At 52.2% G+C, this 60,340-nt stretch overlaps 5 protein-coding genes across 7 annotated transcripts in view; 1 reads left to right on the top strand and 4 right to left on the bottom strand.

Moving 5' to 3' along the window:
* Positions 1–852: 852 nt before the first annotated feature.
* Positions 853–22,890, bottom strand: Als2cl (ALS2 C-terminal like). 2 transcript variants are annotated; one of them, XM_050139438.1, is made up of 26 exons: positions 22,763–22,890; positions 19,217–19,342; positions 18,382–18,580; positions 18,021–18,086; positions 17,543–17,708; positions 17,004–17,135; positions 15,575–15,694; positions 14,337–14,395; positions 14,125–14,191; positions 13,605–13,801; positions 13,169–13,252; positions 12,726–12,824; positions 12,467–12,628; positions 12,090–12,201; positions 11,169–11,246; positions 10,442–10,572; positions 9,031–9,204; positions 8,824–8,920; positions 8,512–8,669; positions 7,937–8,002; positions 7,394–7,567; positions 6,752–6,794; positions 5,974–6,035; positions 5,694–5,843; positions 5,414–5,510; positions 853–5,086 (listed from the first exon to the last, which is right to left on the bottom strand). In XM_050139438.1, the coding sequence occupies exons 2-26, from the start codon at positions 19,317–19,319 to the stop codon at positions 5,006–5,008; spliced, it is 2,877 nt and encodes a 958-aa protein (XP_049995395.1). In that variant the 5' UTR covers positions 19,320–19,342; positions 22,763–22,890; the 3' UTR covers positions 853–5,005. The 2 variants fall into 2 exon arrangements, with proteins under 2 accessions (XP_049995395.1, XP_049995394.1); XM_050139437.1 differs by lacking the exon at positions 22,763–22,890 and having other exon boundaries at positions 13,169–13,234.
* Positions 22,891–32,317: 9,427 nt separating this feature from the next.
* On the top strand, positions 32,318–37,897 carry Tmie (transmembrane inner ear). Of its 2 annotated transcripts, XM_050139515.1 has the most exons (3): positions 32,318–32,573; positions 35,765–35,914; positions 36,587–37,897. In XM_050139515.1, the coding sequence occupies exons 1-3, from the start codon at positions 32,522–32,524 to the stop codon at positions 36,685–36,687; spliced, it is 303 nt and encodes a 100-aa protein (XP_049995472.1). In that variant the 5' UTR covers positions 32,318–32,521; the 3' UTR covers positions 36,688–37,897. The 2 variants fall into 2 exon arrangements, with proteins under 2 accessions (XP_049995472.1, XP_049995471.1); XM_050139514.1 differs by lacking the exon at positions 32,318–32,573 and having other exon boundaries at positions 35,540–35,914.
* A 1,196-nt stretch (positions 37,898–39,093) lies between these two features.
* Positions 39,094–44,943, bottom strand: LOC126499780 (probable threonine protease PRSS50). The gene is made up of 6 exons (XM_050139121.1): positions 44,799–44,943; positions 44,516–44,718; positions 41,895–42,103; positions 40,734–41,017; positions 39,708–39,874; positions 39,094–39,327 (listed from the first exon to the last, which is right to left on the bottom strand). The coding sequence occupies exons 1-6, from the start codon at positions 44,941–44,943 to the stop codon at positions 39,094–39,096; spliced, it is 1,242 nt and encodes a 413-aa protein (XP_049995078.1).
* A 977-nt stretch (positions 44,944–45,920) lies between these two features.
* Positions 45,921–56,474, bottom strand: LOC126499775 (serine protease 46). Its single transcript, XM_050139113.1, has 5 exons — positions 56,390–56,474; positions 53,454–53,631; positions 53,045–53,304; positions 51,780–51,943; positions 45,921–46,175 (listed from the first exon to the last, which is right to left on the bottom strand). The coding sequence occupies exons 1-5, from the start codon at positions 56,472–56,474 to the stop codon at positions 45,921–45,923; spliced, it is 942 nt and encodes a 313-aa protein (XP_049995070.1).
* A 3,580-nt stretch (positions 56,475–60,054) lies between these two features.
* Positions 60,055–60,340, bottom strand: part of LOC126499985 (transmembrane protease serine 9-like) — an 18,177-nt gene continuing 17,891 nt past the window's right edge. The window contains exon 14 of the mRNA XM_050139552.1: positions 60,055–60,340. This exon is cut by the window's right edge and continues 456 nt beyond it. The gene's annotated coding sequence lies outside the window, so the exon portion shown is untranslated.

Genomic DNA, 60,340 nt, shown 5'->3' with positions numbered 1-60,340 from the left:
ATATATACCATTACCACCACCATCACCCCAACCACCACCATCATCTCCACCATCACCACAACCACCACCATGGCCACAGTTACCACCACCACCCCATAATCTATAACCATTATTATCATCATCACCATTCCCATCACAATCACCACCGTCAGGTTTTGCTACAGGCTTCAATTGCCTGGCTATAATCTGGAAGTAGCCCTATAGTGGTTAGATAGCCCACTGCCTGTGCTATGGCCGTGGTTGCTCAATTTGTGTCACACAGTGGGACCGGGGCCTTGGGAGCTGACATTGTGCTTGCCACACTTCTGCTATCCTTGTGAAAGACAAACTGAACCCATGTGGGTCTTGTGTCTCTTTGCTGGCAGGGTTCACGGAGGTGTGCCAAGTCCCCCAGAAGCTCCAGCAGTGTTAGCCACCAGCCTGCCACTCAGGCACTGTCTTAGTCAATGTCTCCTTGCTGCGGAAAGACACCGTGACCCTGACAACTCTTATAAAGAAAAGCATTTCAGCGGGCTGGCTTACAGTTTCAGAGGGTTAGTTCATTCGCAGCATGGCGGTAGGCAGACATGGTGCTGGAGAAGCTGAGAGTTCTATACTGGGATCTCAGGTGGTAGGGAGAGACACTGGGCCTGGCTTGGGCTTTTGAAAACCTCAAAGCCACTTCCAATGACACACTTCTTCCAACAAGGTTATCCCTACTAATCTTTTCAAATAATGTCACACTCCCTAGTGAGCAAGCATTCAGCTCTGTGAGCCTACAGGGACCACCATATGCACCACACTTGACACACAATGACACTGGTGAAATTACGCCTGTTGGAGAAAAGACACAAGATGTACTTCCTGCCTGGCTACTGGCCAATCAGCATTTTATTAAAATGCAATTGATGGGGGTACCGACGATTGTCCCACAGTAAGAAGAGGTCACAGCATCAGCAGAGTTGACAGCCAGGAGAGGAGGGAAGCAGGGCTCTCCCCAATCCCACCTACAGAGGAGTGTTTACAGGCTCCCCCCAGAGCCTAACTGGAACTGGTCCCTCGAGCGCTGCCCCTTCCGAGAGTCAGGGCATCCCTGAGATCATCCCTAAAAGCTGCCCAGGCTCAGCAGCCAGAGGGAGCATCCATGGCTGGAGGAAACAGTCACTCTTGCTGTACAGACCTGTACAGAGTGGCACTCTGATTAGTATGGTTCCAAGCAGCGGCCAGCTCTTCACTATAGGGAGTGCTCCCAGTGGGGAGCACCATCACATGGTGAGAGGCTATGACTATGAGACCAGCTGGTGACTGGGAGGGCACCGTGCTCCCTCGGCCCAGCCACATGATAGCAGGGATCACCTGTTGGTCTTCATAGACCATCTCTTTCCTCACTGCAGGGGAACTGTGTACAGTACAAGGTGGGATTAGGAGTCACTCCACCTAAAGGGCTGGTAGGGGCAGACATGCTGAAGGAAAATGGCCAAGAAGCTGCAGACAGCACTCTCTCTCAGGCCTCAGTGTCTTCTGGAGCCTTCAGAATCACGAGGGTCCATGATAATTCTGCGATCCCATGCAGGCAGCTGGCAGCACTCAGCAAAGGTGCTCCCTTGTGTTTGGAGTGCGACAACTGACTGACCCATCCTGTTCAGTATCCTTAACTTGGGCACCTGACACAGGAGGACACTGAGAGATCGGTCTTTCGAATATTGTTACCCTCAGCATCCCTGATCAGAGGTGAGTCTGCAGGGGGAATCCCAATAAGGTGGGCTGTGCCAGACAAAAATCTGTCTTCAAATGAAAAGGCCACACACACACACACACACACACACACACACACACACTCCTACCTTCCACATACAGTCATTCCACAGTAGGTCTGTACAGCACCTTAGGCTCTCTGCAAACCCCAAGGTCCCCGAGAAAGCCTGGGCCTGACATAAATGAGCTTAATTAAAAGGCCTACCAGGACTTTAGTTACAAACCAAAACTATAACAAGAAGAACTACCTTATGAGTATAGGTCCGTTCGGCAATGTTTGCCCTGGAAAGGATCCTCCAAGAAAACACGCCATGTTCATTTTCACCAAGGGACAGCCAATAGCCAGTGGGCTACCCAGTGTCAGCTGGTACCTGTCAGTGGAAGCCAGATGATGCAGGCCCAAACCATGCAAAGACAGACATTATGGCCCTGGCTAGCACAGGCCTACTCTCTGTTCATGCCTCACATGGAGACTATGGAGAAGGAGCCCCTGGCAATGAGTATCAGTGGAAGCATCAAGATACCTGATTAGCTGGGCAGTGGTGGTGCACGCCTTTAATCCCAACACTTGGAGGCAGAGACAAGCGAATCTCTGCAAGTTCGAGGCCAGCCTGGTCTACAAAGTGAGTTCCAGGACAGCCAAAGATACACAGAGAAACCTTGTCTCGAAAAACAAATAAACAAGATGCCTGATTATGTAAGCCCAGGCAAGGACCACAGCCACCCAAACACAATGTCACGCAGGCATGGCAATATTTTGGTGTTCAAGACTGGACCAAAACCCAACACATAAAGTCCAGGGAACCTGACAAATGTGCCCACACACCAGATTCACAGCCGATTGATAAAGGAACACTAGATGCATAGTTCAACTCTACCAAGCTCTGGCAAGCACTCTGTGGACCCTCTGACCTCCCGGAAGTACCCCTGAACGAAGCACACAATACATACCCTTTGTGGGAAGGACACAATCCCCACTTACAGAGCGAAAGCAAACTCTCTATTCCCAACATTACTGCTTCCGAACATGACCCGTGCCTCTCTTATATGTCTAAAACTTCCACCAGGGGACAGCTATTTGAACACTTGTGAGCACTACATGCTCCCTGTCCCCCACAGGCAGGAGGGTGCCATGAAGGTGGAGTGTGGGAAACCCAAGGTGGCTCAGTCAGTAACGCACTTGTGCAAGCATGGTGACCTGACTTCTGTTCCCAGCACCCAGTGGGCACAGAGGTGTGCACCTGCAGCCGCAGACCTGCGGTGGGTGGCAAAGAAAGGAGAACCTTTTTGGCTCGCTGGTGAGCCAGTCTAGGTGAATCAGTGAGCCCCAGGCTCAAGGTGAGACCCTACCCCCAAAATAAGGTAGAAAATGGTCAAGGAAGATGCCTTATATTAGCTTTTGCTTTTATACATGCACACGCATGTGCACACATGCATACATACACACACACACAAAGATGAAATGGATTTATTAAAATCCAGAATAAGTAGACTGTAACTGTGACCATCCCCCAGAGGGGCAGCTAGCAAAATATCAAACCAATATGAGGCAGGAGGGGAAATGAAGAAGGCCGGCATAGATGTAAGAGACGCCAACCACCCCATGTCCCATCTTTCAGTCTTCCCTCCGGACTCCAGGTCTACTTTCTAGGAAGCCACAAAGTGAAGTGGAGTGACATCTGGTCTGCAGATTGGATTCTCTTATGGCAGTAAAGGTACTGATGACAGCAAGCAACCGTGACCTCCCAAGACTGCCCTCTTGCATGGCTCACATGTCAAAAGCCAGGAGGTGTTCTAGGCTGGACACTTAAAGGCTATAAAAGAGTCCATCACCGAGATGGCCCCGCCAGCCTCCGGATGCACCAGATGTGGGTGACTGGTACCAACTTGCACTGTCGGTCACTTTTCCTCCTGCATCCTCCTCCATGTTGATTTTGTCCTAAGGGTGTGCTACAGCCCTGGCTGCTCCTGGAACCTCCCAGGACACTGTGGAAACCCTGCGGACCCACAAGAACCAGAGGCCCAAGTTCAGTTAGTGTTGGAAGCAGAAGAGTGGGTGGCAGGGTGTTGTCAACAGCTGGACCGAGTCACAGGCACTCAGGGCTGCCTTTGAGAGAAGGGCCTCCATCAATGTGACCTTTCCAAGGACCTTCCTGGGGACACAAGTTCCTGGTAGAACTCAAGCCCAGGCCCTATGTTCACGCTGGAACATTTGGTGGATCCAGCCAGAGATGACAGCAAAGGAGAAAAACAGCCTCTCTTCACACAGCGCTTACATTTTCTGAGCGGCTCTGAAGGTGATCCTCCCTGAGTAGTGCTCACACGGGCCTCAGCCCTGGCCTTGGGTGTGTACCTTCCTTTCTCAATGTCTCCCTTGCCTCTTCCCACACAGGCTGAATTCCCGGAGCTAGACACAATGACCCAGAGCCCAGCACTGTGCCCAGCCTCACCTATGGTCCTGAGCCAGAGATGTTCATGTCAGGGCACTAGCAAGTCTCTAACATCCCTGCTGTCCCTCCCACAGAGAGGCCACAGTGTCTCGAGTATGTCATTTATGGGTCACCTGCAGTCTGCTGGCAAGCGAGGCCAGGTGAGTGACTGCTGTTGTCTACGTCCCATGCCTTTGCCAAGAGCAGGGCCTGCCAGAGGCAACCAGGCAGCTTGGCACAGAGCTGAGGTGTTCCTGCCACAGGGTCCTCCTGCGAGGCCAGCTGAAGTCTGAAGCCCAGCTGAGGAGGAGGCAGGTCCCCAGGCCCTGGTGGGGACTCATGGGAAAAGGAACGAACAGACAGTCTTCTGCTGCTTGGGACCTTCTAGCCAGGAGCAGAGAAACAGAAATGAGATGAACAGTAACGTGAGAATTTCCATTTCAGTCCAAACAACGGGATGAAGCCAGACCTTGGGGAACGGCTGCTGCGCTCAGTGAACTGGCCTGGCAGAATGCTGGAATCATCTCCACCATCACAGGCACGCAGTCCGGAGACTGACAGCTACTGAGCAAGGGCGGAGGCAGGGTGAAGCTGGGGCTCTCACCCAAGATGGTGCTACATCCGGGGACAAGATGATCAAAGCCCAGACCAGAGGCCAACAGAGAGCTATCCGCTATGGGGTCATACTGCAGCAGCTGAGTGTGTCCCTGTAGGAAGCAAAACACCATCTCTACAGCCTGCCCCAACCCAGGCAATGGGGGGCAGGTGGGTAGTGCTTGCTCCACCAAAGTCCATGGCAACCATGCGGCCCCTAGCTTTGCACTTGGCCCAGAGTGGCCATGTCACCAGAGTTCCCTAGAGTTCCAGTGGCCAGGCAGGCGGTGCAGCCGCACGTCTTCCTTCCGGATGTGCTCGTAACAGGACTGGGGGGAGAGATGAGCGAGGTTGGAACTTGCTGGCAGACCTGCTCCCCACTATAGGCATGGCCTTAGGCCCCGAGAGCCATCGCCCCCAGCTCCCTGTGCGCATACTGCTCCAGTTAGGCCCAGCTGTCAGCCGGATTCTGCAGAGGCTTTTCCTCTGCACGCTGCTCGGAGCTGCAGCCTGAAGGGCTGTGCGGCCCATCTGCCCTGTGAACAGCACCAGAGACCCCTCCCATGGAGACACATACAGTGGAGCTTTGAACCCTTTCTACCATGGTGTTGGGGGCAGGGAGACATTTCCTTGGGCTCCCAGCCCTGGTCCCTCACCTCCAAGGCTGTGAGCAGGAAGTCATGGAGGCCCCCTGTGTGGATGGGGTTCATCATGTCACGGATCAGGTGGATCTCAGCTCCCAGATGCTGAATTCTAGAGAAAGTACCATGACAACGAAGGAGAGGAGAAGAGGGGTGTTACAGATACCCGACAGCTGGGGGAGCAGCCCTGGCCTAGAGGGCTAGACACCTCTGGAATGGCCCCAGCTCTGTCCTGTGTTTGGTGTAGACAGGGTGGGAACGAGTCTCACTTCCACCCACCCCGCTTCCCACTCACCGAGCTCGCGACACCACATAGATGAGCAGAGGCAGGAGGTCATCCATGGGGAGTTTGTATTCCCGGCCCAGCACCCGCGACACCGTGGTCTCGATTTCCCCATAGGTCTTCTCCAGCACCTCCAGCTTCTCGCGAGGGTCCACTGTGGTGCTGTAAAGAGGGTGTAGCTCCTGGTCAGGGAAGAGAAGGGACGGCACTCCCGTGCCCTTACATACCTCCACTGCCACCACCACCACCATACACACATACCCCACACCCCCAAACCCGGGCAGACACTCACATGATCTTCTGCAGACACTCCGTGGCTGACAGGAAACACTTGTCCCGGACAAGGGAATATCTCTGTAAAGGTGAACAGGAGGGTAAAACAGGGATCCAGCGTGGCATGCTCATCCCCAGCGTCCCTTGCCACCCACACCTGCCCCACTGCTGACGTAAGTACGGCCCTGCACTATGGCTAAGTGGTCCAGGGCAGGCCCACGGCTCCACTGTGAGCTTCACTTTACGCAGCTATAAAACGGGGGGATGAGGCTCCAAGAGGTTGAAAGGACCAAGATGGACAGAAAAAAACAATCATTTGAACAGCCAAGGTCACTTGGTGACACACAGTTCCAAAGCTGATGTCAATGGTCCCCAGACCCAAGGACTTGCTGAAACTCAGGTTTCTGAGTTGACCCCTGTTCTTTGCTTCTATGGACATAAGGTAAGACCGTGAATATGAGTAGTTGGTAGATTTTGCCTAGCATTGCAAAAACTGTGGAGTGGAGCCCAAGAATCTGCTTCCCTAGGAGGCTCCAGAGAGTCCTGAGACAGCCAGGGGCCTCATATGCCCTTGACTTGTCTTATGAAGTGGGTCTGGTGGAACTCTATTTACACAGGAAAAAACTGGCACTCAGAGCTCAGGTAAGCTACCCACAGTCCCAGCCAAAAGGAAGAGCCTGCTGTATGGGACAGGAAGGAAGCCTAGGGTCTCCTCCCTCACCTGCCTCTCCCCAGGCAATCCTGACTCAGAAGCTCCAGGCTCCTCCTCCCAGGCAAGCAAAGCCCTGCCCTCTCACCTGATTGCTCGTCAGCCAGAGGTCCTTGAGGGGCCACAGGTGCCTGAAAAAGGGAGACAGATGGGAGGCTTTGCAAGTCTGAGCTCAGAGGACGCGCCCTATTTCTGTATACTATGGCTAAACAGACAATAGGAAGGAACCTCAGGTAAATACACACAGCCTGAGGCCAGGGGAAGCCATATGGTCCTGAAGGAAGTGATCTTCCACTGCTGTGTGACAAAGGGGCCCTGGGCTTTGGAGGAGAGTGGGAGATCCCAGCAGGGCCAACCAAGCACCTGGGACATGCACGTGTCAGGGGGCACTGAGGAAGAAGGATGTGTTAGAGGCAGTAGGGGTGGGGGAGAGCAAGAAAGGCACCATACTCTAGCGACTGAAAGCATTGGAAGTAAGATATTCAAAAGGAAAGAAAGGTAAAAAGGCCACAAGGCAAAATGTAGATGAACAGAAAAAGATTAAGTTATAAGAGCTAGCAAGAAACAAGTCCAAGCTAAGGCCGAGTGTTTATAACTAACAATAAGTCTCCGTGTCATGAGTTGGGAGCTGGTTGGTGGCCCTGGTCCACCTCACAGTTGAGGCTGGGTAGAACTGCCTGCTCCCCTAGATCTCTGGCTAAGCGAGTGAGCGAGCGAGCGAGAAGCTTACTTCTGCACATCCAGGAACTCCAGCAGCTTTGTGTCGGGAAACAGGCTGAGGTTGGTGATACCCTGGCTGTACAAGCTGTCCTCTCTCTCATGAAGAAGCAGGTAGAGTGTGAAGAGTTCTGAGTAGAAGCTGGGCAAGATGAGGGGCAGCAACAGCCCATGCACCTGCAAGTCCCTGAGGGGCCAGAATGGGTGGGAGACACTGCTGCCAGGGCCACCTCTGCATCTGCAGAACCAGCCGGGGTCTGTCCCGGGGACAGCTAACTCCTGCTCTATGTGGCTTTAGGTTCATCTCCTCCACACCTCAGCCTTGCAGTGCACAGGAAGGAGGAAGCCACTGGCAACTGTTTCCCCCTCTGCCCAACTCAAAGATGAGGCTGGAAGGGCACACTTAAGACAAAGATCCCAGGACCAAGGTCATGGGTCCCTGTGATGTATAGCAGACAATGCACCATGCCTGGTGAATAGCATACACGCCCAGTGCTTTCCAAAGAAGCATCGTCATCCAGACGGAGGCCCCAGATGCAAAGGCCTGGCCAGGTACCTTGTCTCCACGTCCTCCTCCTGCAGGGTCTGGCCCTGGCGCTGTAAGGCAACCGTCAGCAGACCTCTGCAAGCCAATTAGGAGAGCGTAATGTGCTGATGCTCACAGAAACAGAATTCCACCCTCCCAGTCATCAAAACGGAGAGCAGAGTTCTCCCAGAACTGGCCGCCTCGATCTGGATGGGATGCCTTCCGAGTCTAGCCTTTCCTGCCACTGGAAGTCCAAGGCTGGAGCTTCAATGTAAGCACTGGAGGGCGCTGGCACTCTAGTGGCAGCTGAAGCCCTATAGCTAATGCTCATAGGATCTAGGCTCTATCTGGGACAGGATAGACAGATCTTGAAACCACCCTCAGCCTACAGCAGGGGTAAAGTTCTTATGGGGTCAGGGGTGTGCCCGGACTAGACAGGGATTGGCCCCTGGCCAGGAGCTGTTGGAAGCCCTTGCTGACATCTCTGACACCTCTGGTCACCGTTGACACACTGACCAACCCCTGGTCCTGTACTGAGCAAGCCTTTGGAAAGGGCAATCCTGGCCAGTGCTGAGCCGTGCGTGTCACCCTGTACACTGGCTCACCTGTAGGCAGCCCAAAGCTCCTGGGCATGCTGCTTCACCTCCTCCTGGGCCATCCCCTGTAGGTGTTTGTTGGCTCCTATGCCTGCATATGTAGCCTGGAAGGTCAGCATCAGGGTACGGAGTAGCTTCCCCAGCGGGTGTCGGGGATTGCTCAGAGCCTAGGCCCAGGGAAGACAACAGAGATGCTCAGAGCCGGGATGTGGAGTCCAGGGACCAGCCTCCCAGACCGGGAACACTGAGGCCCTCTGAGGACCAGGAGCACCACGGGCCTGTCCCCTCCAGTTAGCACCATGCCCCAGCCTGGACCCTCACCTTCCTGAGGTACTGCTGCAGGGCCTGGGGCTCGCGGTGCAGCAGCAGCTCCTTCAGGATATCTTCCATGCTGCCCGCACAGTCCTTGGGGTGGCTCCTGGGGCACCATGCACAGTGTCCCTCACCCAGCCCTGAGCCAGCAGCCATCCCCAGCAGCTTCCCTAACCCCTCTCTGACCTGCAGGGACACCCAGAGGGCCAAGCTCACCTGTCACAGCACAGGTACTCCTGGGGTTCACGGAGCTCCCTGGAGCTCTGCACATGGAAGCCCAGCAGGGCTTCCTGCAGTTCCCCAGGACAGCCTGACTGCACGAAGTCCTGGAAGGGTCTGTAGACTCCTTGCCAGCGGCTCTCCACAGGGAAGGCACCCAGCCCCAGCTGTCTGTGATTGGGGAACAGCAAGAGATGTGGAAGACATGGGCAAGTCAGCAAGCCCGTGGGGCACGCAGGGTTGGTGGGACCAGCCTGGCCTGGAGTCAGGTCCCAAGAAGGGGGCAGGACGGAGAATGCAGACAGAGTTGACCTCCAAGGCAAGCAGAAGAGAAAAACGAGGCAGAGGGGCACGGGCGTGTGTTGAGACAGAGGAGAGACAGGGTACCTTGTCTGCAAAAGGCCTCGGGAGCTGGAGGCCAAATCCAGACAGTAGGTCTTGGATCAAGACAGACCAGTGCCTGAAAGTCCAGGATTTCCCTGTTTTTCGCTCCGTCCACAGGCTGAGTGAGACCAAACTCTTAGTCAAAGGGAACCCTGTTGCGCCGTCACCTCACAGGTACCCCACACCTGTACCCAGGACCACTGCCTCTACCAGCTCCTACTATGAGAAGCCACACGCAAGGACGATAGGTAAGTGAGTTCGCTGGACCCCTTCCCGACCTCTGAAACTCCATCTGGGACCATTTTCCATTATTCTTCCTTCGACACACCCAGATTCTCAACAAATATGGCAACTTTGAAAGCTAAGAGTTTCCAACAGGGGGTTCTGCTTTCCTGGGAAAATAATCATCTCCTCCTTGTGTTGTAGAGTTTCTTTCCTTCTTCATTTTGGCTACCCGGGAAGTCAGAGCCAGGAAGAGAAAACTATCTGTAACTGCGTGTCTATCTCTTTCTTTTAAGACCCACTCACAATTTTATATTTTTTTTAATATTTATTTATTTATTATACAATATTCTGCCTGCTTGTATGCCTGCAGGCCAGAAGAGGGCGCCAGACCTCATTACAGATGGTTGTGAGCCACCATGTGGTTGCTGGGAATTGAACTGAGGACCCTTGGAAGAGCAGGCAATGCTCTTAACCACTGAGCCATCTCTCCAGCCCCACTCACAATTTTATTTTCCATTCTTTTCCTTGTGTGTTTGACTTAGAAGCTATCTTGAAGAGAAATGTATAGCTCAATGAAAACAATAAAAAAGAAAAGAAAAGCTAAAACCAGGATCAAAGTGAGACTTACAAATCCTATTTTTCTTCCAGCTTATGTATGGCAGTACATTCACCTAGCCGTAGACTTCAAGAGTCTCTGGCTGGAAGACCTGGGGTTCTGGACTCTGGTAAAAGGCCTCCACTGAGCCCTGGGGCCTTAGGTGGGAAGAGACACACACCGCCGAATAGGCTGGGCTCTCACCTCCTGCGTGTGCTGCTTGGGTTGGGCGGGAGAGCGGCTGTGTCCAGCACTCCCTGTGTGTACAGTCCTTTATCTGTCCCACCGCTGAAGGAACCATCCAAGGTGAAACCATTGGGGAAGGTGACCTTGCCCTGGGAGCAAAAAGGGAAGGCAGGGATAACTGTGTGCACAGCGAGCTGTGCCAGCCAAGTGTGTCAATGTTGACCCGCTTGGGTCAGATGGAAATGTCCAACCATGAGTTCCACCTGTCCACTCAAGGTGCTGGAATATTCTAGAAGTCTCACCCACCTCCGTTGAGAGGCTAGGGATTTAGAGGGGCAATTTCTTGCTGTGTGGAGTTGCTCCATCCTTCTACATCCAAACTATCCCCCAGGTTCCCAAAGGACCCAACATGGACCCAACTGCCTTTTGCCACATCAACTTGAGCAGGAAGAAAGAAAGAACTGTTACCCCAGGGACAGCTGCCAAAGGCTCGGGTGGTGACGGCTGTGTAAGGGCACAGCGTGGACACAGCCAGCCTGTGCCCTCTGGGCACGAGGCAAATCCTCCAGTCCCGTGTCACCTTGTTCTGCTAAGTCAGTACCGCACACAGCATGGCAAGGACATGGGACCCCTTGGACACCACGGAGGCGGGAGGGGTGTCCTCCAGCTGTCCATTCTTTACCTTCATCCTCAGCTCTGAGCCCTGGCTTTATGGGGTGGGATGGGAGATGAGGACGGCTCTCACCTTCCCTAGGAGCGTCAGGTCCCTGGTGAAAGTACCCTCGTACAGAGAGTCATCTTCACACAGCAGGATGCCTGGGCCCTTGAAAGGAAGTGAGAAAAGAGAAAGGAGGTGAGTTTAGACAGAAAACCAGGATGGGTGGGCACTGACCCACAAGACCAAGAGCATCCAAGCTCTGGCACCGCCCTCCCCAGATGTGCTGAGTCCCATGAACCCCACCTCTTGTGTCCCCTAGTTAGCCCTCAGATGAGATTCCTCCACCGGAAGTGTTGGCTGCCTCTGCTTCCCTGTTACTGCCCTGGATCCTCAGGGCCAATCAAGTCCCCTTTCTACTGCACCTGCCAGGAAACCCAGACAAGTTCATTTTCAACTTGTTTCTGACTCTAGTTTGTGGGCCTATGCTTGCCTTTCCTTCCCCTTGAGGTCTCCTTCAGTTCCTTACAGAACAAGGTGGGGTCTAAACAAACAACCCACAAAACCGTGCATAGCTTTTGGCCAGAGCCCCACCATGTGTCAAGCCCCTGGCCAGCAGGGAGGCAGAAGGTAAGAGCTGGGGGACTAGGGTTTGATCTCGGTCTCAGCAGGATGTGAAGTTGGGCAGGTTCTCTGATGCCGTTAATAAACATGCCATTCATACGCTAAGAACAATGGCACCAATGGCAGGAGTCACACAAGGACCCCAGAGGGATGATGGAGATTCCGTGAGGGCCAGTGAGGAGGTCTATGGATGCCACTAGCTCACCAATGACACCCTTGGTTCTTCCTAGCTGATGTATACAATAAGCACGGTTGACCTGAGCTGAAGATAAGGGAAGCGGGGCCAAAGTCAGGGTAGACGGGTGGAGAAGCGGAGCATCCCTTGCCATCCACTCCCCTTGTCTTTAATTCAGCTACAGACTGCCCAGGGAAGGAGCTACCACTCACGGCCATCTTGTCCCCTTGGAATGTGCCTTGATAGCAGACGCCTGCCTGGGTGACCACGACCCCAGGGCCATGACGCTGGTCAGCCTGCCACATGCCAATGTAGCGCTCACCCCTAAGGGAAGAGGGCATGAGAGGGGGCTCAGATCGGTTCCCTTGTGCCCTCTGGATGCTCTGCTGGCAGGGACTCCGGGGAGGCAGGGGGTGACAGGAGAAAATGAAGTCAGAAACCCAAGGAGAACAGAAGGACAGAGAAGGGAATCCTCCTTAGGAGAAGGCATGGTGGGTGGAGCCCCCTAGAGGTAGAGGGAAGTACCACAGAGACAGGCACCTGGGACAGAACAAGGGAAAGGCTGAGGGGTCTCTCTGCCAGCACTCACCTCTCGTTGTTGTCCTCAACGCCATAGCCACTCCTCTGGCCTCTCTCCCAGTGGCCCGTGTACCTGAAGGGCTGGGAGGCCTGCGGGGTACTATCAAGGACACCAAATCCATGCCGAAGGCCAGCCTGAAAATAGCCCTTGTACACCTCGTCAGTGCCATACCTGGAGAGATTCGCCAACAGTTGGCTCCACCTCGAGGAGCGCAGTCTAGAGGATGTCCCTCCCCGCTCCTCTTCCCCACAGGTCAAAGGTCACTTACTCACAGATGCCATAGCCACACATGCTGCCTTCCCTCCAGTGGCACTTGTAACAGTCAAACTTGTCCTCAGAGGCCTGGGGCACCAGGCAGATGCCAAAGCTGACCGTGTGGTTGGGTGGGATCAGAGGTGAGTATCCAGGCCACTTGCCCAATCAGAAGCCCCTGCCACATCCCTCCATGCTACCGAGTTGTCCTTGTCCCCCAGGAGCCCCTCAGAAAGCAGAGATCTCAGAGTCCCCTTGCAGAAACCCTCAGGACAGCCCTCCCCACTCCTATGGGAAGCCAGTCTCAGGCCGAGACCCACATTCCTATTCTAGCCAGGTCTCCCTTCTGTGGGGAGAGGAGCTGAGCTACCTGCCCACTCCTGTTTGAGGTCTGGGGATTTGGGGCAACCCAATGTACGACACCTCCTCTGATTGCCCCATCTGCCCAGTCAGCCTTACCCATGCTCCAGGCCCTGGCAGAAATCCCCCACGTGGTTCCGCCCATCTGGCCACTTCAGGGTTCCCCTGGAACACAGGTGAGGTCTACATCAGGCCATTAGACCCATCCCAGACAGCTGCACCCCCAAACTCTCGGCGTCCCTCCCTCCCTCCCTCTACCCTAGGGTCTTCCAACTAGACTTTCTGCTCACCTAGTCCTCACTTGAGCACGGAAATCCCTCACAGAACCCCCCACCTCCTGCACCAGCAGCCTTGGGGGACATTGGGGTACTCTCGGCACCTGCCATGGGGAGAACCCTGGAAACATCTATGTTCCTCTTTCCCCTTGAGCCACAGGAGGTAAATGCCAAACTTGAGAGAACTCCTAGTCGATGGAGTGTCTAGTCTACTCCCTTCTGATGACCGGCTGGAAGTGCACACAGGAATGGGGACTCACTTGCCATGGGGCTTGGCCCGACACCAATCACCCTCATAGGTAGCCTGGTAGAGCCGGCCCTCGCGGCGGAAAGTATAGGCCACACAGCGGCAGTCAGGGGGTACAGCTGACTCCGGGCCTGACCCCAGCACAGGGAAGTCCTTCTTGCCACGCAGGGCCTGGCACACAGCGTGGGTCACTTTCTGCCGCCAGACAACCTGGTGGGGACATGAAGGCAGTGAACATGTCATTGTTGCCATAGGTAACTCTGTCCCCAAGTACACTGCCCCTCTCTGGTGTGGCATCAGACCTGAGATCCTGTGCACAGCCCAGGGACTAGACAACCAGAACGCTGCACAGGAGGGTGGGCACAGGCATGACTTGGGCGGCTACTTCAGTTAGGGAAATTCCTTTTCCTCTAACATCCTGACACTAAACCCTAGGCATACCCGTGCTACCCTCCTGAGTCCTGTAGGACTGGCCCTCCGCCCTCCCCGGCTTCTGACTTCATCCCCACCATTCATGCTTCAGCCTCACTCACCTGGCCCTGGGGGTCTCTGGAGCAAAGGGAGAACTCTTCTTCGGGTGTGAGGATGCGAAGCACACACCTAGGAAGATGGAGATGACCTGTGAGTCCCAGTCCTGTCTAGGGTTGGCAGTGGGGCTCAGGTGAGAGCCTGGGGGTGTGAGCAGGTACCATGGAGCAGGCACAGGGAGGGAAGTCCGGGGACACCGGCAGAGGAAGTCACTCACTTGTCTTGGCCAGGATCTACCCACACCAACTTCAGGTCAAAAGTGTGGCTATTGTGGCCCTGGAAGGAGATGAGTGTTATCCAGAGATGTGCCTACGGACACCTGCCCTGGGGTGCGCCCCCCCCCATGCCGGGGACGAGCATCAGCCCGATCCCCTTCAGCGGCAGCTTTTGTACTTTGGGAGCTGGCGAGGCACCTGGACAGGCCTCCCTTACCATGTGTGGTTGCCAGGTTTTCTTAGAAACATAGTCGGCCCCTGGTAGCCCAGATGTGAACCTCTAAGGCTCCTCGCACCTGGGGACTGAGGCCGCCTGTAGAGCCTGACCCGTGTCCAGGTTCATGCGCCTCTCTTCACACTCTCCTTGCTGGAGCTGTCCGCTGTCCCTCCGTCACAGCCTCCTGAGCCTGCCCCAAGCTCTCCCCACTCCACCTTTCCTCATGGTGGTCCTCCTACCCTACGCTGAGCCTGACGGGACGTCCCATCTGGAGCGTCACCATCTCCCATTGGCTCAGCAGACCCTCACTTGACCAGGAAGTAGAAAGGGCACAAGGCCACAAGGGAATGGAGAGTTTATAAGACAGCAGAGCATCCCACAAAACGACAGCATGAGCAAAGGCCCAGCTAAAAACAAACCCATCCTTCTTCCTCCTTCTTCCATCCCTCCCTCGGGTTGTTTGTGTTAGACGTTTTGTAGCAGCAACAAGAAAAGGAACTTGTACAAGCAGGGAAGGACTAGAAACATCTCCAGTGAACAAACTGTGATGTCAGGAGAGGAGGCACAGGCACAATCAGAGGAGGTACAGGCACAATCAGAGGAGGCACAGGCACAGACACAATCAGAGGAGGTACAGACACAATCAGAGGAGGCACAGACACAATCAGAGGAGGTACAAACACAATCAGAGGAGGCACAGACACAATCAGAGGAGGCACAGGCACAATCAGAGGAGGTACAGGCACAATCAGAGGAGGCACAGACACAATCAGAGGTGGACACACACCCCAAACCAAGCCACCATGCTGAGGCAGGTGAAACATTGCTATGAGCCTAAGCGCCAGGTGAGTTTGGTCAAAGTTGCTGGCTGTGGGACAAACCCTGAAGCCCACATCCGTCTTCTACTTGACTTGCAAGCCTTGGCCTTTCAGCCACCACTCCCCCTCCCCCAGTCTCTAAGCCTGCGGCCTGTTCAGTTTCTCACCTGATCCCAGAGCCCCACCTCACAATAACCCTTCTAACCTGTAGCAGAACAAGGGCATCATCAAAGAGCAGCACACGTTCAGCCCGTAGCGGGGTGACCACCACAGCGATGTCCTGGCTGTCCTGTAGGAGTCGGTGGGCAGGGGTACACAGCACGTCCTGGTGGGACGAAGAGAGACGCAAGAGTTAGGGGTCTAGTGTGTTTACACTGGAGGCTGATGGAAGCCCTGCAGGCCCTCCTGCGCCCCAGACACCTCCCAGAGACTATCCCAGCAGGCCTGGGGTAGTCCCCAGCTCACTCGCTCTCCTCTCTCTCTCTCTCTCTCTCTCTCTCTCTCTCTCTCTCTCTCTCTCTCTCTCTTCTCACACACACACACACACACACACACACACACACACACACACACGCTCCAAGATTGGGGGGGGGGGTCATCCCTGGGCTAGCCCAGAAGGACAGCACAGCTTCTCTCTCTGGGGCTTTCCTGGGTGTCTCCATACTGCATCCCTGTCACAGCCAAGGGGTTCCTGTTACCCTCACAACCAGTATGCTATCCCCTCTGTCTCCCATGGTTATTCTGGTCCTCTCTACTGTCTTCTGTGGACACGAGGACTCTCTTTCCTGGAGGGGTATTATATGTTGTGCTAACAGCGTCATGACACCACCAGAAAGAAAGTCAGTTCTGCTGACCCAGCAGATGGCTGCATGTGACAGACAGCCACCAGGTTATATATAAGTCTTCTGTTGTTGAATGAGTGTGGGTTCAAGGTGGAAGAAGACTCGGAGGTACCTTAAGAAGGAAATAGCAAAAAAAGAAAAAAAAGAAAAAAGGAAAAAAAAACATAAAAAAAAAAGCCGGGCAATGGTGGCTCACGCCTTTAATCCCAGAGGCAGAGGCAGGCGGATCTCTGTGAGTTCGAGGCCAGCCTGGTCTACAAGAGCTAGTTCCAGGACAGGCACCAAAGCTACAGAGAAACCCTATCTTGAAAACAAAACCAAAAAAAAAAAAAAAGGAAATAGCTTTTCCAGCTGCAGGAGGATTCAGCCTCCGGGACTGAGATTGTCTGGCCGCTTTCCCTTAGCTAAGGGCTTCTTTATTTATTGTTTTCCAATTTACACCTTAGCCAGTTGGTTTCCATATCTCAAAACATCTTAATTAAGCTTCCAAAGGGACCACGGCAAATGCAAATTCTTGATAAGGAATACTGGGATTTTCCCAGCCAAGTTTTACATAGGCTTTGCACCTTTAGGGAATTTTCAGATTTGCATTTGTTAAACAGAAGGTGCTGAAGACAAAGGGCAGATTAAGGCTGTGTGCCAAACTTCCGGAGCCAGCTGCAGCTGTGTAGGAGTTCCCCCCAACAGTCTTCCTTCCAGATGGGGAAACTGAGGCGGGAGCTGCTCACCCAGCACAGCCTCACATCCAATATGAAACCCCCTTCCTTGGCTGCCCCAAAGCCCCAGACTCACCCTCACCCGGCTGCTGAGACTATGCCACAGGGCCTGTGTGGTCACAGCCTGGTCCAAGGCCTGCCTCATGAAGGACTCCAGGTTCCCAAACAGAGTGACTGCATGCATCACCCGCTCCTGGGCTGGGTGGTGCTGTGGGAGGACAAGACAGGTGGGGAGGCACTGAAGGTCTCGGCACCAGCCCTCATCCCCGTGGTGGCCATGAGGGCCCCAGCCTGGCCTAAGTTTAAACCACAGCTCACTTTTTCTCCCTGACTACTCTTTTGGGGACAGGGACATTTCAGTGACACCAATAGCATGGCCCTGGGTCATATGTCCTCACACCCAGTAGAAAGTCTATGTCTGCCCTTTGAGTGTCAACTGCCCCCATCAAGGAAGAGGCGTGTGCCCAAAATTCCACAGGGCAGATGCATGCCCCCAGAACCCTCCACAGAGCAAGGCTATGTTCTCTTGGGGCCCCTCCCTACTGTTTAACCTGGTCTCCCTGAGCCACGCTTCTCTCCGCCAGCTCCTCCTTTACACACACCCATCCTACCAACCTCATCAAGGGTGCCCCTGAGTCTCAGTAGGAGGAGCACATATTTCTGCACGTGCTGGGTGAGTGGCTGGCTGAGGGCCTGGCACAGCATAGTGTCCACCGAGCCCTCAGAGCTGGCACAGGACAGCAGCTGCCGCAGGGTCTTCCGCTGGCTCCTCCAGTAGTCACTGCATTTAGGAAGGGTCACGTACTACCTCCACCCCTTCCAGGCCCGCACCCACCTATCCACCCTGTTCTAACTACGCTCCGGGCTCCCAGACCCAGGACCCCAGCCCTGTACCCCATTAGTCCAGCAAAACTTTGAGCTCTCTTTCTGGAGGTGTTGCAGCCACACCTTAGAGGAGACAGGGACACTGACTGCAGACACCAGAGTGGCGGGTGGACATGACACCTGCTCCTTTGGGGTGGGCTTCCTAAAATCCCCCTCTTCTAGACACCCACACACACATAGGGAACTACCATGGCAGCCCCAGGCTCACCTCCTCCTCTTTGAAACCTTCTGAAAGGCCTGCATCACCACACAGTCGGTATAGGACTTGATGTACCTATGGGGAACCCAAGATCACCTTGAAAGCCCAGCTCCCAACACACTCAGCCCCTGCCCTTTTGAGGTCCCAGATCCCACCCACAGAACCCTATGGCCCAGGCAATTCCTTGATACCCTCAAGCCCTGACTCAACAGTTGTATCTTATAGGCCTGATCCAGCTCTGACCCTGCTGCCAAGCCAACACCCGACCCAGGAACCCCACTCCAGGTGACGGTGACCCTTGACGGACCAAGCAGCGGAGGTGACACTTTGGCAGTGTGGCCAAGCCACAGACTGCCCCAGGGGGTCTTACTCCATGTGGGCCTGTAGGACATGGTCAGTGTTCTTCAGCAACAGCAGGGCCTCCAGACCCATGGAGGGTGGGTGGTACAGCCTCTGCCGCAGCGAATGCAGGCTTTGTTCCGTCACCTCCATTAACCGCTGGGTACTTTCATGCAGCTGCTGCAGAAGTCGAAGGCACTCTCTGCCACAGAGGTCTGAGGGTTCGGGGTCTGTGGAAAGCACACCCTCCTTGAGCTGACATTGAGGAAAGATCCTGTAGCCCTGGGGTGCTCAAGACAGTACCAGCACCCCTAGACTCTAGGGCCTAGGGCTCCTCAGGGGCAGGGCATGCTGGGGTAAAGGGCTGAACTCTGGGGTAAGCCTGGTTGTGCATATGCCTCCTACTTAACAGGACAACTCTAATTATCTTGGGGGAGCCAAGTTTCCTAGCTCCCTGATTCTCTGCCTCTTCTCTCTAGACCCAGAAGCAAACTGTAGAGTCTTCAGGGTCGGTCCCCAGCCACCTTACAGATGCACAGTGAGAAGAAGGCGCTTGCCCAAGGTCACATGACAAGAGAGATGCCCCAGTGAAAGGCTTGTGTTCTGCCTTCTAGTCAGGCCTCCCCAACGCACCACCAGGAGCCCTGAGTGGAAGCAAGAATTGAGGCAAGCGGTATAGCTAGGCCTGTGGTCTTCAGAGGCCATTTGGAAAGGGACCCACCAGTTCCCTGTGACCAAGGCCTCAGCTCCATCAAGAGATGGCAGTATCAAGTGCCACCACTCCCACGTGAGGCTGAGAAAGCTGCCTCAGGATGTTTAACAAGGCAGGACTCTAATCCCTGGGGACCACCGTGGGCCTGACTCACCAGCTAACAGCAGCGGCTGGAGAATGAGACTGTTGGTGCGGGCAAGGGTAGTTGAGAAGACCTCCTCCAGCCGAAGCAGGTCTGCCTCCTCAGAACTACACATAGCCAGGGTGTGAGGCAGGGCGCCTATTGGAGAGAAAGGACACGGGACACAAGACAGGGTCACAAATATCCTCCCTAGTTCCCAGAAGCAAGTCCCATAGCCATCCACAGCAGACTCTCTTAGTCCAGCTTCTCTCACAGAGGAGATCGCTTCTGGCCACTGACCTCTCTCCTGCTCCCTCATGGGGCCCTGGAATAGGAGAGCTGAACACTACCAAGGAAGCATCCCTTTCCACCCAAGAGCAGGTCTCCTTCAGCTCAGTTTGGTCTGTTCAAACACTGCCGTGGGTCCCCGCACCCAGGGAGATGACTATCTAGTCATTCTTTGCCCTGGCCACCTTTCCACTGAAAGTTACCACTTGGGGACTCGGGGAACCGGGACATGCATGCTATCAGAAGAGTTCAACAATATCTTGATGGCCAGGCCCGGGCTCCTTGTCACTAGACAGAGCTGAGTAAGTCAGGAAGGACTTGAGGCAAGAGCCTCTGGAGGCTTCCTGCTGAAGCCGCAATGGGACGACAAAGATGAGCAGGACACTGGGGAGGCTGAGGCAGCAGGATCTTGCTGTAAGTTTGAGGGCAGCCTGGGACCTTATCAGAAAGGAGGAGAGAGATGAGGAAAGAGGGGAAGAGGAGGACAGCATAGTAGTGGGAAGACATAAAAGCAAAGGTTCATTGGAGTGTCGGTCCAGCCTGGGAGGACGGCCCACCTTCATTGGCCAGAAGACAAGCTTGAATTGGCCCCAGTCAACCTTGAAGGCATAAAGGGCTTCAGAGCAAGGTGACAGCAGACCGAACATCAGACTCAGCAGAGCCAGGAAATGAACAAGCTCAGCACGGGCAGGAGCCCATACCCTATATGTCTACCTCCCCCGACCAGACTAAGCTGGTACCACTCAGGAACAGGGTCACTGGGGCAGGCGGGCAGGCAGGTCAGCTGGAGCCTTGAACGGTTTTGCTCTAAATGAGGGATCTTCTAAGAAAGCAGCGATGCAGCATCCTGACTTGAGGCAAGGGTAGTGAGGGAGCATGCTTTGACCCACCCTCCATAGTGGGGCTCTCTGTGACCCTGGGCCCAGGCAAAGCCTCGCCCAGCAACCCCTGCTGCCCTCATTTGACAAGGATGATCATCTGTCCAAATGGCTGATCTGACAGATGCCTCAGGGTGGAGTTAAAGTGTCTTCACTCTGCCTAGCCCTTACACTCTGAAACACTTAGATTAGCAGACCTGGGTAAGGCAAGAGATGCCGTCAGGACAGTTGAGGATGGGCAGGGGACATCAGGCAGATCCCAGTAAATGGGAGGGGGATCGGTCTTCCTGAATCCACCCCAAAGATGCTACAGGGGCATCACAGATCTCTGGGAGAACCCAGGACTCCCAGAGAATTGGCTCCAGAAGAGAGGAGGGCGGGAACCTCAGGATTCTGGCCCTGATCCTGGGCCAAGGCATTCCTGCCCCACCTTTCCTGCTGCCGTTCTGTGTGGGGAGGGTGAGGCTGTGGGAAGGAGAGTCAGGAAAAGGAAACCATGGGACACCCAGCTGCACCCATCTTTGTTGACTGTTATCGGAGTCCCCTGCACACAACTGGAAGAAGAGAAGGACAGATACGGAGCCTCTGGTTCAGTTCCCACTGGCCAGGAGAGTCCAGCTGCGGGGTTACAGTGCGCCACATGGCCCGGACCTCCCTGGCCCTCAACCATGCTTCCAGAAATTGACAGACTAGAAAATCTATCACTGCAACCTTGAACTACCCTGGTACCCAGCCTACAACCTCACCTGCTTACCAGAAGCGAGCATCTCGATCTGTTACATCACAGCCCACCCTCGTCCCTGGTCCTTTCTGAAATGGATCTAACTAGATGCAAACACTTCAGACTACCATGGTTGCCCCTCAGAAGGACAAACTGTAGAGAGAAGCGTCTTTTGACATAGAACCTGGGCGTTAAGCTCCACATCCCCAAACATCCCCAAAGCATGGACTAGACCTAAGCGGATCCTACACACCCAGGTTAATAGTATAGTGACTGACTCCACAGTGCTTCCCAGGCCAGTGGTCCGGGAAGGATTTCCACCCCCAGGAAATCTCGTCACCCAGAGGAAAAGGGAGAAATTAAGCAGAGACAGTGACGTGAGTCTCAGAAAACGGCACTTGGGCCTGGGAGTCCGATGCAGAAGGTCTGGGCTGGGAGTGTTTGAGAGTTGAGTTTGCAGGGAAGTGCAGTGTGGAATAACAGAGAACTCTCCCCCCAATCCTGGGCCCACCACCCATCCCATTCCCCTCTAATCGAGGACAGGACACGGCCTCCTGAGAGTCTCCCTCTTGCCAACTCTGGGTTCCTTAGTGGCAGGCAGGCTGTGTGAAGGGAGAAACTGAGGCACAGACAGTCCAGGAAGCCCTAGGGACTGTAGACAAGTGCAGAGCTCGGACCTCAGCCTCTGACTCCCGGCCCTAACAGGCTCGCCAGAACGAAGTGGTTCCGAGATGCTGGGTGACTCACTGAGGTAGGTACATTCCGGAGGGCCCAGCCCCCTGTCTCACTCGAGGTAGACTGGATGCTCACAGATAGGGTGAGGCCAGACAAGTAAGTTGGGTCGTGCACAGGTGAGTCAGCTATTGTCCTTGTGGTCATCTGAACAGCAGTCTGACCTGCTCCCTTTCCTCTGCATTCCTGGCCTCTGTCCACACCAGACTTCCCCTGAGCGGGGTCACTGGAGCCTTCCCCACCCTCATCCAGCCCTGACCCCTCAGGCCCCTCAGCCGCACCCTAGTATGGCACTCACTCTGGTATTTCCTGGTCTGGACTGGCATGGACCTTATTTTTGCTGGGAGGCCTTTTCCTAGACCACGCTGGAGGCCCATTAATCAACCTACATACCCAGTGGGCTGTGGAGAGTGTCTGCCCCAAGGAAGCAAGTGGGTAGAACAGTCGCACCTGCCCCTCCAGGTTTCAGGCCCAGCTCTGCCTCTCTAAGGGTCCAAGATTCTGGCCCTAGACACCTCCCTGTCTCTTCAGTAGTGTCTGTCCCAGCTTCCCCTTCCTCTGCCTTCCTTGGCGCAGTCCCGGGAGTTGTCCAAACTACTCTGCTCCAACCTTTGGGCATTTGTCTACGCTCCTCCCAGGCAAACAGCACCACCTTCTCGACTTCTCTGTCAGCCCTTCCGCCCTGACCAGCCAGGTCACCTCCTCCTGGCAGTCCCTCCCTCTGGGTGATACACTGGCACACGGATCCTGGCTAGCGCTCCTCACTGCCGCAGGGGTTAGGACCCCGCGCGGCGTTCAAACAGGAGCCAGGTGGCCGAGGGAGAGGGAGGAGGAAGCTAAAATCTCCGCCTAAACCGCAGATGGAGGGATCCTGACCATGGCAGCGGGAGCAGGCGAGAGCCCCCACCCGCCGCGGAGCTCGTGGGGCAGCGGACCCCGCCCACCGAAGCGTGCCCTTACCTGCGCCACGCGCCGCTGTGTCCCGAGTGGCCGCGCAGCTCCGTGCCCCGCCGCCCTCCCTCTCCGCGCCCCGCCCCGGGGTGTTGCTCGCACGGGGGCGCCTCCGAGGAGGCGGGGCGCGGCCTCGGATAGTCCCCGCGCCAGTAACTCTCTTTAGGCGGGTCTACTGCCACCGCCGGACAGGAAAAGTTCTGCTCCGGCCGGCGTGCACCCCAGGAGAGCACCCTGGCCGTCAGTCGCCTCTTATCTTCCCCTCCCAGGTCCGAGGACGGCGGGCGGTGCCTGAGGCCACCCGATTTTCTTGCCCACCGACTCTGACCGGACTGCAGCCTTGGGACCTTGCCGACCCCTTTTGGGTCCCCGAGCCCCCATCCTCACTCCCACACCCCCGCGAAGGAGTCCTTGGTATATTTGGGAAACTTGTTGCTTAGACCAATCGGCCATGATGACCCGGAGCCCCTAAGCTGGGCTTCCTTCGGTAGCAGCTACTGGCCGTGTGTGACCTTGAAGGAGGCCCCCTGCATCCATTCCGGGTACAGCCTGAAGCTGGCCAGTTTCCTGTGCCAAAGCCTTCGACCTTGGAAAAAGCGGCGCAGTTCCAGACCAAACTCTTGGAAGGAGAAGGGATCATGGTCCAAACCTGTAACAAAGAGGGCTGCTGTCTGGCTGCCGGGCTCCCTTTTTGGCCGGCAAGTGAGTCACCCCGGCACCTGCAGGGGCACCTGGCCTCCAGGGGCTGATTAGCCTGGCTGAGTTGGTTCTGACCCTTTCAAGTTTGAGCACAGAGGGAAGAAGCCTGGGAAAGAAACAGCTGTGAAAGAGAGTAAGGATGGCCCACCTGCCCCCGACCCAAGTCTTGGACGGCCTCCATCCATCTTGCCGGGAAGTAGAGGGACGTCCAAGAAGAGACAACTCCAGGAAGGGGCCTGCCAACTTTAGCAGGCCTGACTCCCTTTGGTTGTTTTTTGGTGAGAACTTAAGTTCTGCCAAGCTGCCCTACAGTGCCAGGCTCAGAGTTTGTTGCCCTGGGCCCCTACCACACAGGTGACACTCTCGTTCACCCCCCTTTCCCACACTGCTCTACTCTTGGGTCTCCACTTCAGAAACCCTCCTCCAACCTCTTCTTCCCTCCCCATCTGGCCAAGACCTCGCCCTCTTTCCAGCCTTTGCTTTCTTTCTTTTTCTTTGAAATACTTTTAAAAGGGTAAATACATTACAGGTTTCTCTTTTGTGTGTGTGTGTAAGATGTGTGTGTATATGCAGATGCACATGTGTGGATGTGTGTGCACATGTAGCTGTATTTCCTCCGGCGCTGTCCCTTTTATTTTTGAGACAATCTCTCATTGGCCTTGACCTACAGCATTGGCTAGATTGACTGGCCAGTGAGTACCGGGGCTCTGCCTGTCTCTGCTTCCCGGGTGACAGGATTACAAATGTTCACCACACACGGCTTTTTCACATGAGTTTTGGGGATGAAACTCAGGTCCTCATTCCTGCAAACAAGTACTTACTGTGCTTTCTGTCTTTCATATTTTTTTTTACAATTTATTTATTTGCTTTATGTATGAGCGCTCTATCTACAGGCACGACTTTATGCCAGAAGAGGGCATCAGATCCCTCTGTAGATGGTTATGAGCCACGTGTGGGTGCTGGGAATTGAATTCAGGACTCTGGGACAGCAGTCATCTCTCTTAGCCGCTGAGCTATCTCTCCAGTCCCTCACCCCGAGTTTTGCCTTCTGCACCCTCTCCTGTGCCCCCGAGGGAGCCTCGTTCCCCAGAGCTCTACTTCTTTACCTCTGCTTTCTGCCTGCCTCTTTTAGCAGGCAGGGCAGCAGGCCATGAGCTAGAAAGAACCGGTCTGTGTCAGGTACCTCCAGGTCAGCCCTTTCCTTCTCTGGCCTCAGTTTCCCCATCTGCGCAAGTGTTTGAAGAGAGACCATACTGCCTGGGCTCCTGGCAGAAAGAAAGGAAGGACTGTCCCAGTCTTCTTCCCCAGATATGACTTCCTGGTCACAAACTTGCCCCTGCGTGTGGAAGGCTACTGAGCTCTGACCACCTCACAGGTATCAGCGCTTCCTGTTTTCTGCCATATGTGGTAAGACCTGGCCAGCATCTCTGCCAGTTAGTCCATGACTGTGGATCCGGTTCTGCCCCCTTGGTCTTTCTACCAAATCACAGGGATCTTGCTTCAGCTCCCCGCAGACATAAACACATCCTGTACATACATGCAGTTCCACAGGTGAGAAATGAGCCAGTGTGCCTACTCAACTGGGCCATATGCCACGCAGCTCCTCGGTGGCAGCCCCATTTGTACATCCACCTCCAATGACACAGACTGACACACAGACACACAGAGAGCAGCACGCGGAGTGCAATGCACTTCCCAGCATACCAGCATCTTGGTACACAAGCTCCAGTAGTTCATGTACACACAAGTCTGTCCCAGGCTGGGCTCAGCCCTGAGCTATTCTGGGCAGGGCCCAGGGCCAACAACTTCAGGGACAGCCAGCTCCCAGCACACCCCAGCTGCCGTGTCACTGGCCCAGGCCTGCTGACTCCCACCCCCACCCCAGGCTAAGTCCATGGTGGCCTGGATCCTAGCCTGGCTCTGTGATTGGGCGGGTGGAGGGTTTTCCGTTCACTCCCCCTCAGCTTCTCCAAAGCTAAGCCTTGAGTTCCATTGTCTCAAACTCCAGGAGAGAAATGGCCACGGGGTCTCCTGGCCACTGCTCAGCTCCCTGCCCATAAGCTTCCAGCCCGGAGACCCTGGAGGCTGGATTGGGTCCCCACAGGAAACCCATACGATATAAAAATAGTTCAGGAAGGACAAGGAATTGTCTGCCTGCCAGCACTTAAGCCACCACACAAGAAGGGGATTCTGTTTTCCAGGGAGCCAGAACCCACCAACCCCGGCCTTTATGGGCCCAGCTAAGGGGCAGCTACCCGGGCATGTTGGAGAAGGGCTTATAAGAAGCTGCAGCGATACCAGAGTGGAGAGAATTCTGGATCAGAGGCAGAGGACCAAGTTGGGAGTCGCAATTTTAGAGGCCTAATGCCGCAGGACACAGCTTCTCCCTAGGACTCCTCCCTCACGACAGAACCGGGTAGATCTGGCAAGATGGCTTAGCCAGAAAGGGCAAGTGCTGTACAGCCTGGCAACCTGAGTTCAGTCCCAGGAACCCATATAAAACTGCAAAGAGACAAACCACGGCACAAAATTGACCTCTGACCTCCACAGGCACACCGTGGCACTCGGCATTCTCGCCACCCACCCACACATGCCCACACTAATAAACTCAGGGCTGGAGGGCATGGTGGCACAGTCCTTTAACCTAGCACTCTGGAGGCAGAGGAAGGTAAATCTGTTTGAGTTTGAGGCCAGCCTGGTCTGCACAGCAAGCATCACGGCAGTCAGTGTCACGTGGCAAGACTATGTCTCACAGAAATAAAAAAAAAAAAAAAAAAAAAAAGAGAGAGGAAAAGGAAGGAAAGAAGGAAGGAAGAAAACAGGAGACAGTCAAAGCAAAGGCCAGCATTCTGGTAAGAATGTAAGTTTCATTTTCATTGAAAAACTGGAAGCACACTAAATGCTAATGGTAAGCATTAGCACTGGTCAAGAGAGATACATGGTTTTGTTCTTACTCAATGCACTGTATTATATAACCTTCAACAATGACAATACAAATGAAGACTAGCATTCAGAGGTTTGTCAGGTCCCTGTTTTACATAGAAGGACTTCAGGTTCGGCAAGCAGCAGGAGGGCTCCCAGTGACAGTATCCTAAACTTTTTGTGGTATTGTTTTTTGCAACAGGTCTTAGGGATTTCAGACTGGACTTGAACTTCTGATCCTCTCTCCACTTCCTAAGGGCTGTGTTTAAGCTTTTAAATATGTCAGATATTATATAAAAAATAAAGCAATAATAAATATAAATATATTCATATGCGAAATATATTTTATATATAAATATATAAATTAAACACATTTTTATATAAAAATACATATATTTATATAAAAATAAAGCAAGAAATATAATTTGAAAGCTTAATTATTTAAATTCTCTTATATTAACTATGTTTTGTGAATTTGGACTAACATCCCTTTTTGCCAACTTTTGCCAACTTTAGGGGGTAAAAATAAGAAAGAAAGACAAATAAGCTTTCAAATGCTGTCTCTTTTGTCTTTCTGTGTGGACCTGGTTGGCCCAGAACTCACCATGTAGACCGCAAACTTGCATGTTCCTCCTGCCTCTGCCTCCTGAGTGCTGGATTATAGGTGTGTGGGCAAGTCAGTCACCAGGTGGTATTTCTTATCAGTTCATAGCTTTATAATTCTTTGGTTATTAAAACTTAAAACTACCATACTAAGACTTTTGAGATACCCTGTTATTCTAAGTCAATTAATTGGACTTTGAAATCAGTATGACAGTAGTGTGTGTGTGTGTGTGTGTGTGTGTGTGTGTGTTGGGAGGAAGAATCTAGGGGGCACCGGATAAAAAGGCTTAGATTCAGAGGCCTGTGAGATTAACAGGGATTCATCAGCTCTATTCACGACCCTATCTGAGGTCAGCCTGGGCTACAGAGTGGAGAGACCCTGCAGAGATGTAGCCTGCTTTTCTCCTCCCTCCATTTACTTTATTTTTAATTTTTGCAGGGCTGGTGATTGGACACGGTGCTTTGTGTATGCCAGGCAAGTGCCCCGCCGCTGAGGTATAATGCTGTCTGACCCTACTTCTTGGTGGACAAACAAGACAACGGACCTTAATTTTTTTTAATTTATTTACTTTATTTTATGTATGTGGATGTTTTGCCTTTATGTCTGCCACAGGCTTGGCGAGTTCCAGAGGGCGTATCAAGTCTCCCAGAACTGGAGTTACTGATGGTTGTGAGCCACCGTGTGGGTGCTAGGAATCGAACATGGGTCCTCTGCAAGGGGTTAACATGCCCTTAACCGCTGAGCCATCTCTCCACCTCTCAGACAATGAATGACCTTGGAGCAGCAGGTGGCAGTCCTTTAAGGAGCAGCCCTACGCTGCTAAGGTGGCTCAGCTTTCCAAGCCCACAGCCACAGTATCCTCCCCTCCCCACCCCCATTAGCCCTGTGATAGCCTCTGGCTACTAGTTCCCTATCTAGTTCATGGATCAAAACCCAGTCCTGCCTCTCTAAGCACATGCCATGAGGGTGATTAGCCCCACCTCCCCAACCCCACCCCACCCCATCCCTGCCGTCAAAGCAGCTTTCTGTGGCCCTTCTGCTTGGCCTGCAGCTGAGGCCTGAAAAAGTCGGAGGCAGAGACCTGTTGCTAGTGCTTTGGTTTTAGAAGCATTCCTGGGGGGGAGGGCTTATCCTGTTGTGTTGGTTTGGGATTTTCTTTTGCTTCTTGCTTGCTTTGGAAGAAGTGAGCCCTAGATTTTGCCATCTACTTACTGTTGAGACTCTCTTTAATAGACCTCGCCTGAGCCTGTAGTCCTTTCCAAACAGCAGCCATGTTCCTGCCTGCCCTGTCACCGGCAGCCCCTGAAGGACAGCTGGCCTTCTGCTCCACTTTGAGGCCTAACTCAGTCCTTATCTGTCAGTGGTACAGCCAGGATAGCATCCTCTGAGACTCAGTTGATCCTTGCTGAGGTGTCTCCCCCACCCTCACCCCTTACACAGCCTGGACCGGCCTCCGGCCTCCGCTGATGTTCTTGGTGAGAGGAAGATGCTGGGTCCTGCTTCTGCTAGCACTCAGGAGGCGGAGGACAGCCGGAAGAAGGAAGGAAAAGGGAGGAGTGAAGTGGGCCATAGGCTTCTCTATCCTCCAACTGCCCCGCTCCCCCTCGGGCTCCCGCCCCTGCCTCAGGTCTTCACAGCTACTCAGAAACTCCATCCCCGAGTAATCAATGTTCCCACAGTGTAGGGGACCAACTTCAAAGACTTGCTAGAGGCACGACCCAGGCTCTAGGACAGTCAGCAGGGTCAGAAAATGGCCCTCTGGGGGTAGCTGAGTTTATCCTGGGGAGCAGAAGCTACTGGATCCTTCCACAGTGCCAACATCTGGCCATCCCTGGTTATTCATACCCCTCCCTCTCCCGCTCTGGTGTCCAGGGCGACCAGAGCAGCCTCTGGGCAGGATGCCAGTCCAGAAAGGCCAGGATATCCCTCAGTGCCTGTCACCATGGTAACATGCCCGCTCTGCCCCCTCCCAAGTCCAGTACCATTTTCCCCCTAAACTCAGGACGTCAGAATGGGAAGGGCCTTCTAGATCAGTCGATTCCAGCCCCGCCCCTTGTCCCAAGTGGAGAAACTGAGGCCCAAGAGGGAAGGGACTGGGGTGGGGGTGGGGTCTTGTTGATCAAGGGCCTACCCCCAACCCGTCCCTTTCTCCTGGCTTTCCTTACTTCAGTGTCCTTGGAGTGGAGTGGGAGGTCCAAAAGTCCGATAGCCTGGGGGGGGGCGGTGCCACCCACACCTACCCTCACCCCAGCAGAGATGGCGCAGGTGGCGTCCCAGGAACCTGACACTCATGATTAATAAATGATGCGGGCTCAACCGCCCTCGGCCAGAACTCCCTGCCGCCGCCACCACTACCGCCAGCGCCTGCCGGTGGCCAGGGGCAGTCACCTGGCAGCCCTGTGCATCAGCCCGTTTGCTCCCAGGACCTGCACCGGAGCGCGCGCGGCGGGAGAACATGGCCGGGCGGCAGAGAGGCGCGGGGCGGCTCTGGGCTCTGGGCGGCGCCGCCTTGGGGGCTTGCCTGGCGGGGGTTGCCACGCAGCTGGTGGAGGTGAGGTACCGCATCACGGAGGGCGCCGGATGCTGGCACAGTCCAGGCAGGGGGCTGAGGGTGCGGCGAGCTGGCTCTATCCCCTCATCTTGCCTGGTGGGGTGGGTGACACCATCCCTTGCCCTTCACGCTTAGAGTCCCTGGTCTGATAGTAGAGCCCAGTCTCTGACATCAGGGACACAAGGAGTGTCTCCCTCCCTGTGTGGAGGGAAACAGCCTTGCCATATGGTCTTTGTTTTCCTAGGGGATGGGGAGAAGGACTTTGAGCCCTTAGTTTTTCTTGACTCCTAGTCTAATAGGGGATATTTGAACCCTGGATTTAGGGTATGCTGGGGGAACTACTCTTCCTCTACACAAATCCTTCAGGGCCCCTACCGGACCCAGGGACTGGAAAATGAAAATAGGTCCTAGTGATTACAGGAGCTGGAGCCCGTTTCCGAGCAGACACATCCGTGAGCAGTTCCTGTTTGAAGGAAGAGGATGAATGAGGAGGGGGCGCAGAGTGGGAGAGCTGGGAGGAGACAGCCCAGAGAGGAGGTGAAGAGGAGGGGTGGGGCAAGCTGGCCCGGAGCCGGGCAGGGGCCACCTGCAACCTCTTCAGTAGAAGGTAGCAGAACAGGCTTAGAAGTCAGCAGCTGGAGGCAAAAGGCCCAAGAGCCAGGGCCAAAGAGACGCTGAGGGTGGAGCCTGGGTGACAGCATGGAGACCTGAGAGGCAGTTGCTAAGGGACAGGGAGGGATGGGGACACAGCACCAGTCACACTCAGAGGGTTTAAGGGGACATAGCTTTGAACTGAAGAGGCCGAGGGTGACATCTCATGGTATAGAGACCTCTACCCCTGTGTAGCATGTTCCTTCTGCAACTGACCAGGGGTGTGGAAGAGGCCATTAGAGTCAGGTGTCAGCTTCAGGCCCCTGTAAGGGAAGCCACTCTGGCTTGAGCCCTATGGAGCACACCAAGGCCTCTCACCAACTGCCCTGTCCTCAGAGCAAAGGCTGGGACAACAGGCAAGTCGGTTCTGAGGCAAGGAGCCTCCCCACTCCCAGGAGCTCATCCTCTTCCAGCTCGGCAGAGGAAATCTCATTTGGAGTCCATCTGCCTACATCTCAGGAAACAGGAGCGATGCCGGCAGGGCTGGGAACCACGTCACTTCTCGGTCCAGCCCTGCGGCGTCCCCTCTCCACCAGGCTGTGCCTCTGAAGGAGGCAGGGCCAAGTTTCAGAATTTCTACCTTTATCAGGGCCCACCATAAGATGCCTGGCTGTTGCCCGTTACCTCCACCCAAGAGCCTGGTCAGGGTTTCCCAGTTAGACAGCCAGTCAACACACCAGGCCTGGGAGATAGGGGATGGTAACTGCCAAGCCCCCAGCTCCGATGATGCAGTCATAAACTTAAGCATAAACACACTGCTCCAACCACACATATGTCCTCTGCCCGTTTGTGTCCAATCCAGCACATGTCATGTATCCACATACTTGCCTGCCTGCACAAGGGTCCCCCAATCCACCAAGGGGTGTTACAGATTTAGTGGGGTGTTATTGCCAATTTTGCCACCGGATAGGAGAGTTCTCAGAGACAGTTGACATTACCATTCTAATTACATGGAGAGAAACTGAGGTCCAAAGTAAAGGAAGGAGTCCCCATCCTCGTCCCTCTTAGTGAGGAGCAAAGAACTGGGAATTGCATACTGGTGAATGGCTCAGAGATTCTGGGGTGCCTAGCACAGGTCAGTGATCCCCTCTGAGTTCCACCTGCCGTATGGGTGGCAGTTGAGAAAGCACCCGGCTCCTGGCAAGTGTCTACGCATGTTTACGAACCACAGTGGGGGTGTGGGAACTGCAGGCAGGTTGAGTAACAGGTGGCTTCTCTTTCTCAGAAAGCCACAAGGGACTCTTAAAGCCTGTCCTTACAGATCATTTTAGAGACGGTGTATTACACAAACGCCTGGTCCCACCTCTTTCTCTGACCCTTAGCCAAACTTGCTGATGGAGACAGGATCATATTTTGGTCAAAATTAGCCTCTCATATTCCACAAGGCATAGCTATATCCCATAGACACTCAGGACAAAGTCATGTACCCTTGAAACACCCAGGACAGGCTGAGGATGAAACTAAGTTGGCAGAGTGTTGGCCTAGCACACACAAAACCCTGGCTTCAACACCCAGCACAGCATCTATAAAAACGAACACACTCAAGGCGAGGCCACATCTCCAAAACACTCAGATCAGAGATGTGTCCACTCATTCCCCCAGAGAAGACCATTTTCTAGAAACTCAAGGCAAGATGCTATCTTTTAATACCCTGGGGCAAGTCCCCTTAGACCTGGGGGTCACTATGTTTTCTAGAATACACAGACATGATAGTGTCCCTAAGCAAGGAGCCCGCAGATCCTCAAAGCAGTGTGTTGTCCTCCTTAGCCACACTTACAGTTTCAGCCACTTAGTGGCGCTACATTACTATTTTTCTATGCCTAGCCCCGCTGGTCTAGCCGGCTGGTGGTTCTGGCTTTTCAGTGTGTGAACACCTGTAGGAGGAGCCTCTTACCATGTAGCCCAGCAGTATAGTTCTACTGGGAGGTGAGAACAAAGCCAATCTACCTGTCCCATGAAACAGGCTTTGCCCTGTCTCTTAGCCTTGGTCCTGAGACCCCATCAGAGTTGGCTGGGCCGGGCTGTCCACATTTGCTCCTTTGATTTTTGCTTCCCCAAGCACCAACCACTCTTCTAGCCCGAGGGCCTGGTGCCACGGTCTGGGACTCTGATCACTGCTTTTAGTCTAAATCTGGAACTTTCTGAGGTCTAGGGTGTTGGTTGTGAATGTCTGAACCATTTTGGGGATTCGAAAATGTGTGGGCTGGGTCCTTGCTGACCCCGTCCCTGCCTACTGGCCTGTGCCGGGCTCACTGCTTTCTCTCTTGACCCACAGCCCAGCACGGCCCCGCCCAAGCCCAAGCCGCCTCCACTGACCAAGGAGACCGTGGTGTTCTGGGACATGCGCCTGTGGCACGTGGTGGGCATCTTTTCGCTCTTCGTCCTGTCCATCAGTGAGTAGCCACGCCCTCGTCTCTCCACCCCACCACAGGAGGGTCACAGCCCCTCTAGCACCCCTGACCCCGACAGTACCCCTGGAGTTCAGAACAGCAGTTCCGGGCAGTTCAAGTAGGCCAGGCACTCACAGGAGGCCCACTATGGTCGCTGGCACCTCTTCAGTCACACAAAGTCCCTGCGGAGGGCTGACGGACCAGTGGTGACCCAAAGATTTCTGCTGGACCCGGGGAAGCAGCCACATGGCAATTATGTTAATTATAGGGGACTCCTCCGAATCCAGGACATGTCATCTTTCCCTTATGGCTGGCCTCCTGATGCTTTTCTTGCAGTTGGGCCAATTCAGAGAGCCCACACCCAGGGGCCCCAGCAAGGCCAACCTCCACCAGAGGCTCCCCAGACGCCCAGCAGATGTGGCTTCCAGGCCCTGCATCCTACCTCCTCCAGTGCCATTTTCCAGAAATGATTCATACCTGCTTCCTTCCAAAGCAGGGGGTCCATTCCTCTCCTCCAGTCTGGGTTCTTACGGATGCAAAGATGTAGCTGCGGGGGCCTTGGCATGCACCCGTCTGCCCCTTTCTCCATGAGAATTGAGGAGGGAGGACAGAAAGTTACATGAAAGGCAGGCCAGGTGGCAGAGAATACTGGGCACAAGGCAAGTGCAAGACAGAGGGTTGGGGGGAGACCCACTCTGCCTACAAAGGCCCCCGGAGGACGGGTCTTCTGAGCTGTGGACCAGAGGGAGGCTGCCTGGGAAGGACTCTGGAAGGGTGGTATAGGCAGAGGCTAGGAGGAAGCTGGCCTCTATGCCAGGTCTCAGATACCTGTGGGATATCACCAAAATGCACCCAACATGGAGGCTAACGTGACATTTGAGATCTAGTGGCAGCTTTCCCATGAGGTTCCTCAGAGTGCTGGGTGGCCACAGAGAAGCCGTCCGGTTGTGAGGGGCTCTCAAAACATGACATCTGATTTGCACATGCTTCTCCTGGCACCCAAAGTGTCTTCCAGAGAGAATACCCCCTCCTGCCAAATCTGGGGGACTGTGTTCCAGCTAAGGCCTAGAAAGAGTCAGGCAACTCAGTGAAGATCCCAGAGAAAAGTGTGGCAGAGCCTCTGCATCCTGAGGGAGACCAGCCTTGTTATCAAAAGGCAGGGTTGGGAGGAACTGCCCCGAGGAACCCTAGAACAGTGAGGGGAATAGCTCTGGGAAACCCCTGAGGGTAACACCTGGGAACCTGAGGCCTCCCCCAGGCTCTACTCTGGGTGAATGGTGGAGGGACCTGGAGCCACACCAGAAAATTGCAGTCAGACTGAAGAGGCCCATGGACATCAGTCACACAGAACTTCCCCGCCCCTAACTTCATCTAGAATAGCAACAGGCAGGAACAGACGGTCCCTGGACAGCAGGTCAGCAGTGGCTACCTTCCATAGCTGCTGGGAGTCATACTGGGAAAACAGCTTCTCTGCTGGGACCTAAGCAGCCATCAGTGGAGTACCCCCCTCCCCACATACACATAAAATCCCTCAGGGATAGGGACTGGGGCTGAAGAAAGTACACTAGGGGGGTATCCTGCACCCCCAGATCTTTCAGAATTTAGCCCCAAATTCCTTGCTTTTCATTTTATTTGAAGAAAAAATAATCAGGTCAGGCAAGGGAGAGCAGGCTTGGAGGGGCAGGCATATGTCAGCCCATGATCCCTACTTTGCCTGTTCAGCATTTGAAGTCCTGAGCTGTGGGGACCCAGCACTGACCACATGGAGCCTGAACAGGTGGGGTCCTGAGGGTGTCAGTGGGGTGACAAGGGAAAGATGACCCAAGGAAGTCCAAGGCACCCACACAAAGGTCTGGGAAAGACCAAAGCACAGCACTTTGAGTAATAAAAGTCCATTGTCACCTCAGGTCTAACCCCAAGAATCATATGCTGGGGCCCTAGTGCAGGCAGCCCCCACCCACTCTCAGTGCATTCCTGAATGCCGTTCAGGAACCCAATCCTGTTCCCAGCCGTGGAGGCTTTTAACCCATCACTCCCATTCGTCTGTCTGCCAGTCCGTCCATCCATCCATCCATCCATTCCATTCCATTGCTTCTCCCATCTTGAAAGTCTGGGTGAGACACGTGGAACCAAAATATTTGGCTCAAGAGATACTTTGTTAAACAAGATGATCCCAGACTACCTAGCTATGATCCATTTCCTCAAAATAGACCTGGCTTGTCGTGCCTGGGCCCTTCTGCACCTCAGGAGCCTGCCAGGAAGCTCTGTCTGGCCATATTATTTATAATAGGAACCAGCCCCACCTCCTCCCCAGGGGCCGGGGCCACAGTGGTCAGATTGTGGGAGCCTTAGAAAAATAAACTCGGCCCAGCCAGCCAGGTCCTGGCAGCCCTGCCCAGCGCATCACTAGACAGGACAGCTCTATGCTCTGTCCCAGCTGATGTGGGCACAGCTGCCTTTAACCAGAAAAACACTCCTAGGATCACATTCTCAGAAGTAAATATCCAGGACAGAGTTCTGGGCCTTCTCATCAGCCAGGCCCAGGCTTGTCCTCCAGGATGCTGGGGAGGATGGGGAAGATGGGGAAGATGGGGATGCTGGGGAGGAAGGGGAGGCTGGGGAAAATGGGGAGGATGGGGAAGATGGGGAGGCTGGGGAGGATGAGGATGTTGGGGAGAATGGGGAGAATGGGGATGCTGGGGAGGCTGGGGAGGATGCAGCCACATGCTTATGTGCTTGAGGTACCTCTGCCTCTGCAGTAAGGAGGCTGGAGAAGGAAACCCAGAGCATTTTAGGAGCACCCAGAAAGGCCTCATCCTAAGTCAGAAGCACAGGGTGACTCTGGGTAGGTTGAGCCAGACCTAAGGCCTTCACTTTACCTTCCTCCAGTACCAGTGTGACCAGAAAGACTATCAGACCGAGAGTGGCTATAGAATTTGTGAGGCTAGTACAGTTGAAAATACCAGGCTTCAGGTCAAAGTTACTAAGAAGTTGACAGCGAAGTATTACACTGAGCATGCATGGGCCATACGCAACCGCAGAAAGTCAGCTTCACGCAGGAGGTCACCTCAGGCTTTTGCAGGAGTCTCTTATGAGAGGCACGCCTAAGCAAACAGAGTCAGGCCTAATAGTTGGGTACCACACAAGCTGGCTGAGACCCTTCCCTAGCCAAACCTGCTCTGACATCCATGCAGTCATCACGCTGTGCTGTGTCTTCAACTGCCGTGTGCCACGGACACGGAAGGAGATTGAGGCCCGGTATCTACAGCGAAAGGCCGCCAAGATGTACACAGACAAGCTGGAGACCGTGCCTCCACTCAACGAACTCACAGAAATCCCTGGAGGTAAGTAGATTCCAGACCCACGGTAGCCAGCAATGAGTCCTGCAGCCAGCCAGTTCCTCAGCCTCACTATCCTAAATCACCCTGTCTGTCCCTGCAGCTGGTTCAGAGAAGGAACTGGGCACAACCCCAAGAGACCAAAATGCAGAAACTAGTCAGAGCTAGGTAACTAAAATAAGGAGCCCATTTTGTAGCAGAAAAATTTGGGGGGGGGTGCTGGGGAGGCTGCGCGAGGGGTGCAGGGGCTGGGGCGGCCGCTCCGTCAGTAAGATCTTTGCCATACAAGCACAAGGACCTAACTTTGCATCTCCAACATCCACAACAAAACAAAACAAAACGAAACCAGGCATGATCATGCACCTGTAAATCTCAGTGCTGGGGAAAGGGTGACAGAGGGTTCCTTACGCTCACCGGCTGGCTAGTCTTGCCAAATCGGTGAGCTCCAGACTTCTCAAATAAATAAACAATAAGGTAGAGAGTAGAGGAAGACACTCAACAGCAACCTCTGCTCTCTATGTACATGCCCACACGTGCACACTCACTGACACAAACAGGCATGCAGACACACGCACCTCAGATAAAAAGTACCTGAAAGGGAGGGGTCGGAAGAGCAGGTGAGGCGAGATTTGGGGCTTCCTCCCATCTCACCACGGTGGCTTTGCCCCCTACCCACAGAGGATAAGAAGAAGAAGAAGAAGGACAGTGTGGACACAGTGGCTATCAAAGTAGAGGAAGAGGAGAAGAATGAGGCGAAGAAGAAGAAAGGAGAGAAATGAGCAGCGTCTCCTGGAGGTGGCAGTTAGGCCTGGCAGGCCTTGAAGTCCAAGTTCAGACCAGGATCCAGGCACCAGGACTCCATGTTCAGACATGGACCACAGGCTCTGGTCTGAGAAGCCAAGGCCATGGCCGTGACCTCATAGCCCAAAAGACGTAGGGATTAAGACTTCACAAGTGTCCATCCTGGACTCTGCTCCATTCACATCATTAGCCTGGCCACTTCTCTTGGGTCACAGTCCTCTGCAGATATAGAGTAGTCTAAAACTACCCCCTCCCCCCCCCCTGCTTCCAGACAGGTTTCTGTCCCACCCTTTTTGCCAGGGGCAGAGGTACCTATGGAGGAGTCTGGGATTGGTGGTTTCAGATGCAGGATTGAACAAGTTCTGTGTGAACCCCATAAGCACGGAGGGAGGGCTGATGGGGGCATCTGCGACATGAGATTCTCAGACACAGCTAGATATCAGCCCTGATAGCAAGGAAATCGCCCCAAACTTGGCAGGAATCTGACCCTGGCTGCCAAAGTGGCCCCATTATCAGGAGAGTTCCTGACCTGGCAAATGCCAAGCTCTGAAAACAGAGTGACAGTGTGTGGAGCTGGGGCCGCAGAGGGTCTGGCACGAGGCCCAGAGCCTACGGGCTTCTGGTTCAGGGGTGGGGTCTGAAAACTGAAGAGGGCTGAGGCCAGGGACTGAGTGAGCAAGCCTGGGTCTCCCCATCCACCTGCTGAACACAGCCATGTGATACTCCTCTTCTGCCATGTCTACTAAAGGAAGTGTCTGCCAAAAAGACTACTTGAACAGCATTGAGGGGCTGACTCTGGACAAGAGTCTTTCAACGTCAAAATGAGGAGCTCTGACCAGAGCTGGGGACAGGGACTGTGGGAAGACCAGGGGGGAAGCCCTGCTAGGAAGGTGTCCCGAAGAGATCTGTCAATCAAACTGGGTGCCTGCTCAGCCTCAGAATACAACACTTCCACCCGAAATGAACTCCGCCCCTGACATGTGCTTTGCCAAGCCCTGGAGGATTCCTGTAGAAGGTGACACAGTAATTCATAATAATAGGTGCCTCCAACAAGCCCCAAGTTCTTGCCCTGACCCAGATTCAGACCAAAAGAGGGGGGATGGGGGAAGCTGGAGAGATGGCTGAGGAGTTAAGAGCACTGCTTTTCTAGAGGACTTGGGTTCAATTCCCAGCACCCACATGGCAGCTCACAACTGTCAGTAACTCCAGTTCCAGATCAAACACCCTCACACATACATGCAGGCAAAACACCAATGCACATAAAATAAAAATAAATCTTTTTTTTAAAGGCCCAGAGGCTGGGGAGCAATTGCACCCACTCCACCCCAGCAGGTGAACTCGGGTTGGGGAGGGAAACTGGGGAGGCTCACCGGAGCTCCCCTCCACTCTCCCTCCTGCTCTCAGTGGGTCTCTAATGTCTTGAGCCTGGTGCGGCACTCGGGAATCATCCCATTCCTGACATGGTCCCACATAGGCATCCTACAAGGAAAAGCCTGCCAGGATGATGTGAAGAAGGAGTACTGAGGGGCAGAGGGGTCTCAGAAGGCTCCATCATGGAAGTAGAGCAGTACCCTGACTAGTCAGGTACGGTTGGCTGATCTCTACCTTCAGGCTCCACTGTATGGGCTTCTCATTCATAGTATTGGCTGGGGTCCCTCTCCCCAGACAGACCAGAACCCCTTTGTGTGGCCAGGCATGGACGTCCAGGGGGCGGAGGTCACTCAAGGTCACTCAGAGCAGCAGCTGGTGCAGTCTGGGAGAAGTGTGTCGGTTCTACCAGGTCCATTTTGTACCTGCGTCCCCAGGCTGCAAGCAGGGCTAGAGGGTCAAAGTAGTGTATGGAACTTCAGGGAAGATATTCTGACGAGTTTCTGCCCCTGGCCAGAAGGCAGTCGAGACCAGGGAGGGAGCAGGGCGGGTGGTGCACACCTTTAATCCCAGCACTGGGGAGGCAGAGGCAGGCGGATCTCTGAGTTTGAGGCCAGCCTGGTCTACAAGAGCTAGTTCCAGGACAGCAAAGGCTCCACAGAGAAACCCTGTCTTCAAAAGAACAAATGGAATCTGTCATTCTCCATTTAGGGACTTGGGAAGGAGGTACCAGCAGCCCCCCAGCTTTAGCCTGGGTAGTACAACCCAGTCGTCCTGCTGCCCCTTCACACACCCCTCTACTTTCTGCAGGAGTCACCCCAAATCTTTAGAGGCCTACACTTTTCAGTATAAGCAGCCAGAGTCCCTCACCCACACCTCTGTGTACGCCTGCCTCCCACTAGAGCGGGTTCAGAAAGAGGAGACATGAGGGAAAAAAGTGTTTAATTTCTGCTAGTCCTTGCCGATTGCCACACCCACAGCAGTGCTCAGCAGGAAGGGAAGGAGACCTGGCAGTGTCACAGAGTGCCAAGAAGGCTGAGGAGCAGAAGAAAAGCCAGGAGCAAGGTTCTGGAAGCTGGAAGGGCCAGGGCCTTCCCGCTAAGGTGGTTCCAGATCCAGGACTGGTAGGAGGAGACCCGCAGAAAGATGGGTGGGGCCTCGTTCTTCTTGCAACCTGGGCCCCAGCTCATCATCCCCACCAGGTACCATGTGCCATCAGAAGAGCAGACCAAGGGCTCGCCAGTTAGCTCCTGTAAGGAGGGGGGAAGTTAAAAGGGTCAGGGAGGGGAAGCTACACCTGAGAGGGGGCATAACTCGAGGAGCCAGCCCGGGGTCTCTCCCACCAGACTCTTTCCAGATCCTCCCAGTCTGAACATAAGCGATGAGTGTTCCTGACCCGTTATTTTCTTCTCAAAGGACACTCCTCAGCTTCAGCTCCACGCCTCTCATTTCCATCCGATCCAGCCCAACACCCCTGCCCTCACCTGCCCTCTCCAGCCTCCCCCACTCCCTCTCCACCCCTGCTTGTCTCCCATCCTCCCTCCCTCCCCTCTCCACAGCCTTCAGCTCTGCCTCCTGCACCCCTCCACCCTGGCCCTCGGGATAAAGGAACAGGGGCAGAGGTCCTCACGTAGCAGAACTTCTCCCTGTCGCTGTCCGAGGCACAGATCATCTGAGAAGTGATGATCCGAACCAGAGAGGAGATTCTGGAGAACTTGTGGTAGAACTGCTCACACTTCCGGCTGTTCAAGATGGAGACTTCCTTCTCCTGAAGGGATTGGAACTGGGGCCACCTGCCTGTGGGACAGGTCCCCATTCAGGCTTAGCCACTGGCTGTGGCCCACAGCCACCAGCTCTGTCTCTTTTGCACAGTGGCCATAGAGATGTCTCCACGTTAGGGGTATTTTAAGGATGCCCCTATTCAGAGGTGCCGGAACAGACAGTCCACACCGATGGGCTCTGCGGGTCCTCTTCCAAGTGCCTGCCAGCACTCTCGGGACCAAAGCCTTTCTTTTCAAACCAGGCCCTAGAGCCACCTCCTCACTAAGCTTTCTCAGACCCTCTCCGTGGATACCCCACCCCACCCCCAGCCCTCAGCACCATCTTCCATCCCACCCAAAATGTGTCTGAGCTTCTGGGGGACAGGAGACTTCTGCTCATTCCCAGAGAGGTCACAGAACGGACTGTCTAGAGGGCAAATTGGATCCTCAAGCGTACAGAGATGGGCATCTCTCTTATGCATTGGTGGCTCCATGAAGGGTGCAGACATTCCTAGAACCCACCAGGAAAATGATCCCTCGACACAGCTGCATCTGTTCTGAGAAGCCTTTTGCAGCAGCGAAAACCCATTCCCATGTACTCTGCTTGCCAGTGCCCTAGGGTGCCAAGCTATTGTTCTAAGACCTCCTTGCTTTCAAGAAAGTTCTGTTTACATATCCTGGCTCTATTCTGAGACTTCAAGGCTATGATAAGTTCACTGACAAGACCCTCAAAGGGGGAGGAGACTTGAGAGATGAGAAACCAACAAAAGGTTCCTGGCTCATGGAGCTCCTTAAAGAAGGTACTCCAGAGATGTCCATCCATGGGGCACCCCAGCCATACCCAAGCCCTTCCTCCCACCATGCACCCTGGGCTGGAGGGTGGGGCTATGACTCACCATTCACCTTGGGAGATCCCCAGCCTGTCACAGTGCAGAGAGAATTGTCCTCTAATACATATTCCAGGCCAGGCAGGCAGATGGGCCACACATATTTGCTGTACTTGAGCCCCCACTGGAGTTTGAGGAGGCTGATGTCATTGGCCCGGCCGACCCAGGACCAGTACCGTTTGGCTTGGTAGTCGCTGTTTACGATTATCTGATGTACTGGGACATCGGTGCTGGTTTTGGTCGTCTGGTTAATCCATGGGCTCCCCACCCTCACCGTATACTTAACGTGCTGCCTATGGGAACAGGGAGGGGGTGGGAACAGAGGGGGTGTGCCTCCCATCAGCTCTAGGCTCCTGCCTCAGTCCCCAGTCCTGCCACAGACACCACTGTGGTCCTCCAAGCCAATCGAGGCAGGCCACCCTGGGCTTCATGGCCCCCGAGCCTATTCCTCAGGACAGAGGCCTGCACACATTGTGCAGTCCTCTTCATTTTGTGTAGGAGGGAAATGGAGATTCAAAGTAGTGCCGCGGCCTGCTCAGGGACGCACACTCAGGAAGTGGTACAGCTGGGATGTGGACTCCATTTCCGCTAGTCGAACTCTGGGGTTTTTCCCTGTGTGATGACCATGGCCTAGACCTCAAGCTACCTTCCCTGGGATACCTCTTGAAGTCACTATGTGGAACCTGTCTTCACTGGTCAGTCCCAAGGCAAACATCAGACGCTACTCTCGGGAGTTCCCAGGCCCCGGAACATGGGCACAGCCACCCTTTTATCTCCACACAATTTATATCTGTCTTCTTGTTCTAATCACTCTGAGAGGTTCTAAGTCAGGGCCTCTCTCAGAGAAAAACCAGAAACCGTTGATTGACAGGAGGCAAGTGGGAGGGACTGGGAGCAAAGAGGGTGGAATGAAAGGCCCTTACCTATGGATGACCTCACAGGACTGAAGGGTAGGTAAAGGGGCAAAGGGTAGGTACATGCCAAAAGCCAAGTCCCAGGAAGGCATCTGTGAGGCTCAACCTTCCCTTGCTCAGAGTGAGGATGAGACCAGGGCTGGCGTTGTGGGCTCCACACAAGACGCAACTGCTACTTGATGGGTCACTTGGAAGAGCGCCTGGGTCTCCAGCATTTTAGAGGCCTTTCCACCCACCCACCTGGGCCCCAACTCACTGCGTCAAGCAGTGGGCCACGGTAAGCACCCACTGGGAAGCAATAAGGGTGCCGGCACAGACGTGGGTGCCATTAGCCTGCACACTGACCATCCATGGCCACCGCCGAGTCATGGCTTCTGGGTCCCTGAGGGTCGGGTCTGGCTCATGGGAGGAGCCACAGACTGGGGGAAGAAAAGAGCCATAAGCCCACCTGGCCACGCCTTTTGGCTCTGTCCCCGTCCTCCCCCCCTCCAGCCTCTCCAGCCACTCACCTGAAGCTACCCACCCTTCTCTGCCTGTCACTATGGAACCATAGCATCCACCCAGGGACATGTCCAGCTTTAGAGAAGCCTCGACACTATGCAGATACCTATCTCCTTGTTCCTACAGCTCGGGCTGCAGATTGGTCCCCCTCCTTGAGCCAGTGTGGACCCTGCCCCTTCTCTGGGAGTCCCCTCTTGGGGTTCATGGAGATAGAGATAGATGACCAAACAGTAAGACAGACTGTATGAGGGAGCAGGGGCATCCCAAAGGGGAGAGCAAATTGGCACAAGTCACAGAAGCTTGTTCTCTTTGGGACTAGGGAGGATTCAGCCCTAAGCTATATCACACGCCCAGCTAACAAAAGCTAAGTGTCTGAACACCAAATGCTGGTGTGGATTCTAGGCCGTGAGGCACCTCCTGAAGACGGGAGTGTCAACTGCTGAGGGCACTTCGGGAAGAATTTTGAAATTGAAGATGGGGTTTAGAGAGATGGCTCAGCTGTTAAGGGCACTGGCTGTGCCAGCGGGTGGTGGCGCATGCCTTGAATCCCAGCACTCGGAGGCGGAGGATCTCTGTGAGTTTGAGGCCAGACTGGTCTACAGAGTGTGTTCCAAGATAGCCAAAGCTACAGACACTGTTTCTAAAAATCCGAAAGAAAAAAAAAGCACAGAAGATAGAAATTGGGTTCCCAGCATGCACATGTGGCCCACAACCATCTGTAGCTCCGGTGTGTGTGTGTGTGTGTGTGTCTGTGTGTGTGCGTGTGTGTGGTGGGGGAAAGAAGGTCTGGTGTTCTCTTCTGGCCTCCAGAGGCATCAGGCACACAAACAGTGCACAAACATACATGCAGGCAAAACACTACATGCATAAAAATAAAACAAAGGAAATTGAAGATGCCCAAATTTGGCTTCCACTCAAATGTTTTCTAAATAAATTGGTGGATTGTGAAACCAAATAAATGGGCTACAGCCAGCATATTTATATATTTGTTTATATATTTATTTATTCACTTGTAGTGCTGGGAATGTAATTCAGGGCCTGGTAGATGGTATTCCTGTGTTGTACGTTATCTACATGCTTGTGTGGATGGGTGGAGACATACATTCGTGTGAGCATGTGGAGGCCAGAGGAGGAGTCCGAGTGCCCTCATCACTCTCTACGTTATTCTCTCGCTGAACCCGAAGCTAACTTTGCAGCCTCCTCAGGCAGGGACTGGGGTCCCAACACTCTCCTGGGGTTGCAGGAGCAGGGGACCATACCCACCCAGCTGTTTACGTAGGTTACGCGGTTTTAATTCAGGTTCTCGCGTGTGCTCACAGAGTAAGAGCTCTCAGCCCCTGAGTTATCTCCGCCCGCGAGAGCATCTTCAAACGATACTCAAACAACAGGCTGTCAGCACATACCACACTCCGTACCTTGATATCCCCGGCTAGACTTTTTGAATTGAATCCCAGGTTAGTAACCATTTCCTCCACGGGGCTTAGCTGCAGCTCCCTGCTTTGGTGAAAGCATGCTGGAGCACTGGTTAGGGTTAGTGGTCAGGCTGACAGGGCATGGAGCCACCGGAAGAAAAAGCCTGCACTCATGAACTATCTAAATCAGATCGGCCTGTGAGCAGTTCAGTGTGGGGCTGTCGATTACTAACTGATGATACAGTACAGCCGTGCACGCGCACGTGCGTGCGTGCGTGCGTGCGTGTGTGTGTGTGTGTGTGTGTGTGTGTGTGTGTGTGTGTGCGTGTGTGTGTAGCAGCATCATCCCCAGGCAGGGGCTGCTGGGCTACATAAGAAATCTAGCTAAGCATGATTCTATGAGAGAGAGAGCCAGAAAGCAGCCTTCCTTCATGGTTTCTGCTTCAGGTTCTGGCCCGGGCTTTCCTCAGTGAAGAACTATGACCTGGAAGTATAAGCAAAATAAAGTTCCTGCCTGCCCCTTCAAGCTGCTTTATCACAGCAAGGAAATTAAAATACCAGGTGGGCCTTGCAGACCCCACAAGAAGTCTCACGCGGCCTTCTTGGAGTTGTGTTGTGGGCTCTGGGCTGGGAACCGAGACGGGGAGACCAGGTCTAAGGAAGGCCTGCGGCTGCCAGAGAGGCATCTGGCTAGTGGCTTACTCTGGGCACCACCACCACCACCTCAACTCACCAGTCTTCTCACCTACTTTAACTTTCCTTGTCCCCTACTTACCTCACCCTGATGGAAGCACAGGGACCCGAAGGCAGGACCAGGCCTGGCCCAACCTTCTGTGCTCAGTAAACATTTGCACAGAACTTTCCCTTCCTTCTACTCTCCTCTGGGCCCTTGATCCCTTGACCCTTCAACCTCCGAGATCCCAAAGCCGAACTCACAGAGGTTGCTGGGTTTGGTCCCCTGAACGATCCCGGCCATCCCTCTGGTCGCCGACTGTGTCGCCGCAGCCGGCTGTGTCGTTGGAACAGTGGTCGCTGAAGCGTCGACTTGCCGGGGAAGGCGAAGCCCGCCTGAGGGACAGGTGGCTCCGGGCCCACAGGAGACTCCAGGGCCGCTCGGGACTGAGGTGGACAGCACCCCGGGGGATGATGCCCCTGCGGCCAAGCAGCCTGCGGCAGGTCACAGCGGGTCAGAGGCGGCCCGGGGTGTGCGCGCGCTGGGGAGGGCGCCGGCAGCGGAGGGGGCTCACCTGCGGGGCGCCGAGGCAGGAGCAGCAGCAGCAGCAGCAACAGCAGAAGAAGGGCACGGGTGCGGGTGCGGGTGCGAGAGGCCCCGGGCCCATGGGGACCCCGAGGACCCTGCCCACGGGCCCCAGCCCAGCACCAGGGCTCCATTGCGCCGCTAGGTTCCTCCACAATGGCGCCCCCCATCGGGCGCTGCGGTGCCCAGCCTGTGTGGCGCCCCCTGGGCGCCATTCGTTAAAGCGCTCCTGCCGAATGGCGCGCAAGCTGAGCGTGACTCCGGGCTGGTGTCTTGCCTCAAACTTGTGGGCCCTTTTCTCTGGGTGACTTTGCTTCACCTCAGCTAGTTCCTAAGCGTCCATGTTATCTCCACCACCGTCTACAGTTACCAGGCGGTGTTGGTGCATGCTTTTAATACCAGCACTCGGGAGGCAGAGGCAGGCGGATCTCTGTGAGTTTGAGGCCAGCCTGGTCTACAGAGCTAGTTCCAGGACAGCCAGGGCTGTTATACAGAGAGACCCTGTTTCAAACCCCAAAAACAAACAAACCAAAATAACAAAAAACTACAGTTAAGATCGTGCACTGCTCTTGTAAAGGAGTTCTTTGAGTCCCTATAGCCATACGGGGAGGCCCACAACCACTTGTAACTCCAACCAACTTGTGTCACCAGGGGAAATGTGACACTCTCACCTCCACAGGCACCTACACTCACGTGCACATACATACACATGAAAGGGTTTTTTGTTGTTGTTGTTTTGTTTTGTTTTTTTTTTTTCTTTTTAAAAAAGAGGAACCTACAGGGGAAAGCTCCCAAGATCATACAACACACCTATCACAGACACGAAGTAAGGCTATCAGAGAACACTCAGCTTGAGAAACAGTCAGGTTTTATGAGGAGAGCGTTCTAAAGGGCTTTGGCCAAAGTCAGGAATGTGGTAACTTCAGACGGCTCAAAAGGTTCAAGAGCATCTTCATTGAACAACTGGGGAACAAACCCACAGTGGGTCTAGGACCCTTCCCCAAAGTCCCTCTGTCCCGAAGTCCTATTCAGCCTCTAGTGTCCACTTCTGAGGGCCCAGTAGAGAGGAGGGAAAGGTACCCTCTGGGAATGACTGTTGCAGAAACACGGCTCACAAGAGCCACAGGGAGCCCAAGGAAACCAGCAGAATGTAGCCAGTGAGAATGAATGGGCTCAAGAAGGAAGGGACAGCCATACTGGCAAACCTCATGTCGCCGATATGTCTCTTGATCCATTGGGTGAAGTGGGAGGTGCTGGTGTAGATGCTCGGGAATTGGCGACGACCACAGCCAAAGTTCCAGCTCACCACCCCCATCTGGACCCAGGTCTTGTTCATCTGGCAAACCAGGGAGCTGCCAGATGTGTCCTGCAGCGGGAGAGGGAGGGAGGCTTGAAGTAGCAGCAATATTTGCTAGCTTAGTCCTTTGTTTTCCCCAAGAATGAGACCTGCCTATGAACCTGTTCTGTAACATATAAATTTTGTGCTAAGGTTCAAGCTTGCAACCACGGTGGCCTCTTCATTGTTCTACTAGCTCTCTGACTGGTAAGCCCTCCTGAAGACCCGCTGGGCCTCCAAGGTACAATTGTTCATCTTTCCTACAGTCTTGCTTACAAGTGGCAATCTTAAAAGCACTAGCCAGTCCCCCTGCTTGTGTGCAAAGACATGTGAATGCAGAAAAGGAACATTTACAGTGTCGTACATCAAAAGGTGACATCAGGTTTCTTACGATTTAAAAAAATCTTTTTATGGAATTACATTGCCTCCCAGTGATAGAATATTCACTTAGGATGCATGGGACCTTGGACTCTATCTCCAAATAAGAAAAAAAAAGGCCTATCTATATTCCTCAGTAACATTTGAAACTTTATGAACCAGGAAGAAAAAGTTCTGCCTAAGGACAAGAGCAGAGGCCTCCACTAGTGCACAGAAATGCTGTTGCTGGCCAGGTATGGTGCACGCCTTTAATCCCAGCACTCGGGAGGCAGAGGCAGATGGAGCTCTGTGAGTTCGAGGCCAGCCTGGTCTACAGAGTGAGTTCCAGGACAGCCAAGGCTACACAGAGAAACCCTGTCTCAAAAAACCATTTAAAAATTCTGTTGCTCACAGAGGAACGACCTTAAACAATATACAAAGTCAGTTCACATATGAAAAACAAGATACCTAACCGGACCTTCTTGCTGAAAAAAACTAGGAATGTGGTTTTGGCTTTTTAAAAAAAGCATTTTCAAACTTTCTTTTTCATTTTCATGCATGTGTGCATGTATGCTGTACATGTTTACATGTGTGGAATGTGCATGTGCACATGGGTACAAGCGTTCATGTGGAAGCCCAAGCCTGAGCCTGGAAGCATCTGCCATCATTTCCCCATTTCATTTCAGCAGTCTCTCAGTCAAACCCAGTGCTCCTCCCACCCCGTATTGCCAGTCTTATGAGTCAGTTTGCTCTAGAGATCCCATGCCCCACTATCTGAGGCTGGAATTATACGCAGGCTGCCACACCAACTCAGCATTTACAGGTTCCAGGATTTGAACCCTGGTCCTCACAGTTATGTAGCAAGTACTTTAACCTCTGAGCCATTGCCCTATTTAAAAAAAAAAAAACAGCATTTAAATTGCATGTATAAGAGTACAGGAGAGTACTCTTGAAGCCCCAAACGTGAATGGGGAGTGGGAATCCAGAAAGTCAGGAGAGCCCAGGGGCTAGCTTTTGGTTCAAAGCCTATATCAAGTCCCGTAAAAGCAAGTTTCAAGTTCACAGCCTTGTTCACAGAGACCAAAGTACAACTTAGAGCCTTCCTTGCCATCATCCAGAGGAGCTATATGGACTTTTCAGAGAAAGAAGAGAAAATTGGAAGCATCAATGTGGGGGCAGATTTGACCAAGCAGACAAATAGATTCCAAGGCTTACCACCATAGAAACAGGGTATGTACTGCCGTATAGGAAAGGCAGCCAAGGGCACAGCTGGGAGCCCGTAGCCTGATGAATGCATGGGAGGGGGACTTGGTGCTTGCTACTGTGGGTGAAGAAACTGGCTCTGGGGACAGAGGAGAATGAAGCTGAATCACAGCACAAACTCCAGAGCAAAACTCTAAACATAAAAAGCAAAAAAGATAAAGCTAAGTAAAGACATACAGAGCCATATATTTAAGTCTTGAAATAAAACACATTTTTAAAAGAGATTTTAATAGGCTGGAGAGATGATTCCTAGGTTATAAGCATGTACTGCTCTTCCAGAGGATCCAAGTTTTCCCAGAACCCATATTGGGGGCTCACAACTGCCTGTAACTCTAGTTCGCAGGGCTCGACATCTCTGGCCTCCATGGGAACCTAGAGTCATATGGACAAACCCACACACAGACAACCACACACATAACTGAAAATAAAAATGAAATCTTTTTCAAAAAGAATCTTCATAATCCTGCAATCCTGAAGAGGAATATGTTCACACTGATGACATCTAAATAGAGACCATTCAGGAAGTAAAGGACACCAAATACTGTTGAAGATAGATTAGAAATTAAAACGGGACATTTGGGGATAGGAACGTAGCTCAACTGGGAGAATGCACAAGGACCTGGGTCTGATCTCCATCATCACATGAACATGGTAGCCTTCTTATAATCCCAGCCCTCAGAATCATGAAGAGGAGAAGTTCAATGTCATCCTCAAATACATAGAGTTCAAGGCTAGTCTGGGCCACATGGATCCCTTCTCCAACAGACATAAACCACCACGTCCCGAGAAGAATACAGGATGCTCTGATTATGTAGGACAATATTGTTTCTATAGATTAAACTGTATTAAGATCACTAAATATTCTCTAAAGACACAAACATCTTTAAGGACATGCATTAAACAGAAGGGAGCAGACAGATGCCCATAACAGGAAAAACAAAGGAGAAAATCAAGCCTTAGCTATTTTATATTATAGTACAGGAGTCCTTGCTAGAGGTCTAGAGGAAAAAAGAGCATGTGCAGAGAGACACTAGAAGACAAGCAGACAGACATCTATTATATGTGGATACTTCCTTTTCATATCAAAATATTTTTGATATATATTTAAATAAGTATATATACTTATATAATAAGTATAATGTAAATATATACTTCAATGGAAAAACAAAAGTTAACCTTAAAATATGTTACAATGGAAACAAAATTTAAATCTATAATAAGACATAGAAGCACAGAATGCCACATATTGCAAAACCCATAAGATGTGGCCTAAATGTTGCAAATTTTACTTAGGGACTGCAAGAAGTTTTAGCATCAAACAGAAGAAGGAAAATAAATTGTTCATTAACACTGACAATTATTTGTCCATGAATGTTAGGCTCAAAACACTTGAAAAGGATAGTAAGGACAATTGATGTATTAGAAAGCAAAGAATTCATTAAATTGGGAAATGAAGCTGGTGGTGGGGATGATACACACAATTGCCCTGAGCTTTGAGTAAGAATAGAGAAGAGAATCTATACCCAGAATATGTTTTCACCCAGAACCTTAAGACTCTTTATGACTTCTATTTTGTGGATTTAAATCTGGTTGAGGTGAAAGACTTCTAAGAAAGTGCAAATGATTTAGATTAATTTTAAAAAGGACAGAGGGTCAGTGAGGTGGAAGCACTCACAGCCAAGCCTGAGGACCTGAGTTCAATCCCCGGGGAGGGAACCAACTCCCACAGCTGCTCTCTGTGCACCATAGCATCCACACGCCCCACCGCACACAAAAAATAAATAAATGTAATTAAAATATTAAGATTTCAGAGTGATAGGAAATTGACTAACCCAATAACCATGTGTGAAACAACTTAAAACAGTGTCTAAGAACAATCCCGCAACAGAAAACATGTCTGTTTGTCCTGGAAACGCCAAACCAACCTTCAAGAAGGAGGTAATTTCTGATACTTCAAATGTTCCAAACATGAACACATTATTTCCCAGTGAAGTATATGTAGTTCTCATGCTAGAATTTAACAAAGAGAGTGACTTATTCTAAACACTTAAAAAAAAAAAAAAAGGAGAGCTTAGCCAGGCAGTGGTGGCGCATGCCTTAAATCCTAGCTCTTGGAGGCAGAGGCAGGTGGATCTCTGTGAGTTTGAGGCCAGCCTGGTCTATAAGAGCTAGTTCCCGGACAGTTAGGATTGTTTCACAGAGAAAGCCTGTCTCAACCACCCCCCAAAGAGAGAGATAGTTATTTTATTTTATGTATATGTGTATTTTACTTGCATGTTTGTCTGTGCACTGTATGTGTTCCTGGCGCCCTTGGAGATCAGAAGTGGGTGCCAGACTCCCTAGAACTGGAGTTATGGACGGTTGTCAGCCACCATGTGGGTGCTGTAAACAAACCGTGGTTCTCTGTTAGCACCAGTGTTCTTACCCATTGAGCCATTCTTGAAACTTCTTAAACTGAAGCCTGGCCTCACTGGGGTTAAAAAGGTTCATGGTTTAATCTATGTGACAATTGCTTGTTCCCCGAGATCGGAACCTTTCCTGGACCTGACTGCAACCTAGAACCCAGCAATGTTTGTTGGATGTAAGAAAATTAAACCCAACTAGCTGTTTTTCTAGAATGTCGAGAAATCTAGATAATGTTTTCAGGTACAAAAGCAGGTTTTAAAGGCAGAGCCTACGCTGTCACTTCGCTTAGACTTGTGGGTAAACTTCCCATTGTCCTTTGATGCAGTTGTAATGCACTCATTTCTCTTCGCAGACGTCCTGTCAGGCATCACAACTACTTTTTAACTTACATGATTTTAGGCTTATAAACCTTTGGGTCAAGAGATACTTGTCTTTTTTCTTGTAAACAAATGTGTTTCACATAAGGAACCCTGTTGTCTCTCAGAGGAGTTTTGTCTTTTAAATTCATCAGAATCGGGACTTCAAGAGGAAAATTAAAACATATTCTCAAGAAGATATGAATCTGGGGGATGGGAAGATTGCTCAGCGGTTAAGAGCATTAGTCACTGTTTCAGAGGACCCAGGTTCAGTTCCCAGTGCCCATCTAGAGGCTCACAGTCATCTACAACAGCACTTCCAGGGGATCCAGTGCCTTTTCTGGCCTTTACAAACACCAGGTATGCATATAGTCCACAGACATATATGCGGGTGAAACACCTATATACATAATACAAATAAAATATTTTAAATAAAAAATAAAGTATGCATTTCATAAACAATATTGACTAGAAGAAGCAACTGGCTGAAGCTTACAGAATGCTAGCATTTCTGCAAAACTGTCTGCCAGTGCCTGACCCAGATCTGCAGGCCTGTGGCTGATATTCAGGAGCATTAAAATGGCTTATAGAATTGGGCGTGGTGGCTTTAATCCCTCTACTCCAGCATGCAAAGGCAGGTAGATCTCTGTAAGCTTAAAGTGAGTCTGGTCTAAATGGTGAGTTCCAGGCCAGCTAGGGCCACTTAGTGGGATCCTCTCTAAAGAATAAAAATAAAAAATAAACACAAAGAACTGTCTATAGCAGGGACAAAAGCCAACTCACCCCTGCACTGTTTTGAATGAGAATGACCCCCAAAGGCTCACGTTTGAATACTCCCTTTGGAAGGATTAGGAGGTGTGGCCTTGGAGGAAGTGTGTTACAGGGGTGGGCACTTAGGCTTCGAAAGCCTCCCACCATCCTCAGTGTGTGTTCTGCTCCTCTTTGTGATTCTGGATGGGAACCCTCAGCTGCGGCTTCAGAGACCGACCTGCCTGCCTACTGCCACTCCCTGCAGGGATAGTGATGGACTACAATCTTCCTAGAACCACAAACCCCAAATGAACTCCTTTTTCTGTAAGTTGCCCCATCATGGTGCTGTATCACAGTCATAGCTAACTAACTAATACATCTTTTTTTTCCATACCGGAAAATGGAAACTCAGACTTTTGTACTGGGCCTCTGATGGTCACATGTAAAGGTCACATGACCCCATACTGCCTGCCCCCCACTCCATCTGCACATTATTCCACACCTGACAAGTGTCCAGGCCCCATTCCGAACTTGTACACAGCATGTCGTTTTCAATGAACTTCTTTTGGTTCTTCTGCAGGAGGAACTGGTACCGGTGATTGCAGATTTCGTTGTTCACAATCCTGGCAGCCAAACCCTGGACATGGTAGGGGGTGTTCGGGGCCCCTGCAGAGAGAAAGATCTGGGCATGACCTCAACTTCGGAACCTAGTTCCAACTCAGGGTCATTCACATCTGTGCATGGGAGAGGCAGGGACATGTCCAGAGGTGTTTGTTCATAAAAGCTACAGTTCGTTGCCTGGCTTTCAAAAATGTCCCCACTCGTTAAGAAAATTAAGCCAAGAACTGAGGGTGGCACACATCTTTAATCCCAGCACTTGGAAGGCAGGTGGATCTCTGAGTTTGAGGCCAGCCTGGTCTATAGATCCAGGACAGCCAGGGCTATGTAAAAAAAAAATCCTTCCTCAAACAAACAAACAAAAACAAACAACAACAAAAACATAAAACAAAAACTAAGTGAAAGTCTCCCAGGGGTGTGGAATGAAAGCCAGGTATGAGTGAGAACAAGGAGATATTTCCCAACCACTCAAGAATAAGTTCCTTCTTATTCTGTGGGAATAAGCCTTGACACACTGCTCCTGGGAAAGGGGGCAAGACCCTAGAGCCTAGATGTAGCAGCTGCTGCCTTCTGAAAGGTTGGCGGGACTCCAGACGGCACCCACAGGGCTGCCTCTCTGAGCATTAGGGGTGCACATTGACTAGAAAGGCCACCTCAGTGTAATGTATCAGAACATATCGCGGTCAAAGCCCTCAGTGTACCTGCAGACAGAGATCCCTATGAATCGCCAAAGGTTTAATTTCCTGCTATGCTGGAGGCTGAGGATTTGGTGTAAGACCTAACTTAACTTTGGGGGTTGGTGAGATGACTTAGCAAGTACATCGAGCCTGATGACCTTGGCTTGATTCCCCAAAACCCACAGGATAGATAAAGGTTGTCCTCTGACCTTCAGGTATGCGCTATGGCACTTGAACTCTCACACACATACACATAAATAAGTAAACAAACAAAAAATTAAATGATTTTAACGTTGGAAAGCAAGGTTCTCCCAGGCCTCTTGTTTCTCTGCTTGAGCACTGTGTATCTCTTTGGGTATATGAATGTGCTCAGGAAAGGACTACACAGAGTAGAGGAAGAAGGGAGTGGGTGACCCCAGGACAGTGTCCTGCAGGGTCAGGTGTCCCAAGACCCTTGCTCTATTGTACTCACCTTTAGTGTTTTCTTTTCCCCACCCGACGACCCAACACATGGTGCCTATGGTTGGCCTGAAATTGATATTGGGGAGGCAGATTGGCTGGACGAGGGGGGACCAGGGGACAGGGTACTTGAGCTTCAGGATGGCAATGTCGTTAGACATGTGATTGTTGAACTTCTCGTGAATCACAATGTTAGTGAGCAGGAGCTCCGAGCTGTTGTCCGGGAGGTTCTGGACGCCAACCTTCACGGTGTAGTTAGCCGGGTCTTTGGATCTGCAGGCCCAGAGAAGAAGCAGCTCACCAGCAGTAAGGCCATGAATGGCTAGAGAGATAGGATTCTGAGTCCAAGGATACCCAGGCTCATGTCCACTAGTCCCAGAGCCCCAGGCCTGAAAGCAAAGACCCCAGACCAAGATGCTGACCTTTGCAGGCAGTGTGCAGCTGTGAGGACCCAGTTGTGGTGGATGAGGGAGCCGCTGCAGACGTACAGCCCCAGGAACAGAATGCTTACTTGCCATGGCCACCTGCCCACCTCCACCAGCTTCCCGTTTACCACCTTGCAGGATATGTTGGTCTGACCACAGGACCAGAACCAGGGCCCTGAAGAAAGAGGTGGAGAGAGGGATGCAAGGGTCATCCTCGCCCTGCAGGCCAAGGCAGACGGTCAAGGCGTCTCTCAGCCGTAACCCAAGCAGCCCCTGCCATCTGTACAAGTCAGGGCCTGAAGCTACTGCCTCAAAAATGGGCAACCACAAACCCAGAGGCACTAGGTGGTCCCCATTATAGAGGAAGTCCCTGATAACGGAGGTCAGACAACTTGTCTGACCAATGCTGTGAGCCACCACCCTATGCCTCATCCCTGCCCATAGTTTGCCCATATGGCTTGGGGAGGAAGAGAGAACCTAGAGGGGTGAGATAGTTAGCTAAGGGCAAGGAAGGGGCCTAGTGTTCAAGATTCCTGTTGGTTGTCTCTAAAAATACATGGACAGTGATGTTTTATTGTCCAACTACAGCCACGTGCTGGGATTAAAGGTGTGTGTCGTCATACCTGGCTCTCGGGTATTTTCTTATAACACAAAGCTGAAGCACAGACCACGTGTGATGTTTGAGTTAATTCACACCGTGTGTCCCTGGCTCCCGCTACTGTCCACTATAGATGGCCTGTTTCCTTGCTTAGATTCCCGTGGGTGGAATGGTCTTCCTCTCAGCCACCTGCACTCCACAGGATCCTCTCTCAGCTACCTGCCCACCCTCTGCAGGGATCCTCAAGCACTGAACTACCCCCAAGTCTCCACAGAGTCTTACTTCCTCTTTGCTCAGTTTATCTCTTCATCCCTTCCCCATGCCTGTCTCCTGTTTCCCTTATCCCTGCCCCTGGGCCAGAGAGCTGCATCTGGACTTTCTAATAGACCATGGTGAGTTCATGGTCATCTTCTGTTGCTGCTGTTGTTTCTTCTTTACAGCTACTGTGGTGGTTTTAAGGAGAATGGCCCCCGTAGTCTCATAAACTTAAATACTTTTCCAAGTTGGTACTTTTTGAGAAGGATTAGGAGGTGTGACCTGTTGACAAAAGTGTGTCACTGGGGGCGAGCTTTGAGGGTTCAGAATCCCACACCAGGCCCAGTCTCTGCCTGCAAGTCAAGGGTCAGATGTGAGCTCTCAGCTACTGCTCCAGCACCGTGCCTGTCTGTGGCCACGCTTCCCACCATACTGATAAGAAACTAACCCTCAGAAACTAAGCAAGCCCCCAATTACATGCTCCCTTTGATAAGTTGCCTTGGTCATGTGTTCCATCACAGCGACAGAACAGTAACTAAGGCCTTTTCACTTCTATCCCTGTCTGTCCCAGTCAAGACTGTTCAATGCTGGTAGACAGGAGAGGGCTTAAGAAGTGTGCCCTTTCATTCCCCATAAAGCTGCAACCACAGAGAGAGCCAAGACTCCCCAAAAGAGCTCTGCCATGCCCACAGTGACAACTCTGGGGGCAAGGTGGACCCTCTCTCCAGGGTTCACCACCTTCTGTAAGATTCTTGGGTCTCAAAGAACAGCTCTTTCCAGATCTTGTGCCCTGGACTGCACTGATCCTTCCCTTCCTCTTAACCTTGTACAGGACTCGTGGGATTCAGCCTGAGGATGCCAACACCAGGTCCCAGCACCACGGAGGGAGCCTGGGGGGTTGTTTCCACATTTCATCATCATTTTTATCTCTGTGTGCATGTCTGTGTATGGATATGTGTTTATGAATCCTCGGGAGCTAGAGTTGCAGGCAGTCGTGAGCTGCCGCAGATGGGGGCGCTGGGAATCAAACTCGAGTCCTCTGGAAGAACAGCACACCCTCTTAACCCCTGAGTCACCTCTCTAGCTGTGATGGCTTATTAATAGGTGCAGTGTGCTGCAGATCAGCCTTGCCCCAGGCACAATGATGCCCTTCTGTATGTAGCAGACACTTGGGGATTCAGACAGAGTCCACTGCAGACCTTGGTACCTTCCTTGAACTTCTAGACGCTGGGCACCATCACTTACAAACAGGATCCCGCTACTCTCTTCCGTGTTCCTAGATGGCCACCAGTTATAATGACTCTGAGGACTCCATTCCTGTAAGATCATAGCCGCCTCCCGCCTCCTCACCAGAGGCACAGTAGTTAGCACCCATGCTGTGTCTAAGGCTCTCATACCCTAACACCCCCAGAACATCACTAATACTTGACAGGAGTACAGTGAAGTTCAGGCCAGAAGACCGCCCACTTCCTCATTCAGTCGCTCACTCAGCAATGCACTGGTCCAGGAAAAAGCGTGTCCCACAGTGATGGAAGAAGGCAGGACCCAAGTTGGGGGATATAGTCCCCGTTTCCAGTTATCAACGTACAGCCAGCAGGCGACTTGAGGTAGGGCTCCCATCACAAAAAACCATCTTTCTCAGGAAAAGCCTGGACATTCTCTGCCACCCGGATATTCTCAGGCCCAAAGCATCTATTGAGAACTGTTTTTGAGTTCTGGTTCTAACACTCACAAACTGTTAAAGCTGGACCCAGGCTTCCTGTGTGAAACAGAGACCCCTGTAGACTGTCTCACCAGGGGACACTGAGCAGTCACTGTCACAAGTCCTGAGACTCCCAGACAAGCTCGTCCCTCCACGGATGTCAGTTTGTTTTCCATTTTTGTTCCTTCATCTGTTGTGGTAATCTAGCAAACAAGCTGGCTCCATACTGAATGAGTCATATGGGTCCCAAAAGATCACAGCCCATGGCCATTCCAACAGTTGACTTCCCAGTTCTGACAGGCGGAGGCCCTGCAGCCTGATGTAGACACCAGGCTGTCAGATCCCTCCGTCCTTCCGTTCCCTCCATCCAGGCCTTACCTTCCACATAGGACAGATTCTCAAATCTGACAGAAGAAAGAGGATGTGGGAGAAGACCATGAGGATCCACTGATCCACACGCCATGGCAAGGAGAAGCCCAGCTCTTATCGTTCCTTAGAACGAGACAGAGTGTCTCCATGGTGCAAGGATTCTAGAATTCAGTTGTTTCTGCCTCGGCTTTGGGGCTCACCCTGCTGAAGCAGCCTCAGGAGCTTGCCACAGCCATGAAGGGAGGCGATCAGAAACGTCCCTAGAACAGTGATTCTGGGGCTCTGCGCTGAGCCTGCAATCATGCCTGGCCCGTTACAACGTCTGCAGAGCCCAGCTCTCAGCAACGGCCTTGATGGTGCCCTCACACCTAGCTCTGAGCCTGTGATCTTGTCCCTTGGCTGGCTCCTGACAGCACCTTATGGTTATCCTTTGATGCTTCCCTAGTGTTCATCTCAGCTGCCTCTGAGGAGCCCCTAGAGGTGTGGGAACCAAGACTTCTTCCCACAGCATAGACTGCTGTGAGAGTTGGTTTTGCTCTCAGGTATTTTCAAAACAGAGCAGGTCCTGGGAGTGTGTAGGGTGGGGGCCTGGCCTGAGGCTTCTGGAGAAGCAGCAATTTGCAGACTTCCAGAATACATGGTGTCTAGGATCTCCTCCTCACCTCTCCACCCGAGGTACCCAGTGTTGCTGAAGGCACGGAGTGGCACACTTTCACCCGCTGCTGAGGGAGATGACCCGGCATGACTGCTGTATAGAGAACTATGTAGTAAAGCAGACGTGTGGAAGCCACAACTGAACCTTCGCCCCTGGAAACAGTCTAGAGGTGCCCGTAGGACGAGACTTCACAGGCGGCTTCGGGAAGCCTTCATGGAGACTGTCCACCTGCTGCCTCAGAGAATGAAAACCCAGCAGCTCCGAGCACTGAGCGGTCTACGGCTTCACGCTGACAGAAAGGGCTCAGAAATGAAGTGCACCTGCTGTATGATGTCAGAAACAAACAAATCAAACTTTTGTCTTGTGGTAGGAAACGCAGGAAATGGTCACTCCTACAGTCGGATGCCCTCAACATAGCAGAAAAATATTCAAAGTGGAGAGAGAACTCCAAAACAGAAAAACTCTTTGCCTCTGTGAAAAATATTTTATTTTTAAAAAGATATTATTTTAGCATGTTTGCCTGAATGAGTGTATGTGTGTATGTAAATTATATATACATACACATACATATATACACTACACACACACACACACACACACACACACACATATATGCATGTGTTCTGTTCCTACAGAGACCAGAAGAGGGAGGCAGAGCCCCCACAACTTAAGTTACAGACTGTTATGAGTCACCATGTGGGTGCCGGGGACTGAGCCTGGGTCCTCTGTAGCACCAGCCAGTGCTCTTAACTGCTGAGCCATCTTTCCAGTCCCATCTTTTAAAACACTTTCTTCTGAGAAGCAAGAGGGCATTTGATCAATAAAACAAAGACAAAAACCAAACACATTTGTAATCAATTAATGAATGTATTTTATGAAAAATGATTAGGTGTGTATGGGTAGTTTTGCTGCACATATGGAGGCAGTGACCATGCCAGGAGGCCAGAGAGAGCATCAGAGGCCCTGGAACAGGAGTCACAGATGGTTGTTAGCTGCCACGCGGGTACCAGGTTTGATAATGATGTCTCTATCTGTTGCTATTTGTTTTCCTATTTGGAAGCCTCACCTGAGGGGACTCAGCTGGCTGGGACTCTATAGGATGTCCAGGACTGCCTCAATATTATTCCCTAGTCAATTTCTGCTGGGTGTTTTAAACACCTGATTCAATGGTGTTTATATCTATCATCTATCTATCTATCTATCTATCTATCTATCTATCTATCTATCTATCATCTATCTATCTATCTATATCTATCATCTATTTATATCTATCTATTTATTTATCTATCTACCCATCTATCATCTAACCATCTACCTATCTCTATTTATTCTTTTCCTTTGGTTTGCTAGATACTTAATAAATTCACTCATTCAAACCCTAAAGTATGGCTGTCACACATCATTCTCCAAACTATATAAAACAGAACCTTAAGAAGAAACAGACTAACCCTGATTTTGGGTTAAGGCTCTCAGAAACCCACAGACTGTGCAGATGTAAAGTACATGAGGTGTTGACAAGATCTGAAGAACACAATTGACAAGCACGAACCAATTAGCTGTAGCTCAAACTGCTGGGGGCCCTGTCGGAGGAGCAGCAGAGAGCTATTGGCTTCAGGAGATTGGCCCACCAGAATGCAAGGCACTGATGGGTGAGTCTCAGATATGCAAGGCCCCAAGGGCTTCAGCTCCAGAAAGTCTCTTGTTACTGCTGTGCCTTTACATGTTTGCGGCTGCCATTTTCTCTGGTATCTGGCATAGTGTGAATGGGTGTCGGGGGTCCCTGGTGCCTTTAGAGGCGTTCTACTGGCATTTTTACCCGTAGATTATTATGAAGATGATTTCCTCTTAAGCTGAACTGTTTAAAGTGCTGCTCCCCGCTCCCCCCCACTGATAAAGCAGGGGCTGCAGAGGATAGAAAATAGAACTAAGGAAGTGTCACCCAGCTAGGAGCTAAGAGTTTCTCTAGAGGAGCCATATAGACAATGGTTTAGGCTAATGATTAAGGAAAACAATCGAGTCCCAGGAGTTAGCACAAGTTCTTTCTGATTTGGGAAAATGTGTTCACGGGTTTCAGTGGGCATCATAGCTAAACAAGGCTTTAAACAAATGATTTCATGTAACTGGAAAACAAAGAATTGGATAGTTAGTTAAAATAATTGGACAGGACTCTTCAGTATAAAAAGTGAAACTAGTAACCTGTTTTCCTGGCAATTATAAAAACTACTGCCTATGTAAACAATTATGGCTGAAAGAGTTCTGATCTGTGAAGTCTTGTTTTTCACCTGTAATATGTAAAATATTCAATCATGTAAGGGCTATGAAAAATATAATTTTTACTTGTATTCATTGTAATCATTCACTTAAAAAATAAAATGTATCCACAGTATAACTTTTATATTGTTTGAAAGATTCTGCTGGAGTATATAAACTGTAAAGGAAAAAAAAAAGACAAGAGAGAAGGAAGACACCAGGGAAGATGGAGAAGACAACATCAGGGTAGAAGAACAGAAGAAAAAAAGAACAGAGTAGAACAAGGACAAAAAGAAAAGTAAAAGAAGAAGCTTTTATCCCTCAGAAAAAAAGTCTGTATGTTTCCCTTGCTGGTTCTGCATCTTGGTCCTAGTCTTTCCGACCTGCAGAAGGCTGGTCCCTCTGCACCAAACTTTGTTCAAAAAAGTGTTTTCAAGCTGGGCAGTGGTGGCACACACCTTTAATCCCAGTACTCGGGAGGCAGAGGCAGGCGGATCTCTGTGAGTTCAAGACCAGCCTAGTCTACAAGAGCTAGTTCCAGGACTGGCTCCAAAGCTGCAGAGAAATGTCTTGAAAAACAAAACAAACAAACAAAAATGTGTTTTCAATTCAAATGCAGATGGAACACTCAGATTGGGAAATTAGGCTTTGGTGTGTTTTCTAACTCTCTACAGTGATCATATCACACTTTTCACAAGCAGTTTAAAGTGAAGAGAGAGGGGGAGGAGGGAGAGAGGGAGGGAGGGAGGGAGGGAGGGAGGGAGGGAGGGAGGGAGGGAGGGAAAATTACCCAACTAGACTCTGAGTCTGGCGTTCCGGCTGTGGACTATTCCCACTGGTGGCCCACAGGGTATGTTTCAATTGCCCTAACACTCTGACCACTAAGCAGGTGATGAGACTGAGACCACAAGCCCAGGCCCTTATTTCTGTCCCCCAGTACTAGAAACACAGCAGAAACCATGAGTCCCCAAACTAGATGGCCTACCTACCCATCTACCCCGACCCCCAGAGTCACCCCCAAAGAACAAGGGGGAAAAGGGGGCCAGCTGATGCTC

This window comes from Alexandromys fortis, unplaced genomic scaffold (genome assembly GCF_014885135.2).
Source record: "Alexandromys fortis isolate MF-2015 unplaced genomic scaffold, M_Fortis_MF-2015_v1.1 scaffold_36, whole genome shotgun sequence".
Classification (NCBI taxonomy): Eukaryota; Metazoa; Chordata; class Mammalia; order Rodentia; family Cricetidae; genus Alexandromys; species Alexandromys fortis.
This window is presented reverse-complemented; position numbering and strand designations above follow the sequence as displayed.

Bases quoted from the DNA above. Each gene is read 5' to 3' on its own strand.
- Als2cl (XM_050139438.1), bottom strand. From the start codon at position 19,319: ATGTGTAGTTCTGAGGAGGCAGACCTGCTTCGGCTGGAGGAGGTCTTC. The intron at 17,136-17,542 runs GTTGGTAGGATG...GTCCTCCCACAG, and splicing joins TCAGGGGCACCCTTGATGAG to CACCACCCAGCCCAGGAGCG. The intron at 12,629-12,725 runs GTAAGTGACCTT...GAATCTCTCCAG, and splicing joins TGTGGCTATGGCATCTGTGA to GTATGGCACTGACGAGGTGT.
- Tmie (XM_050139514.1), top strand. From the start codon at position 35,587: ATGCATGGGCCATACGCAACCGCAGAAAGTCAGCTTCACGCAGGAGGT. The intron at 35,915-36,586 runs GTAAGTAGATTC...CCCTACCCACAG, and splicing joins ACTCACAGAAATCCCTGGAG to AGGATAAGAAGAAGAAGAAG.
- LOC126499780 (XM_050139121.1), bottom strand. From the start codon at position 44,943: ATGGAGCCCTGGTGCTGGGCTGGGGCCCGTGGGCAGGGTCCTCGGGGT. The intron at 39,875-40,733 runs GTGAGTCATAGC...CCTGTCCCACAG, and splicing joins GGGATCTCCCAAGGTGAATG to GCAGGTGGCCCCAGTTCCAA. The intron at 39,328-39,707 runs GTGAGGACCTCT...CCCTCCTTACAG, and splicing joins ACAGGGAGAAGTTCTGCTAC to GAGCTAACTGGCGAGCCCTT.
- LOC126499775 (XM_050139113.1), bottom strand. From the start codon at position 56,474: ATGGCGTGTGGATCAGTGGATCCTCATGGTCTTCTCCCACATCCTCTT. The intron at 53,632-56,389 runs GTAAGGCCTGGA...CTCTTTCTTCAG, and splicing joins GAATCTGTCCTATGTGGAAG to GGCCCTGGTTCTGGTCCTGT. The intron at 53,305-53,453 runs GTCAGCATCTTG...CTGGGCCTGCAG, and splicing joins GCTGCACACTGCCTGCAAAG to ATCCAAAGACCCGGCTAACT.